The sequence below is a fragment of the Salvelinus fontinalis genome, chromosome 2 (assembly GCF_029448725.1).
Source record: "Salvelinus fontinalis isolate EN_2023a chromosome 2, ASM2944872v1, whole genome shotgun sequence".
NCBI classification, from domain to species: domain Eukaryota; kingdom Metazoa; phylum Chordata; class Actinopteri; order Salmoniformes; family Salmonidae; genus Salvelinus; species Salvelinus fontinalis.
Genome location: NC_074666.1, coordinates 79,931,113 through 80,003,201, shown reverse-complemented (window position 1 = coordinate 80,003,201; position 72,089 = coordinate 79,931,113). Strand labels below are relative to the sequence as shown.

The 72,089-nt window shown below is 41.9% G+C and overlaps 2 protein-coding genes across 3 annotated transcripts; one reads left to right on the top strand and one right to left on the bottom strand.

Annotated features, from left to right (window-relative positions):
* Window positions 1-19,112: 19,112 nt before the first annotated feature.
* On the bottom strand, window positions 19,113-49,069 carry LOC129828172 (globoside alpha-1,3-N-acetylgalactosaminyltransferase 1-like). 2 transcript variants are annotated; one of them, XM_055889462.1, is made up of 4 exons: window positions 48,790-49,069; window positions 23,455-23,493; window positions 20,761-20,895; window positions 19,113-20,178 (listed from the first exon to the last, which is right to left on the bottom strand). In XM_055889462.1, exons 1-4 carry the CDS (start codon window positions 48,846-48,848, stop codon window positions 19,488-19,490), a joined length of 924 nt encoding a protein of 307 aa, XP_055745437.1. In that variant the 5' UTR covers window positions 48,849-49,069; the 3' UTR covers window positions 19,113-19,487. The 2 variants fall into 2 exon arrangements, with proteins under 2 accessions (XP_055745437.1, XP_055745438.1); XM_055889463.1 differs by lacking the exons at window positions 23,455-23,493; window positions 48,790-49,069 and adding an exon at window positions 23,265-23,319.
* Window positions 49,070-63,955: 14,886 nt separating this feature from the next.
* LOC129828198 (interferon a3-like) lies at window positions 63,956-65,414 on the top strand. The gene is made up of 5 exons (XM_055889464.1): window positions 63,956-64,105; window positions 64,265-64,336; window positions 64,820-64,972; window positions 65,112-65,210; window positions 65,328-65,414. Exons 1-5 carry the CDS (start codon window positions 63,956-63,958, stop codon window positions 65,412-65,414), a joined length of 561 nt encoding a protein of 186 aa, XP_055745439.1.
* The last annotated feature ends 6,675 nt before the right edge of the window (window positions 65,415-72,089 follow it).

Here is a 72,089-nt window from a genome sequence, read left to right as displayed (position 1 = left end):
TCAGCGATCACTGCCTCATTGCCTGTATCGGCTACGGGTCCGCTGTCAAACGACCACCCCTCATCACTGTCAAACGCTCCCTAAAACACTTCTGCGAGCAGGCCTTTCTAATCGACCTGGCCCGGGTACCTTGAAGGATATTGACCTCATCCCGTCAGTTGAGGATGCCTGGTCATTCTATAAAAGTTACTTCCTCACCATATTAGACAAGCATGCTCCGTTCAAAAAATGCAGAACTAAGAACAGATATAGCCCTTGGTTCACTCCAGACCTGACTGCCCTCGACCAGCACAAAAACATCCTGTGGCGAACTGCAATAGCATCGAAGAGTCCCCGCGATATGCAACTGTTCAGGGAAGTCAGGAACCAATACACGCAGTCAGTCAGGAAAGCAAAGGCCAGCTTTTTCAAGCAGAAATTTGCATCCTGTAGCTCTAACTCCAAAAAGTTCTGGGACACTGTAAAGTCCATGGAGAACAAGAGCACCTCCTCCCAGCTGCCCACTGCACTGAGGCTAGGTAACACGGTCACCACAGATAAATTTGTGATAATCGAAAACTTCAACAAGCATTTCTCAACGGCTGGCCATGCCTTCTTCCTGGCGACTCCAACCTTGGCCAACAGCTCCCCCTCTCCTTTACCCAAATCCAGATAGCAGATGTTCTGAAAGAACTGCAAAACCTGGACCCATACAAATCAGCTGCGCTTGACAATCTGGATCCCCTATTTCTGAAACTGTCCGCCGCCATTGTCGCACTTCCTATTACCAGCCTGTTCAACCTCTCCTTCGTATCATCTGAGATCCCAAAGGATTGGAAAGCTGCCGCGGTCATCCCCCTCTTCAAAGGGGGAGACACCCTGGACCCAAACTGTTACAGACCTATATTCATCCTGCCCTGCCTATCTAAGGTCTTCGAAAGCCAAGTCAACAAACAGATCACTGACCATCTTGAATCCCACCGTACCTTCTCCGCTGTGCAATCCGGTTTCTGAGACGGTCACGGGTGCACCTCAGCCACGCTCAAGGTACTAAACGATATCATAACCGCCATCGATAAAAGACAGTACTGTGCAGCCGTCTTCATCAACCTGGCCAAGGCTTTCGACTCTGTCAATCACCACATTCTTATCGGCAGACTCAGTAGCCTCGGTTTTTCTAATGTCTGCCTTGCCTGGTTCACCAACTACTTTGCAGACAGAGTTCAGTGTGTCAAAACGGAGGGCATGTTGTCCGGTCCTCTGGCAGTCTCTATGGGGGTACCACAGGGTTCAATTCTCGGGCCGACTCTTTTCTCTGTATATATCAATGATGTTGCTCTTGCTGCGGGCGATTCCCTGATCCACCTCTACGCAGACGACACCATTCTGTATACTTCTGGCCCTTCCTTGGACACTGTGCTATCTAACCTCCAAACGAGCTTCAATGCCATACAACACTCCTTACGTGGCCTCCAACTGCTCTTAAAAGCTAGTAAAACCAAATGCATGCTTTTCAACCGTTCGCTTCCTGCACCCGCACGCCCGACTAGCATCACCACCCTGGACGGTTCCGACCCAGAATATGTGGACATCTATAAGTACCTAGGTGTCTGGCTAGACTGCAAACTCTCCTTCCAGACTCATATCAAACATCTCAAATCCAAAATCAAATCTAGAGTCGGCTTTCTATTTCGCAACAAAGCCTCCTTCACTCACGCCGCCAAACTTACCCTAGTAAAACTGACTATCCTACCGATCCTCGACTTCGGCGATGTCATCTACAAAATAGCTTCCAATACTCTACTCAGCAAACTGGATGTAGTTTATCACAGTGCCAACCGTTTTGTTACTAAAGCACCTTATACGACCCACCACTGCGACCTGTATGCCCTAGTCGGCTGGCCCTCGCTACATGTTCGTCGTCAGACCCACTGGCTCCAGGTCATCTACAAGGCTATGCTAGGTAAAGTGCCGCCTTATCTCAGTTCACTGGTCACGATGCCTACACCCACCCGTAGCACGCGCTCCAGCAGGTGTATCTCACTGATCATCCCTAAAGCTAAAACCTCATTTGGCCGCCTTTCCTTCCAGTTCTCTGCTGCCTGCGACTGGAACGAATTGCAAAAATCTCTGAAGTTGGAGACTTTTATCTCCTTCAACAACTTTAAACATCTGCTATCTGAGCAGCTAACCGATCGCTGCAGTTGTACATAGTCCATCGGTATATAGCTCACCCGATTACCTACCTCACCCCCATACTGCTTTTATTTATTTACTTTTCTGCTCTTTTGCACACCAGTATCTCTACTTGCACATGATCATCTGACGATTTATCACTCCAGTGTTAATCTGCTAAATTGTAATTATTTGATTTATTGCCTACCTCCTCATGCCTTTTGCACACATTGTATATAGATTCTCTTTTTTCTACCATGTTATTGACTTGTTTATTGTTTACTCCATGTGTAACTCTGTGTTGTTGTCTGTTCACACTGCTATGCTTTATCTTGGCCAGGTCGCAGTTGCAAATGAGAACTTGTTCTCAACTAGCCTACCTGGTTAAATAAAGGTGAAATAAAAAAATAAAAGTGGGTAGGCACGATGTATCCTGTATACATTGGGATGATCCATATTAGGCATAGTTTGCTCATTGACGTCTTACACATTCTAAAGTCTACAGTTCTACATCGTTGATATGTCTGCTAGACATCAACATTCTATCATGATGTCTTGGCGCCGTCATCCCAATATGCAAACGCTCTCAAAACTACATATTCCCAATTCGATAGGTCGGCCAAACGTGTCTATGATTACTGGGGAGAAGACTCAGGTGAAACTGATGACATCACACAACTTGTGTAAAACAGCTGGGAAACCCCCAAAATGCGCCCACAACTGGCGTGTCATGCGACATAAGAAGACGTTTCAGCACAATTGACAGGTATCACTACTAGCGCTAAAAAGCATGAAGACGTCAGCCACTTCAGCAGTTTGGACATCGCCACACGGTCAAAGACTCTATCAGTGGTTCTGTGTTGTGGCCGCAACCCTGTTGCTACTGTTATTGCCATGCTTACTAGTGTTCCAATTCCCCAAACCCCTAAACTTAAATTTGTAAAACTATAGGCAATAAATGTATGACATATGTGATGGGAAATATAGCTCTTTGACTCGTTGGTATCACGTTTCAAGTGTCACGATTATGATTCCTCATGGCTGGTCCTATTAAGGCTATATCGAATAACACCAAGGCCCGTATTTATAAAGCATCTCCGAGAGTTGGAGTGAATAAATGCAGCAGAATAGTTAGGCTACATCTGACATTTTTGCCTATAACATGACTTTTCAATATGAAACCAATATGAAACCACCCATGACATCTTATCAAGACCCTGATGGAACAGGTGTGTTTGTACTGGGTTGGAACAAAAGCCTGCACCTCCTCCTGCTGGTCTCCAGGACCGTGCAGACAGTTTTGGTGACCACTACCCTACAGTATATGATCTTTACAGTTGAACAGGCTTTGTATATTATGAATGAATCCCAATATTATATATAAAAATGAGCAATAAAGCCTTGCCAAGATTTGACCTTGTATAGTCATTCAAAAATGCTCACAACACCATGACACACACACACACACACACACACACACACACACACACACACACACACACACACACACACACAAAGCCCTGTCAAATCAATTGACTCTGTAGGGAAAATATCCCTGATATCGTAGCCTATACCAAGGAACTTTTGTCACATATTCTTTTTCATTTTCCCCTTGTAAAATAAACGACAAATAGAAAGTTCCAACAAATCATGTTGTCGTTGCTTGTCAACGTTGCATCACCAGCAGACAACAGTAGGGTGAAAGTTGGTTACGTCATTGTGAAAATGAAAGTTGAGAGATATGGGTATTGACGCTGACGTCTCCCATTCACTTTTCAGTTGTAGCGCAACAGCAGAGGACGACGGAACAATTGTTCGGACTAACTTTGAACGAAACCCACTAAATGAATGTCTTATATGGCTAAATTTCTTAAGAAGTGTGGGTTTTATTTCGACTTCCACGATTTTGTTATCAGACTTTTTTTTATCGGTTCACGCGAAGTCATTAGCAGTTGAAAGCAAAGCTCGCGAATAGCCTATTCTCGCTACAGTAATAGCCTAGCCGATATCTAAATGGAATAATCTTATCTTGTGGTTCAACTAAAGTTTAAAGCCGGATTCAAGGAGAATGTCTATAGATTTACTTGGATTTGTTCGTCAAGGAGACGGAGCAGGCATGGAATTCCAATTGCTGCATGTGCTAGTCTGGAAAATGAAAGTTCCCGCCTCCGGTAGGTTGATCAGGGGAAATTCTCTATACAGCTTTCCCTTTCTAAATTCCACATAAAACTACTTAACTCAGCCAAGATGTTCAAACTTATCTGGAAAACTAATAGCGAAACAAACTGCTATTTACAATGTATACAGTGCAGAGTTGGACGTGTATTTTTCTTATTATTTGCAGTATGCAGAGCGTGTGTCATTGCTGTGACTGGATACGACACCACTACGGCCACTTGAGCGCAGAATACCTTTCACTGCTGGACCAGATGGTGAGTTATCAGCACACTGTAAGAGGAGACTGAATGCATGTATTAAGGACAGCAAAACAACCAACCAAGTAAAGTAGTCATATGTTTCATGTTTAGCATCTGTGTTAGAAAACTGTTAGCCTATATTTGAATATACATACTAAAAGGGCGCTAAGGCTATAATGACAGAGATCAAGAGACGCTATCTACATTAGGCCTACTGTACTTGCAGTATAAGCCATACTTTATGTCTGTCTTGATTGGTCTTGAAGTATTTGTCAAGTGACTTAACATACTATATTGATTGTTTTCCAGGGAGGAGATATCACAAAGCAGGATGCCCCAGTCTTTTTCCCAACATCACTTTACAGACACATAGATGCTGCTGAGGTAAAGACTAGAATTGTGACTTATCATGTTCTGATATGCTTTGGTATGGCGGTCTTGACCCAATGTTATATTGATGCCATAACGAAAGCCTGTACTTTTTCTAATCTTCTTTTTCTATCTTCCTGTGTAGTTTGAGGACCAAGTCAGATTCCTGAAAGAGACCATCTATCAAATCACAAAACTGTTTGATGGGCACTAACTGCTACAGTATATGTCCCCATACATGAATTTTAAGCATCCATCCTCTCTAAAAAATGTTGTCCTCACAACAGCACCTAAGGGGGAAGAATGTCCCCTGCTGGCCTGTTGACATCACTTCAAGCAGATCAGAAAATGTCAACCGGGTTTTATATGGGGTTGTCTCAATCAGATTACACTCTTACTTAAATATGACAGGCGGATTTCTTAGGAGACAGTGAGTATTGTAGATTATAATGCAGTTTTAGACTGTTTTTAATTTTGGGGCCTATAGCCAATCAAATATCCAGTGGGTATGAATCGTATTTATAGTAAGGTTTAGTTTATTGTCATGGTGTACATGCTTGGCAGCTAAGCGCTGAATTGCATTGTACAGTTCATTTAAATAAATAACCAAATAATTACATAAACAAATCAATCATGTGAAATCATGTGATATATTCATAAAAATATATAAAGGTTATGTTCAACACCATATGAGAAGATGGCTACAAATAGAATGCAGGACAATTGAGCTAACCATCTTAAAAGGTGACGTGTAACGTTCTACCTACTGGGATAGATGACGAAATGCAGGGGTATGTAAAACCTGCTGTTATCGAAAGTGAAAGCGATTTATGGTTTGTATTCACCGATGGCATCATCCCCCGCGACAAAGGTTGTTATTATTTATTTATTAGCATTTTTTGCCACCCTAAACCCTTTTCCTAAACTGAACCTACTTCTCCCAACTTGCTTCGTTACTAATTGCTTTGTATCTAGCTGTAAATAAAAAATAAGGTCCACAAGAAATCGTTTGAACTACCTTTTTATATTTCAATGTCAATTTGTTTTACAACAAATAATGAAATACCATGGATGCTACATGTAGTACATTAAGATAACTGCAGTGGAGCAGCGGTGTTGGAGTCCAACTATTATCATCATGTTGTTCTTTCTGTAACAGAGTAGCTGTGCAATTAGTTACACGTTCCATCCCTTGAGAGAGGTGATATAAACAGTATGCATTTAAATGTTTATACTGTAGGCTATCATGCCTACTTAATAAAGGTAAAATTTAACTACAAATAATGCATAGGCTACTGTATTTAAAATGCATTGCGTAAAGAGCACTGTGTACCTGCCATTATAGTATTCTCTGTTTTGATGACGTATTGGTACAAATAAGTATTTGCATAGCCCATGCTTTGAGCAACATTCTTGCGCACACCTGCATACAGAAGACAAGAACGAAACATTTCGTCAGCAGTTTCCCTGTTTGGGATTTCCTTTTTTATAGCCTTAGGAAATGACATAAATGACATACCTCATCCATGATATTTCAATGAGAGAGACTATATAGTTAGGGCACGTAGCCCAACGTTAATAAGTAGTGTTCAGGGTTTTATCAACTTGACTGAACACATGGCAACTCTTAACGTGTCCTTAGTGATACATCTTCTGTGTATAATTGTTTTTTACCCGGTTGTGTATGCTAAATGCAGTGACCAAAAAGTGCAAATATATTATCTTTCTCAAACGCTCCAGACCCTGAAAGATCTTGCCGAGGTAGGATCATATCTTTATCCGGTTACAAATTGACTATATAGACACAGACATATTTAGAAATATTGCTCTGAATACAGGCTGTAGCATATATACTGTGATATCACAAGTTATTTATTCTAGTTTAAAAATAGATTATTGGAACTTGATTCATTCATATATTTAGTTGTTTTATTGAGGTATGGTGTTTTTTTGTGTGTGGTATAGGAGAGGAGACCAAGAGGCTGTATCCCAGAGGCGGAAATGATAAGGGTCCAACGTCCAACGCTTTCAATAGAGGTGATGCTCAGGAGATCATGAGTGTCTACAATTTCTGTGTTAGTCAAGTTCAATTGCATGGTTACACGGGGTGTTATTGTGATTACAGGAGGGGGAAAAGGTTTGGGCACTGAGATTTGCGTTTCAACTAGCCAGCGAGCTCTTCCAACAAAACCTAACTCTTGTGAAATGGAATTCCATCAAACTCAGGGACCTCCAAGACCTTCTTGATCGACAAAATAGGACCTATTCGAAATGTGTAAGTTCTTGGTTATGTTTATTTTTTGTTTACTGTAGCTTTTTACACTATTATTATTATTATTATTTTTCATGTAATCGCATGGATATTTATACTAATGTTGTTTACTATTTCAGGTGAGAGACATGAGTGTGCATCTAAACCTTCCAATTAAGAACTACTTCAAAGAGCTGGACGACTTTCTTTTACATGAGGTAAAACATATCATAGGTTGCATTTTTTTTTTGTCAGCTGTGTTTCAAATCTAAACTATTGAGCGGGGTGGAGTGGGCTTAGCCTATACCTATGGTGTATTATGTATTATTTTCACCTAAAATGTTTTTTTCACTTTTTTCTTTCAGCGTTTCAGCGCGTGCTCATGGGAGGTCGTGAGAGCTGAAATGGGGAGCATCATTTCACAAGTAATCAAAAATGCCAAGAAACACGTGTGAGAGTAGCATTACTTTTAGATCAATTCTGCAATAAAATTTAAATTCGTTTAATATATTAAGTATGCCACTGTAACCTTTATATATTTATATTATTTATCCGTGTTACAAATAATTGCCATGTACGCTATAATATTTAAATAAAAAGACAAACACTCTTTATATTGGGTTAAATTGTGCTAGCAATTTTGTAAAATTGTGTGGTGTGATGCAACCAACGACTTTTTCCTTTAAATGTTTTCCTAAATAATATAAAAATATGTAAAAATAAAAATATTCCTCCTGACAATTACATATCATCTTCAATGAAAAACAATAAACTCCTTTACAATACTCTGAATTGCTGAATTCCAGCCATACTTCCCGCCCTTTAAGACATCATCATACCACTGTAAAATATTGTTGATTCGTATAGTTATTCATAATACTTTGACAGATGATCTATTTGATATACCTATTTTACGCACGCATACCTACAGTCTAGGCCCAGATTCAAAACCACCCGCAATATAGACCCCCATTTAAGCAGTGTTGTCAAGGTCTATTCTGCCTGTGCACTGCATAGGCTACAAGTGTCTTATTCTGAAAACCAGGAGCATATAGGAAGGGGTCTACCAAAATATTTCAGACCACCCAAACCTGTTTCTAAAACGAAATAAAGTAATGTTGAATGTGTAATTCATAAAACCCATACAAGGTTGATCTGTATCTTTAAATGGGCAGTTGGGGTCCACAAACCACAATTACCATCCATATCCGTTAAATTGTTTAGAAATTACGTCACTTTCATACATAGACTCCCCATTTTAGGGAAATAAAAGTATTAGGATATATTCACATATGGTTATTACATAGTACAACTTCTTTGGTCCCATATTCCTAGCACGTAATGACTACATCAAGCTTGTGACTCTACAACTGTGTTGGATGCATTTGCTGTTTGTTTTGGTTGTGTTTCAGATTATTTTGTGCCAAATAGATATGAATAGTAAATAATGTATTTAATGTTTGTCATTCTGGAGTCACATTTTTTTAATTTATGGCAGCAGAATGTGAACATTTTGCATAGCTGTGTACTTGTAAGAGCGAACACCAGTGTCATCAGACCCTCCTTTACGCGTTTCCCCCCTATGATCGTGATTCAGACCACACTGAAGATAGTGCTTCCGGAGGAACTACCATTCTTATTTACAATAAAAGTGGTTCGCGTAGGTCATTTGCCGCAGCCAGACATTTGGAATCTGTGGGCTTGGCCCTTGAAAGGTATAAACTGACAACACAATCATGTGAGGCTTCGACCCAATCACACATTCAATTCGTGCATATATGTACGTAAAGCATTTCAGCAAATTTCGTGCGTTTGCTGAAACTGATGGCAAGGGTTTATTGTTACAATACAGTCCTTAAAATGGCACGCTCCACGAGAGGATATATTTACGTGGCGGGCTTTGAGCTTTGGTGCAAAAATAAAGGAATTGTTCCTCTGGTGGACATTTTAATGTTGATACGGGGGTTTTCAAGCAGGGCTGTTCATTCTCCACCCGAATGTATATAGCAGCTATTTCAGTGTGTCATATGGGAATTGATGATGCCACTCCAGGAGCTCATCCCCTGGCGGTATGGTTTTTAAAAGGTGTGCGCCGTCTCAAACCGGTCATCGAAATCGTTAGAAGTTTGTGAAAACGATTCTAATAAAAGTTACAGCTGTACAATGGATGAAGATACTCCAAACTATTAGATTTTTTATTTTCCATCAGATATTGACTGAATTATAGCACACAGACAAATAATTGTAAATGTTTCTCTTGTACTTGATTCTTGCACTCATATACATTTTGTTAGTATATCAGGTGCGGATTAAACAGCATGATCATTACACAGGTGCACCTTGTGCTGGGGACAATAAGATGCCACTCCAAAATGTACAGTTTTGTCAAACAACAATGCCACAGACGTCTCAAGTTTTAAGGGAGTGTGCAATTGGCACGCTGATTGCAGGATTGTACACCAGAGCTGTTGCCAGAGAATTTAATGTTCATTTCTCTACAAATGTCATTTTAGAGATTTTGACTGTCTCACAACCACAGACCAAATGTAACCATGCCAGCCCAGGACCTCCACAGTGGCCTCCATCATTCTAAAATGGAAGAATTTTGGAACCACCAAGACGTTTCCTAGAGCTGGCCGCCTGGCCAAGAATAGCAATTGGGGGTCTTGGTCAGGGAGGGTCTTGGTCAGGGAGGTGACCAAGAACTCGGTGGTCACTCTGACAGAGCTCAAGAGTTCCTCTGTGGAAATGGGAGAACCTTCCAGAGGACAACCATCTCTGCGGCACTCCACCAATCAGCTCTTTATGGTAGAGTGGCCATACGGAAGCCACTCATCAGTAAAAGGCTCATGACAGCCCACTTGGAGTTTGCCAAAAGGCACCTAAACTCTCAGACCATAAGAAACAAAACTCTCTGGTCTGATGAATCCAAGATTGAACTCTTTGGCCTGAATGCCAAGTGTCACGTCTGGAGGAAACCTGGCACCATCCCTACGGTAAAGCATCGTGGTAGCAGCATCATGCTGTGGGGATGTTTTTCTGCGGCAGGGACTGGGAGACTAGTCAGGATCGAGGGATATCTGAACAGTGCAGAGAGATCCTTGATGAAAACCTGCTCCAGAGCGCATAGGGCCTCAAACTATGGTGAAGTTCCACAGGACAACAACCCTAAACACACAGCCAAGACAATGCAGGAGTGGCTTTAGGACAAGTGTCTGAATGTCCTTGCAGTGACGATCCCCGTCCAACCTGACAGAGCTTGAGAGGTTCTGCAGAGAAGAATGGGAGAAACAAGCTTGTCGCATCATACCCAAGAAGAATCGAGGCTGTAATTACTTCCAAAGATGCTTCAACAAAGTACTGAGTAAAGGGTCTGAATACTTATGTAAATGTGATATCAGTTTACATTTTTTTATACATTTCTAAAAAACTGTTTTTGCTTTGTCATAATGGGGTATTGTGTGTAGATTGATGAGGGGAAAAACAACAACAATTGAATCCATTTTAGAATAAGGCTGTAATTTAACAAAATGTGGAAAAAGTCAAGGGGTCTGAATACTTTCCGAATGCAATGTAACTTGTGATCTCACAGTATATATGCTACAGCCTGTATTCAGAGCCATATTTCTAATATGTCTCTGCCTACATTGTCAATTTTTAACAGGTTGAAGAAATTGGCCTACCGTGGCAAGCTCATTGAGGGTCTGGTGAGTTCGAGAAAGATAATATATTTGCTCTTTTCGGTCACTGCATTTAGCATACACAACCGGGTAAAGAACAATTATACACATGAGATGTACCACAAAGTACACATTAAGAGTTGCCAGTCAGTTGATAAATCCCTGAACATGACTTCTTAGCGGTGGGCTACGTACCCTACCTTTATAGTCTCCCTCATTGAATAAAAAATAATAATAATAATTTCACCTTTATTTATTTAACCAGGTAGGCTATTTGAGAACAAATTCTCATTTACAACTGCGACCTGGCCAAGATTAAGCATAGCAATTCGACACTTAAAGCAACACAGAGTTACACATGGAATAAACAAAATATACAGTCAATAATACAGTAGAACAAAAGAAAACAAAAAGTCTATATACAGTGAGTGCAAATGAGGTAAGATAAGGGAGTTAAGGCAATAAAATAGGCCATGGTGGTGAAGTAATTACAATATAGCAATTAAACACTGGAATGGCAAATGTGCAGAAGATGAATGTGCAAGTAGAGATACTGGGGTGCAAAGGAGCAAGATTGTCACGTTCCTGACCTTATTTCCTTTGTTTAGTCTTTGTTTAGTTGGTCAGGACGTGAGCTGGGTGGGCATTCTATGTTTTGTGGGAACCATATTAAGGTATCCTGTTTTCACTGTTTGTTTGTGGGTGATTGTTCCTGTTCGTGTATTCATCTGTTCTGTGTTCCCATGTTCAGGACTGTAGCGTTTTCGGTTCCTTCTGTCAGTTTGTTGTTTTTGTTCGTCGTTTAAATATCCTAATTAAATTATGGATTATCATCACGCTGCGCCTTGGTCCTCCTCTCTTTCACCCGAAGACAGACGTTACAAAGATAAATAAATAAATACAGTATGGGGAGGAGGTAGGTAGATAGATGGGCTGTTTACAGGTGCAGTGATCTGTGAGCTGCTCTGACAGCTGGTGCTTAAAGCTAGTGAGGGAGATATGAGTCTCCAGCTTCAGAGATTTTTGCAGTTTGTTCCAGTCATTGGCAGCAGAGAACTGGAAGGAAAGACGACCAAAGGAGGAATTGGCTTTGGGGGTGACCAGTGTGATATACCTGCTGGAGAGCGTGCTACGAGTGCTGCTATGGTGACCAGTGAGCTGAGATAAGGCGGGGCTTTACCTAGCAGAGACTTGTAGATAACCTGTAGCCAGTGGGTTTGGCGACGAGTATGAAGCGAGTGCCAACCAACGAGAGCGTACAGGTCGCAATGGTGGGTAGTGTATGGGGCTTTGGTGACAAAACAGATGGCACTGTGATAGACTGCATCCAGTTTGTTGAGTAAAGTGTTAGAGGCTATTTTATAGATGACATCACCGAAGTCGAGGATCGGTAGGATGGTCAGTTTTACGAGGGTATGTTTGGCAGCATGAGTGAAGGATGCTTTGTTGTGATATAGGATGCCGATTCTAGATTTAATTTTGGATTGGAGATGCTTAATATGAGTCTGGAAGGAGAGTTTACAGTCTAACCAGACACCTAGGTATTTGTAGTTGTCCACGTATTTTAAGTCAGAGCCGTCCAGAGTAGTTATGTTGGACGGGCGAGCGGGTGTGGGCAGTGATCGGTTGAATAGCATACATTTAGTTTTACTTGCGTTTAAGAGCAGTTGGAGGCCACGGAAGGAGAGTTGTATGGCATTGAAGCTCGTCTGGAGGTTAGTTAACACAGTGTCCAAAGAGGGGCCAGAAGTATACATAATGGTGTCGTCTGCGTAGAGGTGTATCAGAGAATCACCAGCAGCAAGAGCAACATCATTGATGTATACAGAGAAGAGAGTTGGCCCGAGGGTTGAACCCTGTGGCACCCCCATTGAGACTGCCAGAGGTCCGGACAACAGGCCCTCCGATTTGACACACTGAACTCTATCAGAGAAGTAGTTGGTAAACCAGGCGAGGCAATTATTTGAGAAACCAAGGCTGTCGAGTCTGCCAATAAGAATGTGGTGATTGACAGAGTCGAAAGCCTTGGCCAGGTCAATGAATATGGCTGCACAGTAATGTCTCTTATCGATGGCGGTTATGATGTCGTTTAGGACCTTGAGCGTGGCTGAGGTGAACCCATGACCAGCTCTGAAACCAGATTGCATAGCGGAGAAGGTACAGTGGGATTCGAAATGGTCGGTAATCTGTTTGTTAACTTGGCTTTCGAAGACCTTAGAAAGACAGGGCAGGATAGATACTGTATATGTCTGTAGCTGTTTGGGTCTAGAGTGTCACCCACTTTGAAGAGGGGGATGACCGCGGCACGTTTCCAATCTTTGAGAATCTCAGACGATACGAAAGAGAGGTTGAACACGCTCGTTATAGGGGTTGCAACAATTTCGGCAGATAATTTTAGAAAGAGAGGGTCCAGATTGTCTAGCCCGGCTGATTTGTAGGGGTCCAGATTTTGCAGCTCTTTCAGAACATCAGCTACCTGGATTTGGGTGAAGGAGATATGGTGGGGGCTTTGGCGGGTTGCTGTGGAGGGTGCCAGGCAGTTGACCGGGGTAGGGGTAGCCAGGTGGAAAGCATGGCCAGCCGTAGAGAAATCCTTATTGAAATTCTCAATTATAGTGGATTTATCAGTGGTGATAGTGTTTCCTAGCCTCAGAGAAGTCGGCAGCTGGGAGGAGGTGCTCTTATTCCTCATGGACTTTACAGTGTCCCAGAACTTTTTGGAGTTAGTACTACAGGATGCAAATTCTTGTTTGAAAAAGCTAGCCTTAGCTTTCCTCAGTGCCTGTGTATATTTGTTCCTAACTTCCCTGAAAAGTTTCATATCATGGGGGCTATTCGATGCTAATACAGAACACCACAGGATGTTTTTGTGCTGGTCAAGGGCAGACAGGTCTGGAGTGAACCAAGGACTATATCTATTCCTAGTTCTACATTTTTTGAATGGGGCATGCTTATTTAAGATGGTGAGGAAGGAACTTTTAAAGAATAGCCAGGCGTCATCTACTGACGGGATGAGGTCAATGTCATTCCAGGATAACCCGGCCAGGTCGATTAGAAAGGCCTGCTCGCAGAAGTGTTTCAGGGAGCGTTTGACAGTGATGAGTGGAGGTCGTTTGACCGCTGACCCATTACGGATGCAGGCAAAGAGGCAGTGATCGCTGAGATCTTGATTGAAAACATCAGAGGTGTATTTGGAGGGCGAGTTAGTTAGGATGACATCTATGAGGGTGCCCGTGTTTACGGATTTGGAGTTGTACCTGGTAGGTTCATTGATAATTTGTGTGAGATTGAGGGCATCAAGCTTAGATTGTAGGATGGCCGGGGGGTGTTAAGCATGTCCTAGTTTAGATCACCTAGTAGCACGAGCTCAGAAGATAGATGGGGGGCAATCAATTCACATATGGTATCGAGGGCACAGCTGGGGGGAGAGGGAGGTCTATAGCAAGCGGCAACAGTGAGAGACTTGTTTCTGGAAAGGTGAATTTTTAGAAGTAGAAGCTCAAATTGATTGGGTATAGACTTGGATAGTAATACAGAACTCTGCAGGCTATCTTTGCAGTAGATTGCAACACCGCCCCCTTTGGCAGTTCTATCTTGGCGGAAATTGTCATAGTTAGCGATGGAGATTTCAGGGTTTTTGGTGGTTTTCCTAAGCCAGGATTCAGACACGGCTAAGACATCCGGGTTGGTAGAATGTGCTAAAGCAGTGAGTAAAACAAACTTAGGGAGTAGGCTTCTAAAGTTAACATGCATGAAACCAAGGCTTTTACGGTTACCGAAGTCAACAAATGAGTGCATAGTGTACAGACAAAGGTAAGGTAGGATGTGAGTACATTGGAGGTAAACCTAGGCATTGAGTAATGATGAGAGAGATATATTCTCTAGAGATGTTTAAACCAGGTGATGTCATCGCATATGTAGGAGGTGGGACAGCATGGTTGGTTAAGTTATATTGAGCAGTGCTAGAGGCTCTACAGTGAAATAAGACAGTATTCACTAACCAGGACAATAATGGACGAGGCATGTTGATATTAGAGAGAGGCATACGTAGCCAAGTGAACATATGGGTCCAGTGAGTGGTTGGGCTGACTGGGGACACGGCGATTCAGACAGTTAGCAGGCCGATGCTAACAAGCTAACAGTTAGTAGGCCGGGGCTAAACAGGCTAGCAGTTAGCAGACCGGGGCTGGCAAGCTAGCAGTTAGCAGACCGGGTTTGCAAGCAAGCAGTTAGCAGGGGCTAGCAGTTAGCAGACCGGGGCAGGCAAGCTAGCAGTTAGCAGACCGGGGCAGGCAAGCTAGCAGTTAGCAGACCGGGGCTAGCCTTTGGTGGACGTCGCGATGGGGGTAAGTCTGTTTTTGCCTCTTCGTGCGGTGACGTCGATAGACCAGTCGTGGAATTAGTAGGGTTCCAGGTAGCCCTAGGTAGCTAGCAGGTCTAGCAGGTTAGCAGAATGGGCCTTCGGCGGGCGTCGCACCTGAGGGGCCTGTTGGAATACTCGGGCAGATTATGTCGGTATTCCAGTCGTAGAGGATCGGCGGGGTTCCGTGCCCCGTACCGACAATAGAAGGGGTCCGGATATTGTAGCCCAGGAGTGGGCTTCGGTGGTAGCACAGGAGCCCTGGCCGGGCTAGCTTCAGGCTAATTGGTGCTTGCTCCGGGATGGAAACGCTAGCCAAGAGTGGTCACCCGGGATTGCGGTTAGCTAGTTGCGAAGATCCAGATGAAAATGTTCAGAGTTTGCGGTGGGAATCCGGGGATATGGAGAGAAATAGGTCCGTTATGCTCTGGTTTGAGTCACGTTGTTCGAACTGGCGAGAGCTTTCCGAGCTAAAGGTTAGCTGATGACCGCTAGCAATGGTTTGACCGCCAGCTAACTGATAGCTGGCAGATAGTTAGTTGGCTAGCTTCAGTTGAGGGATTCCAGATCCGAAGTAAATAGAAATACTTTAGAAAAAAGCAGATCCACGCCACATTGGGTGAGGAGGGTTGCAGGAGACTATTTAGAAGTTGAGGTTTAGGAAAAAAAAAATTAAAGATATGCAATGAAAAAGATACGAATATACAAGGGACAATACAGGACAAAGACAAAGACGTCTGACTGCAACGCCATCTTGGAATCAAAGAAAGTGCCATGGATGAGGTAATATGTAATGACATTTCAAGCAGGGAAACTGAATCATTGCAAATGCCATTGCTTCACCTTGCATAGCTGCTGACGAAATATTGAGTTTTTGTCTACTGTGTGCAGGTGTGCGCAAGAATGTTGCTCAAATTATAGGCTATGTAAATACTTATTTGAAAAACAGAGACTAATATAATGACAGGTACACAGTGCTCTTCAAGCAATGTATTTTAAATACAGTAGCCTATCTGTTTTTGTGTGTTCAATTTGACCTTTATTAAGTAGGCTTGATAGCCTACAGTATAAACATTTAAATGCATACTGTTTATATCCCCTCTCTCAAGGGATGGAACGTGTAACTAATTGCACAGCTACTCTGTTACAGAAAGAAGAACATGATGATAATAGTTGGACTCCACACAGCTGCTCCACTGCAGTTATCTTAATGTACTACATGTATCCGACATGGCATTTCATTATTTCGTTGTAAAACAAAGTGACATTGGCATATAAAAAGGTAATTCAAACGATTTCTTTGTGAGCTGATTTCTTATTAACAGCTAGATCTGTTATTATTAACATATGAAGTTAGGAAAATTAGGTTAAGTTTAGGAAAAGGTTGAGGGTTAGCTAAAATGCTAAAGATTTTACAATAGTTTGAGGGTTAGCTAAAATGCAAAACATTTTACAATAGATTGACAATCAGGAACCCTTCTAGCCATGAAAGTGGGACAGCCTCTGTCGCGGGGATGATGACATTGGTGAATACAAAATCCTAAATCGCTTTCACTTTCGAAAACAACCGTTTTTACGTACGACTGCATTTCGTCATCTATAGATACAACATAACGTCACCTTTTAACATGGTTAGCTAAATTGTCGTGAATTATCATATGGTTTTGCACAACTTATTTATGTTTATGAATATATCATGATTTGACATTATAGATTTGTTATTGTAATTATTTGTTTATTTATTTAAATTAACTGAACAATGCAATTCAGTGCTCAGCTGCCAATGTTGTACATCATGACAATAAACTAAACCTTTCTTTATTGGCTCTAGGCCCCCCAAAAAGTAAAGTGTTTAAAGCTGCATTATAATCTACAATAGTCGCTATTCTCTAAGAATGTCGCCTGTCACATTTCAGCAAGAGTTTAATCTGATTGAGACAACCCCATGAACAAAGAAATGTTCTGTTCAGCTTGAAGTGATGTCGACAGGCCAGCAGGGGGCAATCTTCCCCCTTAGGTGCTTTCAGTGATGCCAATTTGGCAATTTTGTTGCTAAATTTGAACATTTTCAGACTACCCTGGCAATTTTTTTGTCAAACAGCACCTAGCAACAAATTTAGGTACTTTTGAAATTTTATTTTGAACTTTTAGCAACTTTTGAAAAGTGACTCAAATGCTAAAATGCATGCATTTTCCCCTCTAAATGACACAAAAACGATTTTCTCTGTCACACACTCAGTCACAACACACGTGCCTGGCTGCAAAAGTGCATTGTGAGTGACGTCAGCAGCAGGCGCTCAGCTCGTGCCCAGGCAGCAGCAGGCCAGCAGCAATTTCAGAGAATTGCAAATCATTGTTGGCTGACTGCAGCAGCAGTAGTACGGGTTCTACGAGCCAAACCAAATGAATATAGTTATTCACGAATGTTTGATCTTGAACAGAACTTACATCAATCAACATGTCCCAATCAAAATTGTACAGCCAGAAGTACAGAAAAGAGTGGGAGTCTGTACCTGAACAAATGTCAAATCATATTTTTCGCCGAGATGGCTAGTCAATTTGAGTAACGTTATTGTGTATTCTACGTAATGACGCAGTTGTACGTTAACACGTAATGACATCGCAACGTCATTTAGCTACTTTTAGCAACAAATCAACCTGCCTCCAGCAACTTACCCTGAAAATTTGTTGGCAACACTGGGTGCAGTTGTGAGGACAAGAGTTTTAGAGAGGATGGACGATTAAAATTAATGTGTGTGGACATATGCTATAGTAGTTAGAGCTAGAGAAGAGAAGATATGGATGCTTAAAATTCGTAAATTGCTGTATTTATCACGTGAATGCCATTCTCAACTACATGCTTTAAAATATAATTTGAATGCATTGGGAGATTAAATCAAAACAAATTGTATTTGTCACACACAGTGAACAGCATGTATAAATGTTGCAGTGAAATGCTTGCATGCTAGGCTATCTCACTCAACATTATTATTACATGCCTATTGCATGAATAAGCAACATGTAATAATTCACTTGTCTGTTGGCCACGTCATCTTTCCTCATTCACCTGGTTAAAAGTACAATAATGTATGCTTTGGTCAACTATGGCAGATAACACCTGGTTTCAATTCTGTTTGCTTTCAGGGCAGTACACATAACCTAATACAATGTGATTGGTCAGGCTATTCTGACACCTCTTCCCCCATCCACTTGTCTGTGGACTCATTCTATTGAAGGATTTAGCTTTTTGCTCTGACATTGGCAGGATGTTTTTACACAATGAAGTGCATCCTCCATATTGCCTTTTTTAAGGGAAACTGTTCTGATATGTCCTTCATCTGTCTATTATGAGTCATTCAAATAACTTATGATTTTAATAAAGCTCATCCTTTCTTCGCCAATTAAAAAGTCCTCACCATATGGATTTGGATGTCTTGGGTTGATAAATGGGTCCTCCAGAGGTGCCTGTCCTACATTGCAGATGCAATCTCCTCCTCCTCCAGTCTGGTGTTGCTCCTTAGCTAGTCCAAGTATGTGTTCTCTGGCCTTTCCCTTCTGCTGACACCATGCTGTGGTTTACAGATGATTACTTCACTAAAGCTGTTGTTTTTAGTTAGGCTATGGAATACATTTCATTTCGTTTCCCAATATTTCATGTACCCTAACCATCCACCAGAGGGCAGCACTATTTAACGTTTTAGTTTGAATTCCACTAAAGTGTAAAGCTCTAAATGAAAACATCACTTTGGACCTTGGTTAAATAAGAAGTAGTGACACAACACAAACATTATGGAAAGTGGTAAAACATTTATTTCAAGAAAATAACATATAATAATAATGCTATTGTGTTACATTTTTACATATTTATTTATTTACTCATTCCCTCCTCACAGTAATCAACATGCAAAATAGATAGGCTACAGAATACAGAACGAAATATAAGATACAAAAATGACAAAACATGTTCTTATAAGTTAAAACGAACAATGGTGACCCTGGCCCGTGACCCCAATCTCAAGAGTTGTGAAATGCAAGAAACACATTTCCATTACACATTTGTACAAGAAACACCCACAGGTGACAAATATACAAGCACCCTCCAAATTATTGTTATTATGCCTTTCCCTAACCTTAACCCCAGTCAAACTATACCTAAACTTAACTTAACCCTCGTTCCTAAACCTAACCTCAATTAATTTTACCGCTATGACTAAATAATTTTTTTCTTCTGCCGGTCTAATAGCCACTTACTCGTTTTATACATTGGGACGAACTTCAGCATAGTTTTTAATGACCCCTGAAAAGCGAATGACTTTGACCTGTTTGGTTTTTGCCTTGATGTCCTGCCACAGGTACTCTGGAGACAACACCTTGCTGGGCTTATTGTCGAGCAGGTACCTGTTGAGGTGGCTCTCCTCCTGCCAGGCAGCCTCGATGGAATTCCCTGCATCCTCCTCAAACCGGGTCCGACATACCTTTGTTAGTGTGTACACATCTTCCACGAACCCTCCGATCATAGCCCCGCCATAGTAGTAGTCTCCCTCATCCATGGGGATGTAGGCAGTCGAGGCTGGATGCCGTTCGTACGGGAAGCGGTCACGCGACTGCTCGTAGTAGCCTGGGTGTATCACAGCAACCAGCCTTCCAAGAGACTCGGACCCCCAGCGAGCGTGGAACTTGCTGTCTACGTCCAGACAGAAGATGTAGTCGGCCTCCCTTCTGATCTGACGTTCGATGGTGGTCTGGATGAACTCCATCCTCCGGGCTGATATCTCCTGCCAGCGGTTTGAACCCGGGACCTGGATCACACTCAAATGTCTCCCCTGAGACAGGTTCACTGAAGGAACATCGTGGGGACGATCAGTGAAAACATAGTAGCGTACGTGGAAGCCGACCATGAAGTGCTTCTCTGCTGTCTCCAGAAAATCTTGGAGAAATCTGACGTATCTGTCAGTATTTAAAGGCATACATATCATAAGGATTAACAAGTGCCTTGCTTAAGGACACAACAGCAGTAGGTCGCAACTGAGATTTTGATGTCAGCACACCTCTAACTGATGGGGTGGCAGGTAGCCTAGAGGTTAAGATTGTTGGGCCAGTAACCTAAAGGTCACTGGTTCAAATCCCTGAACCAAGCCAAGGTGGAAACATCTGCTGTTCTGTCCTTGAGCAAAGCAGTTAACCCCCAACATCAACTGCTCCCCCGCACCTCTCTGATTCAGAGTGGTTGGGTTAAATGTGTAAGACATTTTGATTGAATGCATTCAGTTGTGCAATTGACTAGGTATCCCCTTAACTGCATCATCATTCTCATAGGATAATATACCACTTTCTGACCAGTATACCGTCTAGATAATTACATGAAGTAGAACAATTATTTACGTGTTCCAAGGCATGAATCCTGACAGCGTCATAACATTTTATTACTTGCCATGTTACATCAGGTACTTATGTCCTTATAGTTGCATTGTTGAAAAAGTATTGATAGTTCAACTTCCCTTTTGAATATTTGTCAAAAGTTGTACTCACTTTCCAACGGCAAACACGGTGGTTGCTATGGTGAGGTTCATGGGCTTGTAGATCTTGTCGATTAGCACAGGGTCAAAGGTGCCTTCCCAGACGATGGGTGCCAACCACGGGGTCACTGACACCACATCAGTACGTCTAGAGAAACAGAACAAAGATCTTGCCTGACTGTGTTGTACTGACCAGAGCCATGTTCTGATCTCAATACTTCTATGGTACTGGCAATTAAAGAACCTTGAAACAAGCTGTGGTGTATTAGGCTACACCTCCCCACACTGATGTATCAGACACTAATGTCAGTTGTGGCCTCCTAATATATCAAAGCTCCCCACACTGATGTGTCAGATACTTACAGTACGTCAGCTAATATGACTTTAATGCCCAAGATATTGAAGTGACATTCAATGAGCAGGTGTTTAGTGAGTCCTCCAGACCAAAGTCAGTGGGGATGACCAGGGATGTTCTCTTGTTAAGTGCATGAATTTGACAATTTTCCTGGCCTGTTAAGCATACAAATTTGTACGAATACTTATAGATGTCAGGGGAAATGTATGGAGTAAAAAGTACATTATTTTCTTTAGGAGTGTATTGAAGTAAAAGTAGTCAAAAATATATATAGTCAAGTACAGAAATCCCAAAAAACAAGTAGTACTTTAAAGTATTTTTACTTAAGTACTTTACACCACTGGTTTTAATACGAGAAAAAGCCTATACTTTTACAATGGCTCCGCCGTGGTTCTGTGTAGCCTAGTTATGCTAATATATTTGAGACCAGTGTATTGCAGTTAATTTCATCTTAGACTTCTTTGAATTTTGTCTGAGTTCATTGATAAATCAGACCACAGGACGCCTTTCCACACAGATTTACTTGGTCCGTGGTGGGTCTGTGAAAACTATGCAATTATTTTGAAGACTATAAGGGCACAAGGCGAGATCCAGATGTAGACACGGGAGGCAGATGGTTTGAGTCTTTGATATTTATTAAACAATCCAAAAGAGGTTGGCAAGAGACTGGTTGTGGACAGGCAAAAGGTCAAAACCAGTTCAGAGTCCAGGAGGTAGAGTGGCAGGCAGGAGGTTAGGGCAGGCAGAATGCTCAGGCAGGAGGGTACAGAGTCCAGAAAACAGTCAAGGGTCAAAACCGTGAGGACTAGCAAAAAGAGAATAGAAGCAGGAGTATGAGAAAACACGCTGGTTGACTTGAAAAACATACAAGACGAACTGTCACAGAGAAACAGGAAACACAGGAATAAATACACCAGGGAAAATAAGTGACACCTGGGGGGGGGGGGGGGGGGGGGGGGGTGGAGACAATCACAAGGACAGGTGAAACAGATCAGGGTGTGACAGAGACAGGTTTATATCAGTGAATGTAATCTATTAATTTACTGTTATAGTATTTTTAAGTAGCAGTCAATGCGGAAAATACAAAACAGCTGATTGTTGAGCTGTGGCTGTCAATGAACAGCAGGCAGCAGCTAGAAGGTATTTGGGCGTCATTTCAAAATATCATTACGGTTCAAATCTGTTTGAATTGGTGATTGCCACTGGAAAGTTGGTGGACTCTTATTTCCTCCTCATATTATAGGCCTAAGTTCTGTGAATCCACTATTTTTATTGGCCTATGCTATTGGTTGCATTTAAGTTCATGTTTAATTTGCTTTATTGATCTCAGTATGTAAATGACAAGGTAGCTTATCATTTTGATCATTTGGGTGATATAAAAATATATAATTTTAATGTTTCCAGTCATGGAAAAATGCCCTAGCAGCCAAATCTGTCAGGGAAACTACTATGATAGTGTAAAGGTATTCTTCCAGGGGTGAAGGAGAGGACAAAAATGCAGCGTAGCCAGTGCTCAACATGTTTAATATAATAACAAGTGAACACTACAAACAACAAACAAAATAACAAACCGTGAAAACCGAGACAGTCCTATCTGGTGCAGAACAAACACAGAGACAGGTAACAAACACCCACAAAATCCCAACACAAAACAAGCCTCCTATATATGAGTCTCAATCAGAGACAACGACTACCATCTGTCTCTGATTGAGAACCCACACTAGGCTGACATAGAAACAGACAAACTAGACACACAACATAGAATTCCCACCCAGCTCACGTCCTGACCAACTAAACACATACAAAACAACAGAAAACAGGTCAGGAACGTGACAGATAGAACATTCAGATTTTTCTGCCTGACTGTGGCGCTCTTTACCCGAATTGTTAGGATTTTTCTTGTGATCACAACAAAACTAATTATTTTGCTCAAATAGAGATAATTAAATGGTGTTTTCTTTGAAAAGATGGTCCTGGCTGAGAATATAACATTCTGTTTTCTGACCGGGTGTGGTGCTGTTTACCACAATTTTATGGATTATCTTGTGACAGAACAAAACTACTATAATCCTAACATCATAACTTTAAAACTACCATATTACCTTTTAAAAGTTAAAAAGTACCATGACTTGTGGGGGGAAATTCTCAGTTTCTCAACTAACCTGCTGCCCTTCTGGTCCTCATCCATTGTCCTTTCTCTGTTGGAATCCATAAAACCATAAAATAACGTTCCCCTTATTACATTCCAAGCCTCAAACCAAACCCTGTTAGTAAGAATCAGACAATACTGTGACTTTCATTTCACACTATAGCGACATTGGGCTGTAATAGATTGACAGAACTTGATCTTACCTGTTGAGACTTTCAGAGAAGAAGCTGAAGTAGACATACCTTTGGGGAAGCAGGAGAGAATCAGTTCAAGTCTGTCATGAAAACATTAATGGTCTTTTTACACGAACAAAATGTGTTGCCGGCGCAGCCTTTCTTAGACATCAGATTTTCAACTTTTGTTTTAAACGTAATTTATACCCTTATACAAGTATACCACGTAAGGACGTAATTAGCTTGGCAAAATGGCAACACTGCATAGTTGCGTGGAGTTACACATTACCGGGCCACATACATTTGCATATCTTATTGTGTAGGGTGTAAATTAGGCTTTATACTATCCTTACATTACCTTGGATGTGGTGTGGCCAAAACCACATTCATGCTGCGTGTGTGTGTTCAGCTATTAACATACTGTTGATCCCATAGTATGTAGTAGTATATACAAGTAGGCAAGATATTTAAAGTATACAGGAAATGTTCAATTCAACCATATTGCACATAATGTTGCACACTTGAAAAATGCAATGATTCTCAAGTGTGTAGACATTTTTAAAGGGTTATTTTTTTTGTTGATAATACAACAAAAATGCTGTACTGATATTAATTGCATGTAACTTCAGAGAGCCATTGTCTTTATTCAGTACCACTCAGAGAGGGGTATGTGGTGTAGAAGTGTACCAAGATACCTAGTTATTATATTGAATAGTTTGATTAAATCTTGAGAAGTTCAATGACTGTTTAGTTAGTGCTCCCCTCAAACCTGCAACATAACCTGTTAAATCATTGTGTTACCTTTGTTTTCCTTTTTGACGAGGCTGAAAAAAAAGCCTCAGTCATTCAGTTTGTGTCACGATCGTGTGGGGGGGAGACGGACCAAAACGCAGCATTTGGAAAATAAGCCATCTTCCTTTTATTGAGAAGAAGGAAAAAAAGAAACAAAAAACACTTACAAACTAACCAAAACAATAAACGACCGTGAAGCTAATAAACGTCGTGCACATACACAGGCTACAAACGTTCAGACATAGACAATTACCCACAACAAACTAAAGCCTATGGCTACCTTAAATATGGCTCCCAATCAGAGACAACAGAAATCAGCTGTCTCTAATTGGGAACCCATTCAGGCAACCATAGACTTTCCTAGACAACTACACCCAACATAGACACAGCTAGACACATACACTCAACACAAACCCATACACTACACCCAACACCCCCTTTACCATATAACCACCCAAAACCGACAAAACACAAAACATTCCCCCATGTCACACCCTGACCTAACTAAAATAATAAAGAAAACAAAGAATACAAAGGCCAGGGCGTGACATAACCCCCCCCTTAAGGTGCGAACTCCGGGCGCACCAGCACACAGTCTAGGGGAGGGTCTGGGTGGGCTTCCTTCCACGGTGGCGGCTCCGGCACTGGTCGTGGTCCCCACCCCACCACAGTCACTAACCGCCTCCGTAGCTTCCTCCAAATGGCCCCCCTCCACATTAACCCCACTGAATTAAGGGGCAGCTCCGGACTAAGGGGCAGCTCCGGACTAAGGGGCAGCTCCGGACTAAGGGGCAGCTCCGGACTAAGGGGCAGCTCCGGACAAAGGGGCAGCTCCGGACTAAGGGGCAGCTCCGGACTAAGAGGCAGCTCCGGACTAAGGGGCAGCACCAGGATAAGGGAGAGCACCAGGATAAGGGGCAGCTCCGGACTGAGGGACGGCAGCTCCGGACTGAGGGACGGCAGCTCCGGACTGAGGGACGGCAGCTCCGGACTGAGGGACGGCAGCTCCGGACTGAGGGACGGCAGCTCCGGACTGAGGGACGGCAGCTCCGGACTGAGGGACGGTAGCTACGGACTGAGGGACGGCCCATGGCTGGCTGACGGATCTGGCTGCTCATGGCTGGCTGACGGATCTGGCTGCTCATGGCTGGCTGACGGATCTGGCTGCTCATGGCTGGCTGACGGATCTGGCTGCTCATGGCTGGCTGACGGATCTGGCTGCTCATGGCTGGCTGACGGATCTGGCTGCTCATGGCTGGCTGACGGATCTGGCTGCTCATGGCTGGCTGACGGATCTGGCTGCTCATGGCTGGCTGACGGATCTGGCTGCTCATGGCTGGCTGACGGATCTGGCTGCACATGGCTGGCTGGCGGATCTGGCTGCACATGGCTGGCTGGCGGATCTGGCAGATCCTGTCTGGTTGGTGGCTCTGGCAGATCCTGTCTGGTTGGCGGCTCTGGCAGATCCTGTCTGGTTGGCGGCTCTGGCAGATCCTGTCTGACGAATGGCTCTAGCGGCTCCTGACTGACGAACGGCTCTGACGGCTCGGGACAGACGGGCGGCTCTAATGGCTCGGGGCAGACGGATGGCTCTAATGGCGCTGGGTAGACGGATGGCTCAGATGGCGCTGGGTAGACGGATGGCTCAGATGGCGCTGGGTAGACGGATGGCTCAGATGGCGCTGGGTAGACGGATGGCTCAGATGGCGCTTGGCAGACGGGCAGTTCAGGCATCGCTGTGCAGACGGCAGACTCTGGCCGGCTGAGGCGCACTGTAGGCCTGGTGCGTGGTGCCGGAACTGGTGGTACCGGGCTGGGGACACGCATCTCAGGGCTAGTGCGGGGAGAAGGAACAGGGCATACTGGACCCTGGGAGCGCACATTAGGCCTAGTGCGTGGTGCCGGAACTGGTGGTACCGGACTGGGGACACGCATCTCAGGGCTAGTGCGGAGAGCAGCAACAGGGCGCATAGGACTCTGGGGACACACAGGAGGCTTGGTGCGTGGTTTAGGCACTGGTGGTAAAGGACTGGAGACACGCACCATAGGGCTAGTGCGTGGAGGAGGCACTGGTTGTACTGGGCTGGGGACTGTCACAGGAGAGTTAGTACGTGGGGCTAATACAGGAGGTGCAGGACTAGGGAGGCGTACAGGAGGCCTGGTTCGTGGGACTGTCATTCCCAGACGGTTAGCACGCACATCAGGACGAGCATGGAGAGCTGACTCAGGTAACATCACATCCCGCACACGCTCTGTCGGGTGGATCTTGTGCCTCACGCACCAACACAGCAGCTCCCTCATTTCACTCTCTTCCAACCTCCCCAATAAATTCTTAACAGTCTCTGTATCATTCCCATTGCTCACCTCCAATATCAGCCCGACTGGCTCAGGTTCCCTCTTAGAGTCCTCACGGGTAGCACGGGAAGTTGACGCAGATCTCCCATCTGGACTCGCCACACTCCCCATGAGCCCCTCCCCAAGAAATTTTGGGGTATTACTCACGGGTCTCCAGCCTTGCTTCCGTGCTGCCTCCTCATATCGCCTCCTCTCGGCTTTCGCTGCCTCCAGCTCTTCACGAGGGAGGCGATATTCTCCCGGTTGTGCCCAAGGTCCCTTACCATCCAGTATCTCCTCCCATGTCCAAAAATCCTGTGTAGGTGGGTCCTGTTGCCGCTTTACATGCCGCTTGATCCGATGTTGGTGGGTAATTCTGTCTATGTCTGAACGTTTGTAGCCTGTGTATGTGCACAACGTTTATTAGCTTCACGGTCGTTTATTGTTTTGGTTAGTTTGTAAGTGTTTTTTGTTTCGTTTTTTTCCTTCTTCTCAATAAAAGGAAGATGGCTTATTTTCCTCATGCTGCGTGTTGGTCCGTCTCTCCCTCACACGATCGTGACAGTTTGTACTGAATATTGTGGAGGAGGGGAAAGAATTGTGGCGTTCACACGTGTGGGAATTCCATATTTTTCCACTTAACCCAAACTAAGAACCTGTTTGTAGCTGTTCTTGTTTATACATGCATGGGTGGAGTAGTATGGCAGTTTGCCTTTTGGCAGTAGTCGGCACGGTCTGGGATTCACAGAGTGGCAAAATATTGAACGGTGACTGACATTTAACTGTGTGTTGGCCATGTATAACCCCTGGGTAAGAGGGAGATTTGCCATGTGGCTGTGGTTTAAGTTTGTAAATTGCTAAGTTTGAGAGATATATCTTTTTTTAATGGCATCTTGAGAATTCAAATGACTGGTTAGTGCTTCCCTCGGACTATGCCACATTTAGACACCTTTTTAATTATTAAATGTATTACTTAGAAAGGGACTAAGTGGATTCCATAGCGACAGCGTGCGAGAAGTCATGATCCAATGACTGTACCTGCCTGCAGCATGTGTCCCCCCCGTCTGACGCTACATCCATAATCGGTTGACGGCTACGAAGTTTTATATGCTACACCCCCTCCCCAGATCAAAATCGAATATCGTTTGCAATGTTTTGTTCGGACTTGGTAGACAAACAGGTGTGTGAAATAAAGACAGGTGTGAGAACACAACCTGGAATTGATTTGGGTTTTGGGTGTAGGATCTAAATACTGGATTTAATAGTTTCTTGTTCATTGTTCGGCGACGCAAACAGAAATTCTCACCTTACAAAAAAACACCTGATTTCACATGTGGAAAATGACATGATTTCACATGTGATATGTCCACATGATTTACACATGTGAAATTGTATAGGGGGTAGATCAGATTTAATATTGCAGATAGATTGAAGCTTCCATCAATGTAATTGTCTGCATAATTTCCATTCCCCCTAATATGTTTTTGTAAATATATATCTATATATATATACACACACACACACACAGTACCAGTCAAAAGTTTGGACACACCTAGTCATTCAAGTGTTTTTCTTTATTTTTACTAATTTCTAAATTGTAGAGTAATAGTGAAGACATCAAAACTCTGAAATAACACATATGGAATAATGTAGTAACCAAAGAAGTGTTAAACAAATCAAAATATAGTTTAGATTATTCAAAGTAGCCACCCTTTGTCTTGATGACAGCTTTGCACACTCTTGGCATTTTCTCAACCAGCTTCATGAGGTAGTCACCTGGAATGCTTTTCCAACAGTCTTTAAGGAGTTCCCACATATGCTGAGCACTTGTTGGCTGCTTTTCTTTCACTCTGCGGTCCAACTCGTCCCAAACCATCTCAATTGGGTTGAGGTCAGGTAATTGTGGAGGCAAGGTCATCAGATGCAGCACTCATCACTCCTTTTGGGTCAAATAGCCCTTACACAGCCTGGAGGTGTGTTTTGGGTTATTGTCCTGTTGAAAACAAATCATTGTCCCACTAAGCGCAAACCAGATGGATTGGCGTATCACTGCATAATGCTGTCGTAGCCATGCTGGTTAAGTGTGACTTGAATTCTAAATAAATGACAGATTGTGTCACCATCAAATCACCATCACACCTCCTCCATGCTTCACGGTGGGAACCACACAATGCGGAAATCATACGTTTACCTACTCTTCATCTCACAAAGACACGGCGGTTGAACCAAAAATCTAATTTGGACTCATCAGACCAAATGACAGAAATCCACCAAGTCTAATGTGCATTCCTCGTGTTTCTTGGCCCAAGCAAGTCTCTTCATATTATTGGTGTCCTTTAGTAGTGGTTTCTTTGCAGCAATTCAACCATGAAGGCCTGCTTCACGCAGTCTCCTCTGAACTGTTGATGTTGAGATGTGTCTGTTACTTGAACTCTGTGAAACATTTATTTGGGCTGTAATCTGAGGCGCAGTTAACTCTAATCAACGTATCCTCTGCAGCAGAGGTAAGTCTGGGTCTTCCTTTCCTGTGGCAGTCCTCATGAGTCAGTTTCATCATAGCCATATGAGTGTGCAAAGCCGTCATTAAGGCAAATGGTGGCTACTTTGAAGAATATGAAATATATTTTGATTTGTTCAACACTTTTTTGCTTATTACATGATTCCACGTGTTATTTCATAGTTTTGATGTCTTCACCACTATTATTCTACAATGTAGAAAACACTCAAATTAAAGAAAACCCCTGGAATGAGTAGGTGAGTCCAAACCTTTGACTGTACTATATGTAAACACCTTACTCTGCTTATCTTAATAGGTGTAAGGTCATAATCGAAGTAAGCATGTGCCTATTAAAACACCTGGGTTTTCTGAGCAATCTTTCAAATGATGAGGACATTTAATCAGCGTTCCAGCGGTGTACTGTATTTATCTGCATATGTGGCAGCAATGTTTGCGCAAACCTTGGAAAAACTGAAAGTATGCATCTTTAGAAGTAGTTTTCACATGTCCGAACTCAAAATCAAATAGTCTTCCAAAAAAATTATATAGTCACTGCATTTATTTTGATTGGCGATTTTCTGCATTTATCAAAAGGCCCATCAGTAGCATGATTTTAGATGTATCCATCTGAGTAGGATTACTAGGAATATTGTTCTTCTTGCAAAGCATGTAAACATTTTAATCAATCTATTATATTAATATGACTATCCACAGTAATCGTATTATTGTGTGCATGTAACCGTGTTCAATGAGAGAAGTGAAAAATGATTCGTTAGTTGTTCATTTTCTCAACCTAAAGGCACAGCCTGCAGTAGATTAGAGCCAATGTCTTATATAGTTATTACTCCAACCACGTGAAAGTCACAAACTGACACATTTTCGTCAAAAACAACTTGATATTGAAGGAGTGCCTTTGATTTGATGGCCTTCACATGTGCAGTTCGGCACAAGACGACTGATGACGTGTTTCTGAGCGAAAGCTTAGCTAGCCAACATCGCTATGACATCACCTTAAAGCGTGATTGGGGATTTCTGTTGCAGAAGCAGTTTGTGTACTTACTGTCGTTAGTATTGTTGTTTCTGACTCATTAACATGTTGTGAAGTGTGCCTTGTAAGAGGCTAAGTTAAATGTGTATAGGGGATAGAATGGAGTTCCAGCAAGTTTCAAACCTTTAATGGTTGAGTATTTGCCATGTCCTATTGGTCTGTTTTGCACTGTAGTCACTGCCAGTTTGGAAGAGTTTAAGACCAACATTTTGTATTTTATGACTTTCCTTTCTAGAGGCTTAACAAAAGCTTCCAAACTGGAATTCAATGATATTCTGAAATATGTAAACACATTTGCTAGCAGCCAACTTGCTTGCACCAATCTTATGCAATTACATTAAAAAACAAAACTCCATCTCCCCTTAAAGTAATTCATTCATTACAATTACCATAAGAAGATTACAATAACTTACAGGCAGCCAGTTGTGTGTAACTGTAAAAACAATGATAAAAATTATTACAGTAACATTATTGGAAACTGTAAAATACAGGATGGAAACATACTGTACCATCTTATATATATCCTTTTTCACACTTTAGTCCAAATTTTCCTTGCGTCAAGGTGGTTTCGTTTACAAGCCTCCCTGAACAGTTCCTCATTGTGGGCCAGCAAGGAACTATACTGTATCTGTCGTGTTGGGGGGTGAAGGTATTGGCTAGTCTAAGCGTTGTTAGTGTTCCTGCCAGTCATAGAGCTATAAATATACTTACCTCACTTTGTTGATGTGCAGTGTATCACTGAGTACCTTACCACCTCACTCACTGAACTTGCAGCTTAACAACTGTAAGAGCAGACGCGTTTCCAATGCATTAACTAATTAGCATAATTCATTTAAATTGTATTGGTTTCTTAAATGTACTGAACTAAAATATAAAAGCAACATGCAACAATTTCAAAGATTTTACTGGGTTACAGTTCATATAACAGTTACAAGCATTTTTCTACAACTGCCATAACATCTGCTAAATATGTGAACAATAACATTTGATTAGAAGGAAATCAGTCAATTGAAGTAAACTCTTTAGGTCCTAATCTTTGGATTTCACATGACCGGAGAGGGGTGTAGTATGGGGACAATTTCACGCCATATGTATTGAATTTAAAATAAAATAAATTGTAAACATGAAAAATCAAGTTAAAAATGTTAACATATTTTTGTGAAAGGGTGAAATAATTGATATTGAAAAAAACAATTGAAATCTTTTCAGTTAAGCTTTCCCAACAACCAATCCTATTTAACCCATTTTGCCTATGCTCTTGCCTGCATTTACTACCTTTCGGTTACGCTACTCATATCTTTGCTTTCATTGGCAGTTTTTTGGATTGTGAGTTTTGGCTTCTTTCTTTATCATGAAGGGTTTAAAGCGAGGGGAAGACAATGAGTCTCCATTGGTCCACTAGTTTTAGAGTGACGGTTCATCTTAACCCAATCATGATACATGATATACAGGCTTTTTTTTCTATTGGCTACGTAACCAGAAGTTCTGACGTCACCACTACACGCCAAATCTTTCCCACAGTGGCCGCATGTTCTGAACATGGCGTACCAGTTACCAACACCTGCGCCGAACTTTGGGCAACAGGTCATTCGTATGTTTACCAAAGTAGTTACATGATTTGTCATTAAATGTACTAGATGGATACGCTTCTAATATCCTTACATTATTGACCCGTGACTGACAATTTTTAAGTACATTAGCTTAGTTGGCTGGCTATGGAGTCAGACTAGATAGCGAAATGGAATGAATCGCAAAACTGTATGCCTGTAACGTCACAGCTAGCCACTGCCAGCCATAGTGAAAGGTTTGCCCTGAGTGAATGTGTGTGTGAGAGAGAGTGAGATAAACCAGCGACAATCCTAAATAGCTATTCGCCTAACAATACCTGAAGCCAAGACCCAAACTTGCCTACCAACTGGTCAAATTACAATTTTCATATGTCCTCACAGGCGATAGGGAGGCACATTATGGAGAGGCTCCTATACAGATTGCAGTAAGCCATGCAAAGCCTGCCGCCTGCCCTGGATCTTGATTACTTACAGTTTGTCTGCACCAATGAGATTATATTTATCAGCTCACTAGCAAATTAAGTAGACTTGCAGGGTCTCTCCAAACTGTGTAACCTAGTCAATGCTGAAATGGAAGAAAGATGTGCCCCATCAATTTTTGTTGATGAGTTGTTGATGGTGAAATGGGACGTCCTAAACTTATTGTCAGAACAGCATCTTCGACAGCTGATTTGAAATGGATCTGCCTGTACCTTACATTGCCCAAATCAAATCACATTTTATTTGTCACATACACATGGTTAGCAGATGTTAATGCGAGTGTAGCGAAATGCTTGTGCTTCTAGTTCCGACAATGCAGTAATAACCAACAAGTAATCTAACCTAACAAATGATTGGCATCTCAATACAAACTGTCCAACGCAGAATGCAGGAATACGGAATCGCGTGAGGGGAACATACAGACGAGGAGCTGGACAATCTGGTGGCCACATTCAAGACAAGTTCACCACAATTAGTATGGTGAGAGGACATCTGAAAGCACTGGGTCACCAAGTCCAGTGGATGCAATTGTGGGACTCAATGCATCATGTCGATGCTGCAGGAAAGAATGACATGACTTGGAGGTGTTGTCAGATGAACATACTCGGTCCTCTTTCCCTCATACACGTGGACACCAACCACAAGTTGATCAGGTAAGCTTAGACCCCATTCAGCTTAGGGGTACACATTTAGTCCTATAACTCATAGCCCATACAATGCTGCCTCTGTATATTTCACTGCATGATGGCTGTATAGATTTGGCAAGTATATAAAACTGTCTAAAATGGTCTTTCAACAGATTTTGTGACAGACTGCTTCTCAAGAAAGGTAACCGATTGATCTCCCATGGTGTTTGAAGTTGGTCATGTTTGATTGACTCAACGTGGATAATCCAATGCTTGCTATTCATAATGGGTTTGAATTATACAACAGCACAGCTGTTTTTGTATACATGTGTTTATTTTTTTGTAATACCCAATATTCTATAGATCATGTATCTCGGTGCAGCAACTAACAACAAGCATCAACTGCCGTTGGTTTCTTCCTGGAGTCTGTAGAAAAACATGACTTTCCATTAACCTTTCTGGGACCGGGGGCAGTATTGAGTAGTTTGGATGAATATGGTGCCCTATGTCAACTGCCTTTTACTCAGGTCCAGAAGCTAGGATATGCATATGCATGGTAGTATTGGATAGAAAACACTCTAAAGTTTCCAAAACTGTTAAAATAATGTCTGAGTATAACAGAACTGATATGGCAAGGAAAATCCATCCAGGAAATGCTATTATTTTGAAATGGCTGTTTTCCATTGAAAGCCTAGCCACCATACAAAGACTTATGACTCAGTTCACGATCCCTATGGCTTCCACTACATGTGGCCAGTCTTTAGGCATAGTTTCAGGCTTTTACTCTGAAAAATTAGGGAGAAACACCACCTTCAATGAGTGGACAGTGGAAATTTCCAGAGATTAGCCTGCGCCTGACCGGGAGTGTGCCTTTCTTGTTTTTCTTTTCTATTGACGAATCTATTGTCCGGTTGAAATATGAACGATTATTTATGACAAAAACAACCTGAGGATTGATTATAAACATCGTTTGACATGTTTCTACAAACTTTTATGGTACTTTTTAGATTTTTCGTCTGCCTGCTGTGACCGCGCTTTGTGCCAATGGATTACTGAACAAAACGCACCAACAAAACTGAGGTTTTTGGACATAAAGAGGGACTTTATCGAACAAAACAAACATTTATGGTGTAACATGGAGTCTTGTGAGTGCAAGCATCTGAAGATCATCAAAGGTAAGTGATACGTTTTGTTGAATTGCGACTCCATTTTGTCTCTGAACTGACATTTTGCCTGTTTGATTGACGTAACTGCACTGTTTGCATTCAACCATATTCCCAGTCACCTTGCCGTGGTTAAAAGCGGTGGTTTGCGGCGCTTTCAATTTTGTGCGAATGCTGTTATCTGTCCACAGTTTTTGATTTGGGTAGGAATAGTCACAGAGGGAACAACATCCACTATACACTTCCTGATGAACTCAGTCACTGTGTCAGTGTATACGTCAATGTTATTCTCAGAGGTAACCCGGAACATATCCCAGTCCGCATGATCAAATATATCTTGAAGCATGGATTTTGATTGTTCAGACCAGCATTGAATAGACCTTAGCACGGGTACTTCCTGTTTGAGTTTCTGCCTATAAGACGGGTGAAGGATAATGGAGTCGTGATATGATTTGCCGAAGGAAGACGGGGGAGGGCCTTGTCCGCCTTTCTTCTTCCTATGGGGTTCTTTATTCCTGTCTGCACGATGTACTGAAAATCCAGCTGTCTGTATGGAAGGGGACAGTATATCCGGAGAGAGAGCCATGATTCCATGTAACAGAGTATGTTACAGTTAGCGAGTAAGGTACTCGACACAGTGGATGATGTGCACGCCTCCTGCGTCAGACTAGAAGTACACTCCGAATGCCTCTTCTACACCGGCGGCATCTTGGAGCAGCCTCTGGGATAAGTTCAATTGCCTTGTGGGCTACGACCAAAGGATCCAATATGGGGAAGTCCAATTTCTGGTTGGAATGCTGGTGAGTTGCACCGCTCTGATATCCTTATGTTATTTCCAGCTGTATGTAATGAAATAAAAAAACGTACTATGTTAATAATGTAAGAAATAACACACACAAAAAAAATGCAAAGTTGCTTAGGAGCTGGAAGCAGAGCTGCCCTGTCTACCGGCGCCATCTTAACACGAATGAGCGCCATTTTAACATGAATAAAAGTTAAAATACGTAATTTTAAAAACGTCTATTTGGGCCAAATAAAGGCAGGTCTAGACCACACCAAGAAAAGACATCCAGAGGCTTTGGTGTTGGTCCATGCTTACTGAGGTGTAGCCTACAGTGTTGCCTGAAAAGGAATTTTATGCATGGCCATCTACTTTGTAAGCCTATCGTTTGTAAAACACAAAAAAATATGATGTCTGGAAAGGACCAAAAAAAGACGTTCAAAAGACGTTGGCTCGTGCTTACTGGGTTGTAGCTTACCATGTCAGCCCACAATGGAATTTTATGAATGCCGATCCACGCGGTAGGCCCACCATTTGTAAAACAGGCGGTTGCATTGGAATTATTAGTCCTGATTCCTGTGACATATCAATTTGGCTATTTAAACTTTGAATATCAGCTACCCGACTTTATCATTAGTTATCGTGAGCCTATTTGCAATGTGTTTACACTGCGGGAAATGCAGAAGTATTTTTTATTTTTTGCCAAGATCAGCTTGTCCATAATTGATAGAAACAAACTTGAAACTGGTGATCATGACAATGGGGTAAAACTCCTGAACAACAGTTGTGATTGTCCATTAAACTTTGACCTGTACTGTTTTCAGGATATGTTGTTTGTTAACATAACAGCACATTGTTGTTGTTGTTGATTGGGAGCCATTAAGGTTAGGCTATTTGATCAGAGAAACATGCATGAAAAAAAGTGTTTGCCTCATTAAATTGACATATATTTTATCTCCAACCAGAAGCCATGGATTACAGGCATCATCCGCACTGAGCTAAAGGAAAGAGCTGCTGCTTTCAAGGAGCGGGACTCTAACCCGGAAGCTTATAAGAAATCCCACTATGCCCTCTAACGAACCATAAAAAATGCTAAGCATCAATACAGGACTAATATCGAGTAGTACTACACCGTCTCTGACGCTCGTCGGGTGTGGCAGGGCTTGCAAACCATTAGACTACAAGGGGAAGCACAGCCGAGAGCTGCCCAGTGACACAAGCTTACCAGACGAGCTAAACTGCTTCTATATTCGCTTTGAGGCAAATAACACTGAAACCTGCATGAGAGCACCAGCTGTACCGGTAGACTGTGATCACGCTCTCTGCAGCCGATGTGACTAAGACCTTTAGACAGGTCAACATTCACAAGGCCGCAGAGACAGACATATTACAAGGATGTGTACTGAGAGCATGCGCTGAACAACTGGCAAGTGTCTTCACTGACATTTTCAACCTCTCCCTGTTTGAGTCTGTAATACCAACATGTTTTAAGTAGACCGCTGTAGTGCCTGTGCCCAAGAACACTAAGGTAACGTGCCTAAATGACTACCGACCAGTAGCACTCACGTCTGTAGCAATGAAGCACTTTGAAAAGCTGGTCATGGCTCACATCAACACCATCATCACAGAAACCCTAGACCCATTCCAATTTGCATACATGGCTCACATCAATACCACCATCCCAGAAACCCTAGACCCACTCCAATCTGCATACCCCAACAGATCCACAAATGATGCAAACTCTATTGCACTCCACACTGCCCTTTACCACCTAGACAAAAGGAACACCTATGTGAGAATGCTATTCATTGACTACAGCTCAGCGTTCAACACCATAGTGCCCTCAACTCATCAATAAGCTAAGGACCCTGGGACTAAACACCTCCCTCTGCAACTGGATCCTGAACTTCCTGACGGGCTGCCCCCAAGTGGTAAGGGTAGGTCACAACACATCCGCCACGCTGATCCTCAACACAGGGTGCCCTTCATGGGTGTGTGCTCACCCCCCCCCCCCCCCCCCCCTGTTGTCCCTGTTCACTCATGACTGCCCGGCCAGGCACAACTCCAACACCATCATTAAATTTGCAGATGACACAACAGCCTGATCACCGACAGCAATGAGACAGCCTATAGGGAGGAGGTCAGATCTGGCCGTGTGGTGCCAGGACAACAACCTCTCTCTCAACGTGATCAAGACAAAGGAGATGATTGTGGACTATAGGAAAAAGAGGACCGAGCACGTCCCCATTCTCATCGACGGGGCTGCAGTGGAGCAGGTTGAGAGCTTCAAGTTCCTTGGTGTCCACATCACCAACAAACTAACATGGTCCAAGCACACCAGACAGTCGTGAAGCGGGCATATTCCCCCTCAGGAGACTGAAAAGATTTGTCAGGGGTCCTCAGATCCTCAAAAGGTTCTACAGCTGCACCATCGCGAGCATCCTGTCTGGTTACATCACTGCCTGGTATGGCAACTGCTCTGCCTCCGACCCCAAGACACTACAGAGGGTAGTGCGTACGGCCCAGTACATCACTGGGGCCAAGCTTCCTGCCATCCAGGACCTCTATGCCAGGCCGTGTCAGAGGAAGGCCCTAAAAATTGTCAAAGACTCCAGCCACCCTAGTCTGTTCCCTCTGCTACCGCACGGTAAGCGGTACCGGAACGCCCAGTCTAGGGCCGAGAGACTTCTAAACAGCTTCTACCCCCAGGCCATAAGACTCCTGAACATTTAGTCAAATGGCTACCCAGACTATTTGCATTGACCCCCCCCCCCCCCCCCCCCCCCCCCCCCCCCCGTCTCCTCACCACTGCCACTCTCTGTTGTCATCTATGCATGGTCACTTTAATTAACTCTACCTACATGTACATACTACCTCAAATAACCGGTGTCCCCGCACATTGACTCTGTACTGACACCCCCCTCCATATATTGTTATTTGTTACTGCTGCTCTTTAATTACTTGTTACTTTTATCTCTTATTCTTATCTGTTTTTTTAACTGCACTGTTGGTTAGGGGTTTGTAAGTAAGCATTTCACTGTAAGGTGAAAGGTTGTATTTTGCGCATGAGACAAATAAAATTGGATTTGATTTGAAAATACTTGCCTAAATCAGGGGTTCCCAAAACCATCTACCCCACCCCATGTGCTTGGGGATTTTTTATTTTACTTGTTAAGCCAAGGCCCAGGAGTAAACTCTGGTGGTTGGAAAACTCTGGCCTAATTGGCAAGGATGTAATATTGAAGGTGCAGCTTTTACCAAGGCAACCGCCGACTCAAATCAAAGACTCTATCAGTTCTCTGTTTACTTTTGCTGATATTTCTGTAGTCAAGTCAGTGTGTTCTATTTTGATTTGGTAAGCCATTGTCCGGGTGAGTATATTTCATGATCCCTTTTTGCTGCAACAACTTGCTAAAACAAGGAGCAACAACGTTTAGTCATGTTGTAAAGAGTCCATGTTACTGGGGAAAGCAACTGTTCTTTCCACAACACAAACTAAGCAATCCCAAAGAACTGAAATATACTTTTAAGGTGGAGAGGATGTTTTTTGTGGGAACCCTGGCCTAAATGGCAAGTGTAAAATGTTGAATGTGCTTTTTGCCTAGGTGATCTAAGACTTTAATCAGATGTGATGTTCTGTGTTTGCCGTTTACTGGTATTTCTCAGTCAAGTCAGTGTGCATTGTTTTGAATCAGCACTACTTGAGTATTTCAAATGTTTTGGGCAGCAGAAAAGTGTTCAATGCTTATTACAAAGTGTTATGTTTAATGCAAAGTTTACTTATTTATTTATTTATCTAAAATACTGTTGAGTTTACTAAGAGGACTTTTCCTGCAGAAGGGTAATTGTGGTGCCTCATTTTGTCTGCTTAACAATATCTGTTGTGTTTTTTTAATCTTTTCAAATCTCACCACTATTTGACCTCTTATTCATGATATACAGTTGAAGTTGGAAGTTTACATACACTTAGGTTGGAATCATTAAAACTTGTTCATCAACCACTCCACAAAGTTCTTGTTAACAAACTATAGTTTTGGCAAGTCGGTTAGGACATCTACTTTGTGCATGACACTAGCAATTCTTTTCAACAATTGTTTTACAAACAGATTATTTCCCTTATAATTCACTGTATCACAATTCCAGTGGGTCAGAAGTTTATATACACTAAGTTGACTGTGCCTTTAAACAGCTTGGAAAATTCCATAAAATTATTTAATGGCTTTAGAAGCTTCTGATAGGCTAATTGACACCATTTGAGTCAATTGGCGGTGTAGCTGCAGATGTATTTTAAGGCCTACCTTCAACCTCAGTGCCTCTTATAATGGGAAAATTAAATCAGCCAAGACCTCAGATTAAAATTTTTCGACCTCCACATCTGGTTCATCCTTGGGAGCAATTTCCAAACGCCTGAAGGTACCACATTCATCTGTACAATCAATAGTACTCAAGTATAAACACCATGGGACCACGCAGCCGTCATACCACTCAGGAAGGAGACGCATTCTGTCTCCTAGAGATGAATGTACTTTGGTGTGGAAAATGCAAATCCATCCCAGAACAACAGCAAAGGACATTGTGAAGATGCTGGAGGAAACAGATACAAAGGTATCTATATCCACATTAAAACGAGTCCTACATCGACATAACCTGAAAAGCCGCTCAGCAAGGAAGAAGCCACTGCTCAAAAACCGCCATTAAAAAAGCTAGACTACGGTTTGCAACTGAACATGTGGACAAGGATAGTACTTTTTGGAGAAATGTCCTCTGGTCTGATGAATCAAAAATAGAACTGTTTGGCCATAATGACCATCGTTATGTTTGGAGGAAAAAGGGTGAGGCTTGCAAACAGAAGAACACCATCCCAACCGTGAAGCACAGGGGTGGCAGCATCATGTTGTGGGGGTGCTTTGCTGCAGGAGGGACTGGTGCACTTCACAAAATTGATTGGCATCATTAGCAAGGAAAATTGTCGAAATATTGAAGCAAAATCTCAAGACATCAGTAAGGAAGTTTAAAGCTTGGTCGCAAAAGGGTCTTCCAAATGGACAATGACCCCAAGCATACTTCCAAAGTTGTGGTGAACTGACTTAAGGACAACAAGGTCAAGGTGTGGCCATCGCAAAGCCCTGACCTCAATCCCATAGAAAATCTGAGGGGCAGAACTGAAGAAGCGTCTGTGAGAAAGGATGCCTACAAAACTGACTCAGTTACACCAGCTCAGTCAAGAGGAACGGGCCAAAATTCACCCAACTTATTGTGGGAAGGTTGTAGAAGGCTACCCAAAACATTTGACCCAAGTTAACCCATTTTAAAGGCAATGCTACCACATACTAATTGGGTGTATATGAACTTCTGACCCACTGGGAATGTGATGAAATAAATATAAACTAAAATCAATAATTCTCTCTACTACTATTCTGACATTTCACATTCTTAAAATAAAATGGCGATCCTAACTGACCTAAGACAGGGAATATTTACTTGGATTAAATGTCAGGAATTGTGAAAAACTGAGTTTAAATATATTTGGCTAAGGTGTATGTAAACTTCTGACTTCAACTGTATATATCATTTGGCAATTTGGGTGAATTTTTAGAAGGATCAGAACCATCTTTGAAGATATCCCTCTAGTGGTGTGGGGACTGTGCTTTGGCAAACTGGGTGGGGTTATATCTTGCCTGGTTGGGCCTGTCCGGGGGTATCGTCGTACAGGGTCACAGTGTCTCCCGACCCCTCCTGTCTCAGCCTCCAGTATTTATGCTGCAATAGTTTGTGTCGGGGTGCTAGGGTCAGTCTATTATGTGGAGTATTTCTCCTGTCTTATCTCATATCTTGTGTGAATTTAAGTATGTTCCCTCTAATTCTCTCTGCCTCCCCTCCCAGAGGACCTGAGTCCTGGGAACTTGCCTCATGACTACCTGGCCTGATGACTCTTTGCTGTCCCCAGTCCACCTGGTTGTGCTGCTGCTCCAGTTTCAACTGTTTTGACTGTGGCTATGTAAACCTGACCTGTTCACCAGACGTGCTATCTTGTCCGGGACCTGCTGTTTTCGACTCTCTCTCTCTCTCTCTCTACCGCACCTGCTGTCTCTAACTCTGAATGCTCAGCTATGAAAAGCCAACTGACATTTACTCCTGAGGTGCTGACCTGTTGCACCCTCTACAACCGCGGTGATTATTATTATTATTTGACCCTGTTGGTCATCTATGAACGTTTGAACATCTTGGCCATGTACTGTTATAATCTCAACCCAGCATAACCAGAAGAGGACTGGCCACCCCTCCGAGCCTGTTTCCTCTCTAGGTTTCTTCCTAGGTTCCTGCCTTTAGCGAGTTTTTCCTAGCCACCATGTTTCTATATCTGCATTACCTGCTGTTTGGAGTTTTAGGCTGGGTTTCTGTATCACACTCTGTGACATCAGCTGATGTAAATGGGATTTATAAATGAATTAAATTGATTGATCTGCTTTCAATCCACCTTCATGGAGAAGCTAAACCAGTACACTCCAATACTGTTCTACTTGAGGAGGTTGTTGAACCAAATGGGCAGGAAAGGCTACAAAGGCCCTATCCCAAATCGTCCCCTAAACCCTAAGCACTTGTGAAGATCTGAGAGGATTTGGTTGGTATACACAAATGGTGTAACTACAACCTAGGGAGGCAAGGTGTAATTATCAGATTGATAACAGCTGTCCAATCTTCTCAGTTCTCCACAAGTGCAGTGTCCAGTTTGGGTGATTTAAAAAAAAAAAAATTATTTCACCTTTATTTAACCAGGTAGGCTAGTTAAGAACAAGTTCTCATTTACAACTGCGACCTGGCCAAGAAAAAGCAAAGCAGCGCGACACAAACAACAACAGTTACACATGGAATAAACAAACACAGTCAACACAATAGAAAAAGTATATATACAGTGTGTGCAAATGAGGTAAGGCAATAAATAGGCCATAGTGGCAAAATAATTACAATTTAGCAAGTAAACACTGGAGTGATAGATGTGCAAAAAGATACTGGGGTGCAAAGGAGCAAAAAATAGAAGAAATAATAATAACAGCATGAGGATGAGGTATTTGAATGGGCTATTTACAGATGGGCTATGTACAGGTGCAGTGATCTGCGAGCTGCTCTGACAGCTGGTGCTTGAATTTAGTGAGGGAGAAATTAGTCTCCAGCTTCAGTGATATTTGCAATTCGTTCCAGTCATTGGCAGCAGAGAACTGGAAGGAAAGGCGGCCAAAGGAGGAAATGGCTTTGGGGGTGACCAGTGAAATAGACCTTCTGGTGCGCGTGCTATGAGTGGGTGCTGCTATGGTGACCAGTGAGCTGAAATAAGGCGGGGCTTTACCTAGCAAAGGGGACCTGGAGCCAGTGGGTTTGGCGACAAATATGAAGCGAGGGCCAGCAAACGAGAGCATACAGGTCACAGTGGTGGGTAGTGTATGGGGCTTTGGTGACAAAACGGATGGCACTGTGATAGCAAATTGGATGCAGTCTAAGTAGAGTGTTGGAGGCTATTTTGTAAATGACATTGCCGAAGTCAAGGATCGGTAGGATAGTCAGTTTTACCAGGTTATGTTTGGCAGCATGAGTGAAGGATGCTTTGTTGCGAAATAGGAAGCTGATTCTAGATTTAATTTTAGATTGGAGATGCTTAATGTGAGTATGGAAGGAGAGTTTAGAGTCTAACCAGACACCTAGAATATGTGGACAACTACAAATACATAAGTCAGTACCGTCCAGAGTAGTGATACTGGACGGACGGGCAGGTGCGGGCAGCGATCGGTTGAAGAGCATGCATTTAGTTTAACTTGCATTTAAGAGCAGTTGAGGCCACGGAAGGAGAGTTGTATGGCATTGAAGCTCGTCTGGAGGTTAGTTAAGACAGTGTCCAAAGAAGGGCCAGAAGTATACAGAATGGTGTCGTCTGCGTAGAGTTGGATGAGAGAATCACCAGCAGCAAGAGCGACATCATTGATATATACAGAGAAAAGAGTCGGCCTGAGAATTGAACCCTGTGGCACCCCCATAGAGAGTGCCAGAGGTCCGGACAACAGGCACTCCGATTTGACACACTGAACTCTGTCTAAGAAGTAGTTGGTGAACCAGGCGAGGCAGTCGTTTGAGAAACCAAGGCTGTTGAGTCTGACGATAAGAATGTGGTGATTGACAGAGTCGAAAGCCTTGGCCAGGTCGATAAATACAGCTGCACAGTATTGTCGCTTATCGATGGCGGTTATGATATTGTTTAGGACCTTGAGTGTGGCTGAGGTGCACCCATGAACAGCTCGGGAACCGGATTGCATAGCGGAGAAGGTACGGTGGGATTCGAAATGGTCGGTGATCTGTTTAACTTGGCGTTCAAAGACCTTAGAAAGGCAGGGTAGGATAGATATAGGTCTGTAGCAATTTGGGTGTAGAGTGTCTACCCCTTTGAAGAGAGGGATGACTGCGGCAGCATTCCAATCGTTGGGGATCTCAGACGATACGAAAGAGAGGTTGAACATGCTAGTAATAGTGGTTGCACTAATTTCGGCTAATTAAATCATTTTAGAAAGAGAGGGTCCAGATTGTCTATCCCAGCTGATTTGTAGGGGTCCAGATTTTGCAGCTCTTTCAGAACATCAACTATCTGGATTTGGGTGAAGAAGAAAGGCTTGGGCAATGGGGGACATTTTTGGGCAAGTTGCTGTGAGGGATGCAGGGCTGTTGACAGGGGTAGCCAGGTGGAAAGCATAGCCAGCCGTTGAAAAATGCTTATTGAAATTCTCAATCATCGTGGATTTATTGGCTGTGACAGCGTTTCCTAGCCTCAGTGCAGTGGGCAGCTGGGAGGAGGTACTCTTTTTCGCCATGGACTTTTTCTACAGTGTCCCAGAACGTTTTGGAGTTTGTGCTACAGGATGCAAATTTCTGTTTGAAAAGGCTAGACTTTGCTTTTCAAGCTGCCTGTGTATATTGGTTCCTAACTTCCCTGAGAAGTTGCATATCGTGGGGGCTATTCGATGCCAATATAGTACGCCACAGGATGCTTTTGTGCTGGTCATGTGCAGTCAGGTCTGGAGTGAACCAAGGGCTATATCTGTTCCTGGTTCTACTTTTTTTTTTTTAATGGGGCATGCTTATTTAAAATGGTGAGGAAAGCACTTTTTAAAGAACAACCAGGCGTCCTCTACTGATGGAATAAGGTTAATATCCTTCCAGGATGCCTGGGCCAGGTCGATTAGAAATGCCTGCTCGCTGAAGTGTTTTAGGGAGCGTTTGACAGTGATGAGGGGTGGTCGTTTGACCGCAGACCCATTACAGACGCAGGTAATGAGGCAGTGATCGCTGAGATCCTGGTTAAAGACAGCAGAGGTGTATTTGGAGGGCAGGTTGGTTAGGATGATATCTATGAGGGTGCTCTTGTTTACGGATTTGGGGTTGGACCTGGTAGGTTCATTGATAATTTTTGTGAGATTGAGGGCATCAAATCAAATCAAAGTTTATTTTTCACGTGCGCTGAATACAACAGATGTAGACCTTACAGTGAAATGCTTACTTACAGGCTCTAACCAATAGTGCAAAAAATGTATTAGGTGAACAATAGGTAGGTAAAGAATTAAACAACAGTAAAAAGACAGGCTATATACAGTAGTGAGGTAATAAAAGTAGTGAGGCTACATACAGACACCGGTTAGTCAAGCTGATTTGAGGAAATATGTTCATGTAGATATGGTTAAAGGGACTATGCATATATGATGAACAGAGTAGCAGTAGCGTAAAAGAGGGGTTGGCGGGTGGTGGGTGGAACACAATGCAGATAGCCCGGTTAGCCAATGTGCAGGAGCACTGGTTGGTCAACCCAATTGAGGTAGTATGTACATGATTGTATAGTTAAAGTGACTATGCATATATGAAAAACAGAGAGTAGTAGCAGCAGTGTAAAAATAGGTGTTGGGGGGGCAGACAATGCAAATAGACAATGCAAATAGTGATTACCTGTTCAGCAGTCTTATGGCTTGGAGGTAAAAACTGTTGAGAAGCCTTTTTGTCCTAGACTTGGCACTCCGGTACCGCTTGCAATGTGGCTATAAAGCTTAGATTGTAGGATGGCCGGGGTGTTAAGCATGTCCCAGTTTAGGTCACCTAACAGCACGAGCTCTGAAGATAGATGGGGGGCAATCAATTAACATATGGTGTCCAGGGCACAGCTGGGAGCAGAAGGTGGTCTATAGCAAGCGGCAGCGGTGAGAGACTTGTTTCTGGAAAGGTGGATTTTTAAAAGTAGAAGCTCAAATTGTTTGGGCACAGACCTGGATAGTAAGACAGAACTCTGCAGGCTATCTCTGCAGTGGATTGCAACTCTGCCCCCTTTGGCAGTTCTATCTTGTCGGAAAGTGTTATAGTTAGAGATAGACATTTCAGGGTTGCTGGTGGCCTTCCTAAGCCTGGATTCAGACACGGCTAGGACATCCGGGTTGGCAGAGTGTGCTAAACCAGTGAATAAAACAAACTTAGGGAGGAGGCTTCTAATGTTAACATGCATGAAACCAAGGCTTTCACGGTTACAGAAGTCAACAAATGAGAACGCCTGGGGAATGGGAGTGGATCTAGGCACTGCAGGGCCTGGATAAACCTCTACATCAATAGAGGAACAGAGTAGGATAAGGGTATGGCTAAAGGCTATAAGAACTGGTTGTCTAGTGCGTTCGGAACAGAGAGTAAAAGGAGCAGGTTTCTGGGCGTGGTAGAAAAGATTCAAGGCATAATGTACAGACAAATGTATGGTAGGATGTGAATACAGTGGAGGTAAACCTAGGCAGTGAGTGACGATGAAAGAGGTGTTGTCTCTAGAGACACCATTTAAAGCAGGTGAGGTCACCACATGTGTGGGAGGTGGAACAAAAGGTTTAGCTAAGGCATATTGAGCAGGGCTTGGGGCTCTACAGTGAAATAAGGCAATAATCACTAACCAAAACAGCAATGGACAAGGCTTATTGAAATTAGGGAGAGGCATGCGTAGCCGAGTGATCATAGAGGTCCAGTGGGTAGCTAGTCAGGCTGGAGACAAGATGATTCAGACAGCTAGCGGACCGGGGTTAGTAGGCTATCAGAAGGGCCTTAGAGGGACGTCGCAGCGGAAGAAGTCTGTTGTAGCCCCCTCGTGAGGTTACGTCGGCAGACCAGTCATGATGGCTCAGCAGGGCTCCGTGTAGTAAAAGGGTCCAGGCCAAATGGCAAAATAGGTATAGCAGCCCAAGAAATTGGCTGATGGACCTCTTCAGCTAACAGTCCGATATGCTCTAGACAGCTAGCGAGCCGCGGCTAGCAGATGGTCATTCAGGAGACGTAGCGACGGAGGAGCTTGTTTTAAAACCCCCTCGGGCGGATTACGTCGATAGTCCAGTCGTGATGAATCGGCGGGGCTCCGTATCGGCAGTAAAAGGGGTCCAGGCCAATTGGCAAAATAGGTATTGTAGCCCAAGGAGTGGGTGATGATAATCTTCATCTAGCTGGGAGATGGGGCTAGCATAGGCTAGCTCCAGGCTAATTGGTGCTTGCTTCGGGACAGCGACATTAGCCAGGAGTAGCCACTCGGATAGCAGCAAGTTAGCTGCGATAATCCAGGTGAAAAGGTTCCGAGCTTGCAGTAGGAGTCCGGAGATATGGAATAGAAGAAGTCCGATATGCTCTGGGTTGAATCGCGCTGTGGAGACTGACAGGAGTTGTCCGGGCTAAAGGTTAGCTGATGACCGCTAGCAGTGGCTAGCTGATTACTAGCTAGCTGTCTTTTGGGGATTCCGGTTCTAAAGTAAAGAAAATTGCAGATCCATACCACATCGGGTGAGGCGGGTTTAAAAAATATTTTAAAAAATATATGCGAAGAAGATGTAAAAAGATATATACACGGGACACGATTAGACGAACACAAGACGCCCGACTGCTACGCCATCTTGGATGCTTTTGTTGTTGATGCGTTGGTATCAGGCCTAAATTTGCCTGCTCATATTTGCTTAAAATCACATGAATATTATTACAACATTAACATTCATTAAAACCATGTATTTTTTTTTATAACGCATGACGTTTTCACATATGTTGATTTTTGGGAAGCTGCTAGAGGACAACTGAGGTTGAAAAGTGATCATTTCCCTTATGTTGACTTTGCCACTGAAACGTAATTATTTTGCCAGTTGTTTTCTCTTGCAGAAACACATTGCAATTAAAATAGAAAATCTGCAATGAAAGTGAAGTTTCAAAGGTCCTCTGATGTTTGTTACTTTTATGCATATTCCCATGTAGGTGTTGTTGCATCAAACAACAAATTTTGAGTAAATTATCCAGAGTAAATTGAGATCCAATTTACAATAACAGTTCTGTAAATGATCAAGTTAAATCTAACCAATTTGAGATGCTGTAAGTAGTTAGCACTTAATATATTGTTAATGAAACCCTAAAAGCAAAGTATATTATACATAAAAAATACCTCATGTTGGAAATACTCAAAAAGCTGATGCAAACAGTTGCTTCAATCGTTTTAAGTTTGTTTATGCTGTATCCAGTGCATATAAACGTTGATTTGTTTTGATGTGGCGTATAAGCCTAAGTGTCACAAGCTACTTAGTTGATTTATTGAATCTCCCACCGCCCAGTCCCTAGCCACGTTTTTCCTTACTGTGACGGTGATATCAGATAGGATCTGTATGGCCTGTTTACAATGAGATAGTTTAGATGGTTTTAAACTCCAGCAACAGAACTGATACCTAACTGACAACCATCTGTCAGTAAGTTATTGTAAAACGGCCAGAAACTGCTAGTAACTAACTTTGTTTTTTACATTAGCTTACACACTAATAGTGATACTTGAGGCACACTCAGTGAAACCATTATCTCATGTACCTAACCTTTAGCCCAAGTCTGTAAAACAGCAAGCACATTATCTGCTTTACACTCAGTTTGCATTTGTAAAACACACTTTTTGCAAAACACTAAACACAGTTCTCTACATTAGACACATCATTCAAAACTAACAGGTCTTGTGTTTCGTTTTGAAAACACTGCCATTCCAAATGCCACACTCATTTACCGATTACCTACACCCAGTGCTCACGTGTGAAAACACATAGCTATTTTCTACACTTAGAAATCAGAGCTTGAGCACTATAAATAGGCTTCAGGTTGACTTGAAAAAGATTGAAATTTCAATCAAATCCTCCGGATTGTTTTTCAAAGGAAGATATCACATCTCTAACAACATGACGGTTTTGTCAGGAGCACTATGGTGAATATGTCTTATGAATAAGGAGCACTATGGTGAATATGTCTTATGAATAAGGAGCACTATGGTGAATATGTCTTATGAATAAGTTACTCATAACAACAGACATAACATTGTCCCCTCCTATTGTAGTTCTGTAATGATGGGCTTTTATTTGGAAAAATACTTATGAATGATAATGAATAAATGTGTTATGAAGGTGTTAGAACTGGTTTCATTAAGTTGAACTACGTTGTCTTGAGCGAGTGAGCGAGAATGAGAATTGCTTGTTGTCATTGAATTGATGTAAATGACGAGTCTCATTTGAATTTCCTGCAGCACAGAAAAATGATCTGTGACAACAGAGTGATCAAATTAGAAAATGACATGAAATGTTTGATGTAAACTTCCTTCAAGATGAGATCATATGTGCATACAACACAAAATCAATAAAATATATCATATTATTGTTGTATAGGGTGAAGAAATGGCCTAATACATTGGCTACGGTTACTGCTACTATTATAATACATTCACAAATAAAAAATAAAGAAAAGAGAACTACATTTTAGTCAATGCTGATAGTATATTTCAACACCAGATATTGATAAATAATTCATGTAATTGTAGTTTTCAAGAGGTATGTTATATCTTAAATCTTGATTAAATCTAATTTCTTAAATCCATCCAACCCTTAACAGATTAGAACATACTCACATTCAAGAAATATATCTAAAAAATGACATCTCAGAGCTCTTAGAAACTAATATGAAAATCTATCACAAAAGCCTTTAATTTAATCACATAAAAAGGAAGTAATGTCAAAATGGTTTACATACCCCAGAAGGAAGATTATTCCAGCAATGAAAAGCAGAACATATGGCTTAATAAAGCGCATTGTTCCTCCAATATTGTCACAAAAGGATTTAGTTGATCCTATTAATGCTGGTCACAAGTACGACAGTAGATAAATCGATCACCAGTCATGTAAATCAATCCTTGTCTGGATTTAGGACCCTGTAAAATATGTTTGATATCAGTTTAAACTGGTGGGACAGGCAAAATGTGTGTGTGTGTGTGTATTTTGTGTAGCCTATAATGAGGGAGTGGTTGATGTTGTGGCTGTGCTTCCTCCTTTGGCTCTTTCCTTTTTTCGTTCTCTTTGGTTGATTCTCAAATAACTCCCCTCCCCTCACCCCTTCATTTACACGTTCAGGCACGCCTCTTTGTCATACGCAGAAGCAGGGTGGGGTTAGCAGGAGGCTGGATTTAGGAACACACGGACAACACGGAGTGCGCAGACAGGCGTGTGAAGGCCAGCACGGGAGAGATGAACAGAGGCAACTGCTGTCTGTGTTGCTTCTGTTCATATAATCTCAGACATAAATTACTGCAGTTTAAGACCATCCATAGAAGGTACTATAAACTAGTTAAACTGAATATCTTGCACTTCAGTATTCTTCTGGAGTTGTAAAACACACAAAAGGGGACATAATTGTATGTGTTATGGTCTTGTGAAGGTTGGCTGAATTCTGGCAAAGACTATGTCTACAGATTCTCCCTGTTTTTTTTTTCTTGGAAATGTTGATACTGGAGACTGTTATCAGAAGAAACTGTGTAACCTAGCATTTATAGCGGCTAATAAATGCATTTCTATTCATTTGAAGGTTGGTTATCCTCCCACAATGTCACAATGGATGGCAGAAATGTCAAGTTATGTATCACTAAATTTAATTTATTACAAGATTAAGGGTACACTGTGCAACTTTCATAAGGTCTGGATTCCTTATATGGAATACTGTATGACAAAAGGAGTTGGTATTGAAAACATGACCACGTCAGGGGAGATACCTATTTAGGCAATCCTTAGCTGCTGGACTGCTCAGTCCTGGCCCTGGGGGTCTGCCGTACTGTTGGTTGTCACTCTGGCCTTGGCCTAATAGACCTGAAACCGATAATGAGCGTTTCCTAAAGCTGAGTGGGGTGTGTTGTGATGGGGCGCTGCAGGGCCGGTCACCCCTAGAGACAGGATGGGGTGACCCAGCCACAGTGTGTGCAAGTAAAAAGAGCTCTGCAGTATATGGAGGATGCACTGTTTCTGTGTGTTAATGTGTAGGAGGTTTATGTCTGTTTTTATTAAACTTTTGATTTCCAAACCTTTGAGACGTGGGAAGGAAGAAAAAAGATGGGAAGGAAGTTGTGTTGGGGAGAGAGAGTTGAGTTATTGACTAGACTGGGAGTGGTGCAGGCGGCTCGGGCTGACATTTGATATAGAAGATGTCTTAATAACGACAATCAAAAGGTAAGTCTTTGTACTTTATTTGTAAGAGTTGTTCATTTGTTACGCTGTTGGTTAAAGCTGTAGCACAATATTGATTATTGAATTATCATTGATCTAGTTCAGTCTTATCAATCAATTAAACATATTCAATAACGATCTCTTTGTCATGCCCTGACCTTAGAGAGCCTTTATATGTCTCTATTTGGTTTGGTCAGTGTGTGATTTGGGGTGGGCATTCTATGTTTTGTTTTCTATGTTTCTTTATTTCTATGTTTTGGCTGGGTATGGTTCTCAATCGGGGACAGCTGTCTATCGTTGTCTCTGATTGGGAACCATACTTAGGTATCCCTTTTCCCTCCTTTCAGTGTGGGAAGTTGTCGTTCTTTGTGGCACTATAGCCCTTAAGCTTCACGGTTGTTTTTCGTTGGTTGTTTTGTTGGCGACATTTTAAATAAAAAGAGCTACGCTCACTACGCTGCACCTTGGTCTTCTTCCAGCATCGTCCGTGACAGAACTTCCCAATTAAAAAGGACCACGCAGCGTGGTAAAAAGGAGGACTGGACATGGGATGACATCCTGGATGGCAAAGGATCCTGGACATGGGAGGAGATCCTGGCCGGAAGGGATCGCCTTCCATGGGAACAGGTGGAAGCAGCCAGGAAGGCGGAGGCAGCTGGTAAAGGGGCCCATCGTTACGAGGGAACAGGGCTGGCAAGGAAGCCCGAGAGGCAGCCCCCCGCCCCCCCCCCCCCCCCCCCCCCCCCCCCAAAAAAAAAAAAAAATTGGGGGGGCACACGGGGAGATTGGCGGAGTCAGGTTATAGACCTGAGCCAACTTCCGTGCTTACCGTGGCGAAAAGTGTTACACAAATCTAAATATATTTTACCGTTGAGATTCTTCAATGTAGCCACCCTTTGCTTTGATGACAACTTTGCACACTGTTGGCATACTCTCATTCTGATCGAAACCTCCATTGACAATTCACAGCAAGCTCTACGAGACGAGCTTAATGATCCTATCAAACTGGATAATCTCATTAAGAGTAACGCTGACGAAGATTACGACCGAACTTGAAGGAGAGGAAAATTAACAAGCATAAACGCGATTTGGAAGAAAATAATAACAGACTCGTATACCTCTGGCAGAGATCCTTAGCACAATAAACCACATAACAGGAAGAGACATGCCGTTGACATACGCAGAGTCCCTCTGTCAGACCATCGATCGACAGACAGCGCAACCTATGGTTCCTCTACCAATGGTGAGCGTTGTTTCTACAACAGAGGGCAGGGACACCGGGAACAATGTCAGGGACAACACCACAGTACGTAAGATGGTTTGACACACACGTCGGGGGAAGAAGAAATCCACTGCCACCACACGATACCTACCAATTGAGATCCAGGTCGGACCCCAAGTCCAACAGGAGCCAATTGTCTTAAACTTATCAAGTAAGAGCCTGACACTAGCCCACCTTGGTGTTCTCAATAAGGGGTTATCATTTGTACCTACTACATACAATAATGACTTTGATGTCCAGATAGATCTATTCAAGTTTTTCCGTAATCTTTGATTGCGTGAGTTCTTTGAAAAGAGTGACAAGAGCATCATCAACATGTATTAAATGCAATTGATTGGACATGATTTGGAAAGGCACCTAACCCTAAGGTCACACAGTTGACAGTGTAACAATACTGCTAGTATGAACTCGAACCCAGGCACAAAGAAACACAGCAAGCAGAGGTAAGGGTAAATCCAGAACTTTTACTTAGTCTTAACAGAAACAAGGCAACCACACAAGAGCACACCAATAAAACATGAAACCTAAGCAAAGATACAGGCCAACTGAGGAACCTAAATAACAAGGCAACCAGGTGAACAGAGAAAGTAATTTAACACAGGTGAATCCAAAAAGTAATAATCAGGGTAACCTGGAAACTAGAAAACAGGATAAGGGTGCCCTCCAGCGGTAACCTAAGGAAACAACAATCAGATAACACAGAAACTGTGACAGACGGTGCATATTAGAGCAAAAAACCAAGCCCTTACGGTGAAGCATGGTGGTGGCAGCATCATGCTGTTGGGATGTTTTTCAGCAGAAGGGACTAGGAGACTAGTCAGGATTGAGAGAAAGATATACGGAGCAAAGTACAGAGAGATCTGTGATGAAAACCTGCTCCAGAGCGCTCAGGACTTCAGACTGGGGGCAAAGGTTCACCTTCCAACAGGACAACGGTCTTAAGCACACAGCCAAGGCAACGCAAGAGTGGCTTTGGGACAAATGCAAGGACACAATTAGCTTCGAAAAATTGGCATTCCTGCGTATTTGTGTCAAGTAAAAGAAGTTACGGACTGAATACGTTTGCATATCTTTTTGTATTGCATATGGTGTCAATGTGGCCAAAGCCACATTCCCTCTGCATGTGTGTGCAGATAACAACATACCACTAATACAATAGTGTATATAGTAGTATATAAAAGTAAGCAAGATATTCAAAGTATACAGGAGCTTTTCAACCAAACCACATCGCACATAATGTTGCAGACTTGAATAATGCAAGATAGCCCATCTGTATATGCTCTACGGATTATCTAAATAGTGTTACCCAATGCAAGGATTCACAAATGTGCAGACATTTTTACATTGTGTGCAGTAAAAAATAATTGCTATTATTACAAAATCGCGGTGTGCTGGTTTTAATTTTTGAATCAGCATGAGGCTTCGGAGAGCCATTCTCTTTATTCAATACCACTCAGTGTGTGGTGTAGAAGTGTCCCAAACTACCTGGTTGATCTATTGAATCACCCTGCAGGCCAGCATGGCCTGTGCCATAAGGTAGAAGAGATGGTTTGTAACTCAGCAGTAGAGACCACAGGGTGAATGCAAAACATCATGAAAAACTGTCACTCTGTTTTCCTCATCACTGCAAAAATCAACTGACTTTTTTTTATTTCAAATAAAGAAATTGACATTACACGTTAAGTATATCAACTTGCCTATTATAATGTGACAATTAAACAATAGAAATGTTTCACGGTAGAGTTACCCTCATCTACTCTCTCTTCCCCATACTGCAATAACACTGCAATATTCATAAAAGTGTTATAACTGATTCCTTCAGGTGTTATAGATGTCTTATGTATACCCCCTTCAAGTAAAAAGTTACTGTAACAACATGGTAAGATGGTCATTAACAAAAATTACATGGAGTAATGATTATATTTTGGTCTTTCAGAATTATTTTAATAAACACCACTTTCTGTGACTTTTGTTACCAGATAGTCACCAATTATTCGTAATATGTCTATACCGTTACGCAAACGAAGCACAGCTCAAATGTCAAAGTGCTGTATGACATTTGTATTTGACCCAGGTTTACTTTGAAGTAAGTACCAGTCACAGTCCATCATAACCACATAATGACTTGTTTACCATGGAAAGCATGTGGGTCAATTGCAACCAAAGGGCAGAACTTAACCTTTTACTGCAGTCGGCTGAATCAGGGTCACAGATTGATTCTCGGTAGTCTTAAACAAATCTACTTTGAAGCAAAAGTATACACTTCACACGCATTGTTATGGGCTTAAAAAAATTAAACACCTGTACCATGTCAGATATAGATTTGAAATGTATGACATTTTAAGTTTGTATCGCAATATTACACTTTATATACATCCCTGAAGACTGAAAAATAACAAAACTTTTTGACATAGAAACAGAAGATATCTGTCATGATTTTTTTTTAAATAAACATGAATTATAAAATTATGAAACATATTAATAGCATACTACCCATGAGGCCAAACAGGGCGCTTTTGGTATTTGACTTCAGGAAAGGGCTACCATGTAGCTGGGCGTTAGCAATGGATTTCTTAAAAGGCTACTAACAGGAGATTATAGTCACCTGCATGTTAAAGGACAAATTCGCTTTTTTTAACCATATCTCTATTTTTATGTAAATGGGATGCTATAGAAGGATTTTACTTGGTTTTGAGAAACTTACCCCACCAGCGATATACTTCTTCAGGCTCGTTCTTCAGTGTGGGGGCATGGATAAAGCATGGCCAAGCTCTCAGTATAGTAACGCAGGTCTTTAGATGTTGTATACATGAAATTGTGTCATTCCAAACTTTTGACACAATATTTCTATTCCATTTTGTTGGACTCGAGGAATACTTTCCGTGTGCAAGCATGCACATGCTTTCTATCATTATTGATGGTTTAATGAAGGATCAGACGTCAATAATCTGGCTGCCACCGATGGTTGTAATAGGCCTGGTAAGTTTAAGGTAAAGCAGGATTTTAAAAGTAGGTGTTACCAATATCTAGGGGTTGACTGCTAAAAAATCCCATTTTAAAACGGGCCCACTGGGCAAAAAAAATTTGGGGCCCAATGGGCCTGTTTTAATATGGGATCTTTTAGCATAATGATCATTATCTGGCTAATGGGGAACGGTGTGTTAGAAATGCCAGGGCTGATTTGAAGTCCCAGTCTGCCCCTGTCAATATAACTGGGGGTTTTCAGAGCACTAATAGAAGCATTGGTGGAATATAAGTTTGCACTATTTACTTTAATGCCCCTATAGCTTGAACAAGTAGAACATTATTTGAAACCGTTTTGAAAAAATGCACCTGGTAACCCAAAAATAATACCAAATAATACCCCTTTGCCGAGGACACTGTCCCTTATTTATTTAGAATTCAAGGCACAATTAACCAGCATGCTTACCACAGAACTCTGCAGTGATATACCATCCCATCTGGTTTGCGCTTTAAATGTTTTAATTCATTAATTCATTTAACCTTTATTTAACTAGGCAAACCAGTTAAGAATAAATTCTTATTTACAATGACGGCCTACACCGGCCAAACCCGGACGACCCTGGGCCAATTGTGCGCCGCCCTATGCTTATAGAGACTATCATTTTTTTTTTTTAACAGGACAATAATACTTTTTTATGGTGGTTTTTGAGCAGTGGCTTGCTTCTTCCTTGCTGAGCGGCCTTTCAGGTTATGTCGATATATAGGACTCGTTTTACTGTGGATATAGATACTTTTCTACCTGTTTCCTCCAGCATCTCCACAAGGTCCTTTGCTGATGTTCTGGGATTGATTTGCACTTTTCGCACCAAAGTATGTTCATCTCTAGGAGACAGAACGCGGCTCTTTCCTGAGCGGTTTGATCGCTGCGTGGTCCCATGGTGTTTATACTTGCGTACTATTGTTTGTACAGATGAACGCGGTACCTTCAGGCGTTTGGAAATTGCTCCCAAGGATGAACCAGACTTGTGGAGGTTTGGCTGATTTCTTTTCATTTTCCCATGATGTCAAGCAAAGAGGCACTGAGGTTGAAGGTAGGCCTTGAAATACATCCACAGGTACACCTCCAATTGACTCAAATTATGTAAATTAGCCTATCAGAAGCTTATAAAGCCATGACATTATTTTCTGGAATTTCCCAAGCTGTTTAAAGGCACAGTCAACTTAGTGTATGTAAACGTCTGACCTACTGGAATTGTGATACAGTGAATTATAAGTGAAATAATCTGTCTGTAAACAATTGTTGGAAAAATGACCTGTGTCATGCACAAAGTAGATGTCCTAACCGACTTGCCAAAACTCTAGTTTGTTATCAAGAAATTTGTGGAGAGCTTGAAAAACAAGTTTTAATGACTCCAACCTAAGTGTATGTAAACTTCCGACTTCAACTGTACATCCAGGAGCAAATATTTTCATAAAAATCACACAATTTCCATCTGTTTGTAAAAGTAGTGGTTCTCATTATATAAATTATATTTATATATAAATTATATAAATAAATTAACGAACATTTCTAAAAACCTGTTTTTGCTTTGTCCTTATGGGGCATTGATGAGGGGGAAAAACTATTTCTTCAATATTAGAATAAGGCTGTAACCTAACAAACGGTGGAAAATTCAAGGGGTCTGAATACTTTCTGAAGGCACTGTAACATCTTTGAAATGGTTGCATGTTGCATTTATATTTTTGTTCATTATATTTGATTCAGAGTTGCTTTTGGTATTTTAACCTGTTTGTCATTAACGCGTCTGGTGGGGATAGACAAAATCATCATGAGCACGCGGATGCATGCGCGGAACCGGTTTGGTTAGCGTGCAAAACGGTGACGTGTAACATTCTACCTGCTGACGAAATGCAGTGTTATGTAAAACCAGTAGTTTTCGAAAGTGTAAGACTTTTGGGCTTTTCATTAGTATCCACAGCCACAAAGTCAAAATATTATGGCTATATCATAAAACGTGTGTTTCTGTTTCTGCCTAGAAGGCCAGCATCCCGGAGTCACCTCTTCACGGTTGACGTTGAGACTGGTGTTTTGCACGGACTATTTACTGAAGCTGCCAATTGACAGACGTTTTTCCATACCACTGCATTTCGTCATCTATCCCCGTAAGGTAGAACGCAACACGTCACCTATTTAGATGGTTTGCTCAATTGTCGTGAATTCTGTTTTGTAGCCATCTTCTCACATGGTTTGGAACATAACTTTTATATACAGTAGCAGTGGCGAGCCGTCTTTCAGGGCAGAGCTCCACCTGCGATGAGACCCTATTTTCAGCAGAAATGAGACTTTCCTGTTATGCATGTTATTTGGCATTAATATGTGTCCCATATCAGTTTGCAAACAATGTAAAAAACAACATATTTATCATTGACTTAATAAAGCTGCATACAAACAAGGTCTCTTTTTTGTTTTCTTGAGCAAGGCAACTCCAAAATGCAGGTGTTTCCGCCTAGCTAATGTTTCTGTGGTGGTGGAGCAAGCCAGCAGAAATTACGTAGCGTTGCGCTGTGATTGGCTCAGTGTTCTGTCACTCATGGGGAGACTACGTCACCACCAAGTCTACGGGTAGAGCTTGAAATTTCAAGCCCCTTGGGTGCTGCCATGGAGTTACATTAGAAGTGCCCATCCAAGAAGGCTCAAGGTCATTGGCCACGGATAAAATTATATCAAAACACATTATATCTACAGTAGCTTTGATGGGACTGATGATGTCAACATCATACATTAAAAATCTTAGCTAGCAGTCATCATCATGAATCAAGTTGGCAATCTACTGGCAAATCCTATTTAATCCTTGTCATATGAAGAGAAATAATGAAGAGAAATAATAGATAAAAAGTATAGGTGCTTATCGGCCATTGGACATAAACATTAAACAGCAAGTTAGAAAAACAATGAGTAGTTTGGAAGAAATCAGTGGCTAATTGCAAGCATTGCAAAGCAATCATTAGCCTGCTATTCAGTGGAGTGGCTGTGTGATCTCAAGTCTAAGATTAAGGGTCTCTTTTCCTAGTTGAAAATTCAAAAATATTCAACATTGGCCATGCTGTCAATGAAGCATGATTTGTGCCGCTCTCAAAACAACTGTTAACTCGGAACTGCAAAATCTGACGTTAGAGAGTTCAAGACAACTGGGAACTCGGCTACGACTGGGAAAATACGTTTTGAACATTCATCCAACTCGGAATACTACATTTGGAACTCACGACTCTTTCTAGAGCTACGACCTGAAGATCACTGACGTCATCACGATTCAACCATTTTTTTTCTCGAGTTCACGGTTGTCTTGAAAGCACCATAAATCCAGAGAATTCCAGACCTTTATTTTTTTATTTCACAATTATTTAACCAGGTGGGCTAGTTGAGAACAAGTTCTCATTTACAACTGCGACCTGGCCAAGATAAAGCAAAGCAGTGTGACACAAACAACACAGAGTTACACATGGAATAAACAAACATACAGTCAATAACACAATAGAGAAAAAGTCTATATATAGTGTGTGCAAATGAGGTAAGATAAGGGAGGTAGGCAATAGTAGTCCGTAATGGCGAAATAATTACAATTTAGCAATTAAACACTGGAGTGATAGATGTGCAGAAGATGAATGTGCAAGTAGAGATACTGGGGTGCAAAGGAGCAATAAATAAATAAATAACAGTTTGGGGATAAGGTAGTTTGATGGGCTATTTACAGATGGGCTATGTACAGGTGCAGTGATCTGTGAGCTGCTCTGACAGCTGGTGCTTGAAGTTAGTGAGGGAGATATTACCCTGCTAGGTAAAGTCCCCCCTTATCTCAGCTCGCAGGTATATCTCTCTGGTCACCCCCAAAACCAATTCTTCCTTTGGCCGCCTCTCCTTCCAGTTCTCTGCTGCCAATGACTGGAACGAACTACAAAAATCTCTGAAACTGGAAACACTTATCTCCCTCACTAGCTTTAAGCACCAGCTGTCAGAGCAGCTCATAGATTACTGCACCTGTACATAGCCCATCTATAATTTAGCCCAAACAACTACCTCTTTACCTACTGTATTTATTTATTTTGCTCCTCTGCACCCCATTATTTCTATCTCTACTTTGCACCTTCTTCCACTGCAAACCAACCATTCCAGTGTTATTTTTTTTACTTGCTATATTGTATTTACTTCGCCACCATGGCCTTTTTATATTTTTATTTATTTATTTATATATATATATCTTGTTTGCCTTCACCTTCCTTATCTCACCTCACTTGCTCATATTGTATATAGACTTATTTTCACTGTATTATTGACTGTATGTTTGTTTTACTCCATGTGTAACTATGTGTTGTTGTATGTGTCGAACTGCTTTGCTTTATCTTGGCCAGGTCGCAATTGTAAATGAGAACGTGTTCTCAATTTGCCTACCTGGTTAAATAAAGGTGAAATAAAAAATAAAAAAATAAAGATATGGGTCTCCAGCTTCAATGATTTTTGCTGTTCTGACTTGGCGGTGCACTTGAAGCCTATAACCTTTTTCGGAGAAATGCAAACATTGAATATTGAAATATTTATCCTACGTTTCTGACTTGGTGTACAGGGAAAACACTGTAGGAATGGCCCATGTTCTGAATTCTGTCACTGTACATTTCAAAAGTGCTAAACAAATAGTTATATTGACTATGTCTGTCCTAGCATGCTCATTAATGTCTTAATCGAAAGTACAGATTTTACATTTACATTTTACATTTTAGTCATTTAGCAGACGCTCTTATCCAGAGCAACTTACAGTAGAGTGCATACATTTTATTACATTTTACATACTGAGACAAGGATATCCCTACCAGCCAAACCCTCCCTAACCCGGACGACGCTATGCCAATTGTGCGTCGCCCCACGGACCTCCCGGTTGCGGCCGGCTGCGACAGAGCCTGGGCGCGAACCCAGAGACTCTGGTGGCGCAGCTAGCACTGCGATGCAGTGCCCTAGACCACTGCGTCACCCGGGAGGCGGGTGGCGCAGTGGTCTTATCTGCTTCTTATCTGCCTCTTGCCTCTTATCTGCTTCTTATACCCTTATGTCATATGTGTACATTTCAATTGTCAGTTGAAACCACATTTGTTTAAGCAAGTCAGCCATATCAGCTATGTTCTTTTAAAAGGCAGTAAAATAAGCTGAATTAACTGATTCGCCGCCGGACAACGCTCCTTTGACAGCCAGGTGTAGCGGTGGTAAGGATTCACTCCACTTTTTATACATCCTGTAAACTGTGTATGTGACATATTCAATTTTGTTTTATTTTATTTTATTTGCTTTGATTTCATCTCCAAATGTATTCAACTTATATTTTAAAGCACACAGTTGAGAATGGCATTCAAGGGATTCATTCAATAAATTAAGAATTCTAAGCATTCATATCTTGTCTTGTCTAGCACTAACTACTACAGTATATGTCCCCATACATGAATTTTAAGCATCCATCCTCTCTAAAAAATGTTGTCCTCACAACAGCACCTAAGGGGGAAGAATGTCCCCTGATGGCCTGTTGACATCACTTCAAGCAGATCAGAAAATGTCAACCGGGTTTTATATGGGGTTGTCTCAATCAGATTACACTCTTACTTAAATATGACAGGCGGATTTCTTAGGAGATAGTGAGTATTGTAGATTATAATGCAGTTTTAGACTGTTTTTAATTTTGGGGCCTATAGCCAATCAAATATCCAGTGGGTATGAATCGTATTTATAGTAAGGTTTAGTTTATTGTCATGGTGTACATGCTTGGCAGCTAAGCGCTGAATTGCATTGTACAGTTCATTTAAATAAATAACCAAATAATTACATAAACAAATCAATCATGTGATATATTCATAAAAATATATAAAGGTTATGTTCAACGCCATATGAGAAGATGGCTACAAATAGAATGCAGGACAATTGAGCTAACCATCTTAAAAGGTGACGTGTAACGTTCTACCTACTGGGATAGATGACGAAATGCAGGGGTATGTAAAACCTGCTGTTATCGAAAGTGAAAGCGATTTATGGTTTGTATTCACCGATGGCATCATCCCCCGCGACAAAGGTTGTTATTATTTATTTATTAGCATTTTTTGCCACCCTAAACCCTTTTCCTAAACTGAACCTACTTCTCCCAACTTGCTTCGTTACTAATTGCTTTGTATCTAGCTGTAAATAAAAAATAAGGTCCACAAGAAATCGTTTGAACTACCTTTTTATATTCCAATGTCAATTTGTTTTACAACGAAATAATGAAATGCCATGGATGCTACATGTAGTACATTAAGATAACTGCAGTGGAGCAGCTGTGTGGAGTCCAACTATTATCATCATGTTGTTCTTTCTGTAACAGAGTAGCTGTGCAATTAGTTATACGTTCCATCCCCTGAGAGAGGGGATATAAACAGTATACATTTAAATGTTTATACTGTAGGCTATCATGCCTACTTAATAAAGGTCAAATTTAACTACAAATAATGCATAGGCTACTGTATTTAAAATGCATTGCGTAAAGAGCACTGTGTACCTGCCATTATATTATTCTCTGTTTTGATGATGTATTGGTACAAATAAGTATTTGCATAGCCCATGCTTTGAGCAACATTCTTGCGCACACCTGCATACAGAAGACAAGAACGAAACATTTCGTCAGCAGCTATTCAAGGTGAAGATATGGAATTTTCAATGCTCTTTCAGTTTCCCTGTTTGGAATTTCCTTTTTTTATAGCCTTAGGAAATGACATATGACCTCATCCATGATATTTCAATGAGAGAGACTATATAGTTAGGGAACGTAGCCCAACGTTAAGAAGTAGTGTTCAGGGTTTTATCAACTTGACAGGACACATGGCAACTCTTAACATGTCCTTTGTGATACATCTTCTGTGTATAATTGTTTTTTACCCGGTTGTTTATGCTAAATGCAGAGACCGAAAAGTGCAAATATATTATCTTTCTCAAACGCGCCAGACCCTCAATGATCTTGCCGAGGTAGGATCATTTCTTTAACCTGTTACAAATTGACTATATAGACAAAGACATATTTAGAAATATGACTCTGAACACAGACTGCAGCATATATACTGTGAGATCACAAGTTACTTATTCTAGTTTAAAAATAGATTATTGGAGCTTGATTCATTCATATATTTAGTTGTTTTATTGAGGTATGGTGTTTTTTTGTGTGTGGTATAGGAGAGGTTACCAAGAGGCTGTATCCCAGAAGCGGAAAAGATAAGGGTCCAACGTCCAACCCTTTCAATAGAGGTGATGCTCAGGAGATCATGAGTGGCTACACTTTCTGTGTTAGTCAAGTTCAATTGCATGGTTACACGGGGTGTTATTGTGATTACAGGAGGGGGAAGGGTTTTGGACACTGAGACTTGCGTTTCAACTAGCCAGCGAGCTCTTCCAACAAAACCTAACTCTTGTGAAATGGAATTCCATCAAACTCAGGGATCTCCAAGACCTTCTTGCTCGACAAAATAGGACCTATTCGGAATGTGTACGTTCTTGGTTATGTTTCATTTGTTAACTGTACCTTGTTACACAATTATGATTAGGTATATTGTTATTATTCATGTAATCACATGGATATTGATATGAATGTTGTTTGTTTTTTACTACTTCAGGTCAGAGACATGCGTCTGCGTCAAAACCTTCCAACTGGTGATATGGTTAAGGACTTCTTCAAACAGCTGGACGACTTTCTTTCACGTGAGGTAAAGCATATCATAGGTTGCATTGTATTGAGAGGGGTGGAGTGGGCCTAGCCTATACCTATGGTGTATAATGTACTCTTTTCACCTAAAACATATCTGTTTGTCTTTTTTCATTTCAGCGTTTCAGCTTGTGCTCATGGGAGGTCGTGAGAGCTGAAATGGGGAGCATCCTGAGGGATTTTTACAAGAAATCAAAAATGCCAAGAAAAAACGTGTAATTTTGTTGAAGAAACTGAAATGTGCCATTTGTAACCTTAATTTATATTTTTATGTTATTTCTCCGTGTTACAAATACTTTCCATGTAGGTTATAGTATTTAAATGAAGATACAAACACGCCTTACATTGGTTGAAATTGTGCTAGCAATTTTGTAAAATTCTGTGGTGTGATGCAACCTTGAAATACAACGACTTTTTCGTTTAAATGTTTTCCTAAATGAGAAATTATTCCTACTAACAAATGCATATCAACATCATCTTCAATGAAAAACAATTAACTTCTTTACAATACTCTGAATTCCAGCCATACTTTCCCGCCCTTTATGACATCATCATACCACTGTAAAACAATGTTGATTCAGATAGTTATTCATTCTATCAAGTACACATTTACTGGAGATCATGCAACATAATTATATCTCCACATTCTGAATGTTAGTTCAATGGAGTATAGCAATCGCTAACTATGCTGTTACTCTTCAGTCTCTATAGTGGAAAGATAATAGATTCAGAGGCAACATCAACTCACATATCTGGATAAAAGTTCAATATATGTCCAATAAAAACACGAATATGGAATACTTTAACAAATAATCTACGTGATAGACTTATATTTTACTCACAAGTGCATATAGGCCCAGATTCAAAACCATCCGAAATATAGGCTCCAATTTAAGCACTAATGTCAAAGTAAGCAGTAATTCCAAGGTCTATACTGCCTGTGCGCTGCATAGGCTTCCAGTGTCTTATTCTGAAAACCGGGAGCTTAGGAGCGGGTCAACCAAAATAATTCAGACCACAACCTGTTTCTAAAACGAAATAAAGTCATGTTGAGTGTGTAATTGATTGAACCTATACAACGTTGATCTGTATCTTTAAATAGGCAGTTGAGGTCCACAAACCACAATTACCCTTTAAGCAGGTGCTTACAGCGTAGTTGACACCATAGTTTCTTTACGCAAATGAAAAGGTGTTGCGTTTTCAAACATTAAATACTGTGGTTTTCGAAGTGAAAATCCAAACTAAATTTATTCTATATGGTGATATTTTATTAGGCCATAGTCCGATTGATTCACATGTGTATTTCTTCTATTAAAAAAATCCTGGTTGAAAGGACAATATTTCATGATAAAATAGCAAATAACTCAAGATGTAACAATTCTTTGAGAGACGCACCTGTCCTTTCCCTGCATTTTCTCCAGACGTAAAACAACACTCAGGTATGAAAGTGTAAGGGAACTTCCACCTTTCACTTTTGGAATACCTTGCAGACTCTTAGTATAAAGGATCGACACAGGTTGGAGCATGGCAGAACTCGGGTTTTCGATAAATTGATCAGTCAGGAAGAACACTTTATCTCTTTATCCGTTGCGGAAAACTTACTTTTGTCTGAATTATAATTATACGAAGTAGGCTATCTTTCGGAAGGGCATCAATATTGATTGCGGACAGACCGAGAACTACAGCAGACCTACGCTAAAATGGGTTCAGTCAGCTTTTGGATGTGCTTGGTCATGACGATTTGCACCTGGAATAGAACCATCGGATGCACGTGGATGAGGACACTGCCTCGGTCTCCGAGCATGTTCCAAGTGTTCAGCAACAACACCATAACGATGCTTCAGAAAATGGTAGGATATAGGGAAATGTTTATTCACTTGTTGCTGGTCATTGAGCTCTTGTCATCTTTTAAACATTTCATGAGCTGCTATGTTTCATTTAAATTACCTGACTCCTTTTTGTACAGTAATAAAAATTCAATATTTTGTTTATATTTTTTGACATCTCAGGGTCATGAAGTCTCTCGAGAACCTCAGATCACTTTCCCTGACAAACAATACAGACAAGTCAATAATTTCAAGGTAATAAATATGCATAAAAAAGGTTTTGTTCTATCCATAATCTTTTTTTCTAAGAGTGGATTAAACACTGAATTAGGAAAGTATTCAGACCCCTTCACCTTTTCCAAATTTTGTTACGTTACAGACCATTTCTAAAATTGATTACAAATAAATGAAAAATCATCATCAATCTACACACAATACACCGTAATGATAAAGCAAAAATAGTTTTTTGTTTTGAATAAATTAGCAAAAATGTCTATAAACATGGTTTGACTTGGTCATTATGGGTTATTGTGTTTAGATTGATGAAACAAATAATATTGAATCCATTTTAAAATAAGGCTAAAACGTAACAAAATGTGCAGATAGTGAAGGGTTCTGAGTACTTCCCGAATGCACTGTATATAATTTGGTTATAACGAATATGCAATTTGCTATAATTTTCTGATATTAGCCCTCAATTTATAAGGCATATACTAATACAAATCACTCTTCTTCTAGGCTGACGAACAGGTGGCCTTCATTTCGCATACTCTGAACGCTATAAAGAAATTGTACAGCAGTGGTAAATATGAGTCCACCGCCTGGGACCTGAAAGGAGTTGACAAGTTTATGAATGACCTCTATCGCCAGACCTCGGAGCTGGATCAATGCGTATGTCATTTGTGATTTTCGCCCTTAACACAAATGCAAAAAGGAAAACATTATACTATCCTACTAGATTATAATATAAGTGGCTACATGTTAATCAAATCATAATATTAAATGAAATATTTGTATTTTGTTCTAACAGGTAAAGGCTATGAAAACTAGCCAATCAAAATCTGTCAAAAGAGTGAACAAAAAGATGAGCCTTCACTTCAAGTTCCTGAAGAATTACTTGAAACGCGAGGTAGGTTGATCCATTTGTCTTACAAAGAGAGTACATTCACCAAATCTGGATGTATTTATGTGATGATACAACATGTGTTTATTCTAAAATCTCAACAAGTGTATTTCATTTATGCAGGATTACAGCGCTAGCGGCTGGGAAGACATAAGGACAGTGGTGCTGGCACACCTACAAAGACTAGACACAACATTAAGTAGCCAATGAGCGTTATGTGTGTGTTGTGTAGATATTATTTATTTGTATATCTATTTATTAATCTGTTTATTTACAAGTTTATTTATTTGTTTTGAACGTATTTATCTATAGTGTAGTAATGTATTCACAACTGTGTGGAGTAAATCATTTTTTATAATGAATAATTATGTGATTGACTTAGGCTATACATAGACTCATGTAACAATGTTTTCGTACATTTATTTTTGTATTTATGAAGGCCATTGCATACTGTATTTATTATTGCCACCTTATAGGAAATGTTTGTTATTGTCATAATGAAATATATTATGATGAAATAAATTATTTTACACATTTCTTGAAACGTACCTTCATATATTTTTTTTACAACAATAATCTATTTTAATCAAAATAAATTGTAATTTATGGCATAAACATATTTAGCAGCTGTTTTAATGGTTGTAGCGAAATGCTTGTGGTCCTAGCTCTACCACTGCAGTAATATCTAACAATACACACAAATCTAAAAGTAAAAGATTGAACATAAGAAACATGGAAATATTAGGAGGAGCAATGTCGGAGTCCGGGGTATATATATATATATATATATATATATATATATATATATATATATATATATATATATATACAGTACAAGTCAAAAGTTTGGACACACCTCTGGGGTTTTCTTTATTTGAACTATTTTCTACATTGTGGAATAATAGTGAAGACATCGACACTATGAAATAACACATATGGAATCATGTAGTAACCAAAAAAGTGTTAAAAGTTTCAGACTTAACCTACCTGTTGATAATGGGTGTCTTCAAATAACAAATGAATGTTGAATGTTGATGTACACGTTGTCTTGCAAGCACTGCCCCTGAAAACGACCCCTTTAAGTATTTTTTAAAAATTGTATGGTTTACAGATTGAGAAATTAGCCTACATTTCGTGCTCGGACACAATCATCAATGGTTTAAGTCAGCCCCCTCACCAAATCCTGAATAAGTTTGATGAAGGTGCTTATTTATGATTTTTAGAGGAGCGTCCTTCCATGTTCATCCAATCATATATGTGCAACATGGAACACTCCACCATGTCAAACTGGTAATCATGATGGTCGGCTTTTAGCATCTAAATCTTGGTGGGTCAAACTCCCCCAAAAATGTTTATGCATGTCAGCAAAACCAATACAACATGACACTAAACAGGACAATAATTGCACTATAATGGTGACAAACGGACCCCACAAACTGTTAGGGCCTACATAAAGCTGTCCCAACAGCAGAGCTTTCTTTTCAGCACCATGGAGTGAATCCTTACCACTGCTACACCTGGCTATCAGCGGAGCCTTGTCTGGCAGGGAAACAGTTCATTCAGCATCGTTTCTGTCTTAATAAAAACATAGCTAATATGGCTGACTTGCTTAAACAAATGTGATTTCTACTGATAATTGAGATGTACAAACTACGGCATAAGGGGACATTGAGTAGAGAAGAGGCAATCCATAATTCTGATGAAGACATTCATGAGCGAGCTAGGAGGGACGTTGACCTGGAGTTCCAGGTCTCAGGCAGCCTCTGGAACTGCCGATCTGCGGCCAACAAGGCAGAGTTCATCTCAGCCTATGCTTCCCTCCAGTCCCTCGACTTCTTGGCACTGACGGAAACATGGATTACCACTGATAACACTGCTACTCCTACTGCTCTCTCCTCTCTCTCTCCTCGTCTGCCCACGTGTTCTCGCACACCCCGAGAGCTTCTGGTCAGCGGGGTGGTGGCACTGGGATCCTCATCTCTCCCAAGTGGACATTCTCTCTTTCTCCCCTGACCCATCTGTCTATCGCCTCCTTTGAATTCCATGCTGTCACAGTTACCAGCCCTTTCAAGCTTAACATCCTTATCATTTATCGCCCTCCAGGTTCCCTTGGAGAGTTCATCAATGAGCTTGACGCCCTGATAAGTTCCTTTCCTGAGGATGGCTCACCTCTCACAGTTCTGGGTGACTTTAACCTCCCCACGTCTACCTTTGACTCATTCCTCTCTGCCTCCTTCTTTCCACTCCTCTCCTCTTTTGACCTCACCCTCTCACCTTCCCCCCCTACTCACAAGGCAGGCAATACGCTTGACCTCATCTTTACTAGATGCTGTTCTTCCACTAATCTCATTGCAACTCCCCTCCAAGTCTCCGACCACTACCTTGTATCCTTTTCCCTCTCGCTCTCATCCAACACTTCCCACACTGCCCCTACTCGGATGGTATCGCGCCGTCCCAACCTTCGCTCTCTCTCCCCCGCTACTCTCTCCTCTTCCATCCTATCATCTCTTCCCTCTGCTCAAACCTTCTCCAACCTATCTCCTGATTCTGCCTCCTCAACCCTCCTCTCCTCCCTTTCTGCATCCTTTGACTCTCTATGTCCCCTATCCTCCAGGCCGGCTCGGTCCTCCCCTCCTGCTCCGTGGCTCGATGACTCATTGCGAGCTCACAGAACAGGGCTCCGGGCAGCCGAGCGGAAATGGAGGAAAACTCGCCTCCCTGTGGACCTGGCATCCTTTCACTCCCTCCTCTCTACATTCTCCTCTTCTGTCTCTGCTGCTAAAGCCAATTTCTACCACTCTAAATTCCAAGCATCTGCCTCTAACCCTAGGAAGCTCTTTGGCACCTTCTCCTCCCTCCTGAATCCTCCTCCCCCTCCTCCCCCCTCCTCCCTCTCTGCTGATGACTTCGTCAACCATTTTGAAAAGAAGGTCGACGACATCCGATCCTCGTTTGCTAAGTCAAACGACACCGCTGGTTCTGCTCACACTGCCCTACCCTGTGCTTTGACCTCTTTCTCCCCTCTCTCTCCAGATGAAATCTCGCGTCTTGTGACGGCCGGCCGCCCAACAACCTGCCCGCTTGACCCTATCCCCTCCTCTCTTCTCCAGACCATTTCCGGAGACCTTCTCCCTTACCTCACCTCGCTCATCAACTCATCCTTGACCGCTGGCTACGTCCCTTCCGTCTTCAAGAGAGCGAGAGTTGCACCCCTTCTGAAAAAACCTATACTCGATCCCTCCGATGTCAACAACTACAGACCAGTATCCCTTCTTTCTTTTCTCTCCAAAACTCTTGAACGTGCCGTCGTTGGCCAGCTCTCCTGCTATCTCTCTCAGAATGACCTTCTTGATCCAAATCAGTCAGGTTTCAAGACTAGTCATTCAACTGAGACTGCTCTTCTCTGTGTCACGGAGGCGCTCCGCACTGCTAAAGCTAACTCTCTCTCCTCTGCTCTCATCCTTCTAGACCTATCGGCTGCCTTTGATACTGTGAACCATCAGATCCTCCTCTCCACCCTCTCCGAGCTGGGCATCTCCGGCGCGGCCCACGCTTGGATTGCGTCCTACCTGACAGGTCGCTCCTACCAGGTGGCGTGGCGAGAATCTGTCTCCGCACCACGTGCTCTCACCACTGGTGTCCCCCAGGGCTCTGTTCTAGGCCCTCTCCTATTCTCGCTATACACCAAGTCACTTGGCTCTGTCATATCCTCACATGGTCTCTCCTATCATTGCTATGCAGACGACACACAATTAATCTTCTCCTTTCCCCCCTCTGATAACCAGGTGGTGAATCGCATCTCTGCATGTCTGGCAGACATATCAGTGTGGATGACGGATCACCACCTCAAGCTGAACCTCGGCAAGACGGAGCTGCTCTTCCTCCCGGGGAAGGACTGCCCGTTCCATGATCTCGCCATCACGGTTGACAAATCCATTGTGTCCTCCTCCCAGAGTAATAAGAACCTTGGCGTGATCCTGGACAACACCCTGTCGTTCTCAACTAACATCAAGGCGGTGACCCGTTCCTGTAGGTTCATGCTCTACAACATTCGCAGAGTACGACCCTGCCTCACGCAGGAAGCGGCGCAGGTCCTAATCCAGGCACTTGTCATCTCCCGTCTGGATTACTGCAACTCGCTGTTGGCTGGGCTCCCTGCCTGTGCCATTAAACCCCTACAACTCATCCAGAACGCCGCAGCCCGTCTGGTGTTCAACTTTCCCAAGTTCTCTCACGTCACCCCGCTCCTCCGCTCTCTCCACTGGCTTCCAGTTGAAGCTCGCATCCGCTACAAGACCATGGTGCTTGCCTACGGAGCTGTGAGGGGAACGGCACCTCCGTACCTTCAGGCTCTGATCAGGCCCTACACCCAAACAAGGGCACTGCGTTCATCCACCTCTGGCCTGCTCGCCTCCCTACCTCTGAGGAAGTACAGTTCCCGCTCAGCCCAGTCAAAACTGTTCGCTGCTCTGGCACCCCAATGGTGGAACAAACTCCCTCACGACGCCAGGTCAGCGGAGTCAATCACCACCTTCCGGAGACACCCCCCCCCCCCCCCCCCCCCCCCCCTAAAAGATTTAGATGCACTATTGTAAAGTGGTTGTTCCACTGGATATCATAAGGTGAATGCACCAATTTGTAAGTCGCTCTGGATAAGAGCGTCTGCTAAATGACTTAAATGTAATGTAAATGTTGTCAAAATAACTAATTGTTCAGCACTTTTGAATGTACAGTGACAGAATTCAGAACATGGCCCGTTCTTACAGTATTCTCCCTTTACACCAAGTCAGAACCATATGATAAAAAAGGGGGCATGTAAGCAGACATTGAAAGCTCTTACAATATTTGGTGATTAAGTTTCTCTACAACAGGATATAGACTACATATGCACCACCAAGTCAGAACAGTAGGCTAAGTTATTAGGGGGAAACAGACCAACTTATTAGGGTGAGGCATACGGGCTACTAACAGCTTACTACACAACATACTTTTAGTATTACTTTCTTAGCTAGAGTATACATATCGCCCTGGCCTATTACATAATTTATACAGCAGCATGCAATACAATTTTGAACTCAGCTTGTTGTGCTATGCTCACTTGAACATGAAGGAGGCGCTGAAGTCCATCCTTTGGGCACATCTTGTCATCAAACTTTGTCATCAAAGTTTGGCGTTCTCTGGATTTATGGTGCTTCCAAGACAACTGGGAACTCAAGAAAAAATAACTGGTCGAATCATGATGTCAGTAATCTTCAGGTCGGAACTCTAGAGAGCCCGACTTGGAATTCAGAGTTGGATGACTGTTCAAAACGTATTTTCCTGTCGGAGATAGTTTTTTTTCCAGAATTCCCAGTTGTTTGAACTCACTGAAGTCTGAGAGTTCCCAGTTCCGAGTTTCCAGTTGTTTTGAACGCAGCAAAAGTCATGCTGGATTGACAGCATGGCCAATGTATTCAACCTTTTCTGGCCCATGGTGTTGAAAGTTTATCCTTTTAATCTTGGAAAGAGACCCTTAAACCCAGACCACACACAAGTCTACTGAATAGCAGGCTAGTTATTTGAAATTAGCTACTGATTCCTTCCAAACCACTCATATTTAAATTTGCAATTTCAAACTTGTTGTGTAATGCTGTTGTCTGATGGCTGATGAGCCCTTATACGTTTAATCTATAATATCTCTTCCTATGACAAGGATTTGACAGTAGATTGTCAACGTGAGTCATGATGATGACTGCTTGTCTAGCTTGCGAGCTAAGATTTTGAAAGCTGGACGTTGACTTGATCAGTCCAATCAAAGCTGCGGAAGATATGACATGATTTAACATCATTTTTTCTGTTGCCAATGACCTTGAGCCTTCTTGGATGGGCACTGCTAATGTAACTCTATGGCAGCACCTGTTAGCAATGTACGTTATTCTTCAAGAACACAATATCCAAAGCAAATCAGGAGGGAAAAATGTGGTTAATTCAGAGAGGACAAATCAAGATGTTATGCTGGAAGGTAGATGTTCAGATGTTCAGTCTCCTCTGTCCTCAGCTTTTCTCCACCGAACAAAGAAACATTTATAACCCCTCCACCTAGCCTGGAGTTTGACCAATCAGAAGTCCTTGCAGTACAACTTGGCCAATGGCTAAATCCTGCCCCCGACTCAATGTACAGACCAATGACAACGTGGCACACGTAGCACACGTCGCTCTGAGTTTAGGAGTGGCATTCCACAGATTTTGAACAGATGTTGAACTGAAAGCCAACTCCTATTTACAATTCGCTATTGACCGTTAGAACTCTATTTTCTTATCCTCTGCGATGTGTATTTCTCATCAAAATATTCTTAAACACGCAAGGGGCTAAAATTCTCGAGCTCTCCACATAGATTTTTTTGGTGACGTAGTGTCCCCATGAGTGACAGAACACTGAGACAATCACGGCGCAACTAGAGATTATTACTAACCCCTATGCTTTGCATTTTCCGATGGCTGCCCCACCACCACTACCACAGAAAGCACTGAGCTAGGCTGAAACACCTGCATCTTGGAGCTGCCTTACTCAAGAGACCATGTTGGTATGCAGCTTCATTAACTCAAAGATTTTTTAAACATTATTTGCAAACTGATATGTGACACGTATTAATACCAAAATGACATGCAAAACAGGCAACAACAACATTCTATATTTCTTGCTAAACAAGTGGGGCATGAAACAGGTGGGGCTCTGAGTATTATACCATACTATGTAAACACGCATACACACCATTCTAGATGTTAAATAATAACCTCATATAACCTAATACGATTATAGTAATGGATACACAGTATATCTACAATAACTTATCTTATCTTTTGAAAGGACTGTGTACTGCAACATTGGCCTGTATAATACACACT

Coding starts and splice junctions, on each gene's coding strand:
- LOC129828172 (XM_055889462.1), bottom strand. CDS start 48,848: ATGCGCTTTATTAAGCCATATGTTCTGCTTTTCATTGCTGGAATAATC. Junction 23,494..48,789: donor GGAATAATCTTCCTTCTGGG/GTATGTAAACCA, acceptor GCTTCCCCAAAG/GTATGTCTACTTCAGCTTCT. Junction 20,179..20,760: donor ACCGTGTTTGCCGTTGGAAA/GTGAGTACAACT, acceptor AAATACTGACAG/ATACGTCAGATTTCTCCAAG.
- LOC129828198 (XM_055889464.1), top strand. CDS start 63,956: ATGGGTTCAGTCAGCTTTTGGATGTGCTTGGTCATGACGATTTGCACC. Junction 64,106..64,264: donor TAACGATGCTTCAGAAAATG/GTAGGATATAGG, acceptor TTGACATCTCAG/GGTCATGAAGTCTCTCGAGA. Junction 65,211..65,327: donor AGAATTACTTGAAACGCGAG/GTAGGTTGATCC, acceptor TCATTTATGCAG/GATTACAGCGCTAGCGGCTG.